The sequence below is a fragment of the Lithobates pipiens genome, unplaced genomic scaffold, assembly GCF_037356315.1.
Source record: "Lithobates pipiens isolate NorthernLeopardFrog02 unplaced genomic scaffold, aLitPip1_a1.2 Scaffold_27, whole genome shotgun sequence".
NCBI lineage: Eukaryota > Metazoa > Chordata > Amphibia > Anura > Ranidae > Lithobates > Lithobates pipiens.
Genome location: NW_027507788.1, coordinates 107,926,517 through 107,998,605, shown reverse-complemented (window position 1 = coordinate 107,998,605; position 72,089 = coordinate 107,926,517).

Below are 72,089 nucleotides of genomic sequence, written 5' to 3'. Positions count from 1 at the left end.
TGCTAAGCTGCCATGTAGACAGGGGTGGGAGGCAGATCTTGGCCCCATTGACGGGGAAAAATGGGAATTGTGTCTAGCGGCAACCCCTTTGGTCTCACTGTCAGCGTCCCACAAATTGTCACAATTATACCTGTTACATAGGGCCTATAGGACACCCAAGAGACTCCATTCATGGGGCATCAGAGATTCCCCCCTGTGCCCAAAGTGTGAGACAGACCATGGTGATCTTCTTCATATGCTGTGGAAGTGCCCCAAGCTTTTTAGATTCTGGAAGGAGGTTACAGTTATGATTTCTACAGTATATAGTGTGACCATCCCAATGGATCCGGCCGTCTGCCTGCTGGGTGCGCTGGAAGATGATACGCTGACTTCACACACACGCACCGCAGTCCTCAGATTGCTCTATGAGGCACGTAAACTGATTGCCCAACGGTGGATTACCCCAAGGGTGCCTACCAGGGGGCAATGGGTGGACAGTGTGAGCAAATTATTAATTAAAGAAAAATTAACATACCAGCATAGGAAAGTCCCACAAAAATGTTATTTAATGTGGCAAGCATGGCTGGAGGTTCCGGGGTTGGTCCCCTACCAACTTATCAAAGACAGACTGATTCTGGGATAGACACTCGGAGCACGATTGCCCAAAGGTTGCTGATAGGGACAGAGAGTGAGCCGTACGAAAACAAGGCATTTCTGCTATTGGAAGAGGGAACGTTGGAATACCACTTTATTATGATGTTCTTATCTAGAATGTGTACACAGGAAACTAAAAGTACTGCAAAGGGTTACTTTGAATGTAATGTTGTTTTTGACATATTAGTTGCTATGGTTTTTTTCTATCTAAGATACATGATATTGGAATTGTTGCACAGTGGATAGCCTGGTGTATAAGGAATGAAGGGGAGAGTCAGTGGACAGAATAATGGTACGTTGTAATAAGAACCTGGGAATAACGAGGGTATGTACCGAAAGGGATTAAATGCACAAATGCAAGGGAATGGGTTGTGAAATCATTCTTTTTGGGACTTGATTCTTCTCTCACTGCATCTTACGTTGTTGTAATCAATATTTTGCTTTTGTTTCCTTATGTCTCTTTCTGCACTGTCTGGTGTATATTTTGTACTGTGCAACAAGCGAAATAAAAGTTATTTTCTGATAAAAAAAAAAAAAGATGACCTAGGCTATAAGAAGATTGCCAAGACCCTGAAACTGAGCTGCAGTATGTGGCCAAGAACCTAAACAGCGGTTTAACAAAACAGGTTCCACTCAGAACAGGCCTCTCCATGGTCGACCAAAAAAGTTGAGTGCATGTGCTCAGCATCATATCCAGAGGTTGTCTTTGGGAAATAGACTTATGAGTGCTGCCAGCATTGCTGCAGAGGTTGAAGGGGTGGGGGGTCCGCCTGTCAGTACTCAGACCATACACCGCACGCTGCATCAAATTGGTCTGCATGGCTGTCATCCCAGAAGGAAGACTCTTCTAAAGATGATTCACAAGAAAGTCTACAAACAGTTTGCTGAAGACAAGCAGACTAAGGACATGGATTACTGGAACCATGTCCTGTGGTCTGATGAGGCCAAGATAAACTTAATTGGTTCAGAAGTACAAAGACAAGTGTGTCCTGCCTACAGTCAAGCATGGTGGTGGGAGTGTCATGGTCTAGGGCAGGCATGTCCAAAGTCCGGCCCGCGGGCCAATCGCGGCCCGCGGTCTGGTTTTGAACGGCCCGCCTGGTTGTTTAAACACATATATCTTTTGTGGCCCCCGGCGATCTCCCAGCGCCGGGGCCACAAAAGATATATAGTCCGGCTGCCTCAGAGGGAGGAGACGGGACGAGTGCTGTGCACACAGGAGGAGAATTTCCTGTTTACATGGCAGCTGTAATAGGAAGTCCCGTCTCTGCCATTGGATGACTGTACTGTCCATCAAAGGAGGCGGGACTTTCTCTTAAAGAAGCCATTGTGTAAACAGGAGATTCTCCTGTAAGATGTCTTTGGCGCTCGTCCTGCCCTCCATGGCTGCACTGATGGTAATGGTAGCTGCATTCCTGGCAATGGTGAGTGAATTCCTAGCAATGGTGGCTGCATTCCTGGCAATGGTGGGTGAAATTCCTGGCAATGGTGGGTGAAATTCCTGGCAATGTTACTACGCCTTGGGCACTGCCCAATGTTCCCCCCTAGTTGCGACAATCCAGGTCAGTTTTCTTGGTGGGCGGATAGGGGCTTTACAGATGTTTACTCACTGCTTACCCCTATGAAAATAATCTCCTTTGAAACGCTTTGTTCCTCCCATGACATTCCCTTGCGGGAACATTATAGTTACCTACAAATTAAGCACTTTCTCCAGCAACTCCTTCGGGCCCAGCCTACTCCGTACACTTTGACCTCCTTTGAAAAGATATGTAGGGCTACTCCTCACTCCCCGGGGACTATATCCCTACTATACTCTTCTATCATTTCTATTAGCAAACCCCCCGTAAACAAATATTATCTCCAATGGGAGAAGGACCTAGCGAAACGACTGGACCCGGAGGACTGGCAGACTATGACATTATCTCTCATGAAAAGTTCAAGGAATGTTCTTATTCTTGAAAATGCATATAAAGTCTTTTATAGGTGGTATTATACGCCCGACAGGCTAGCGAGATTTATCCCCTCTTATTCTCCTCATTGTTTTAGGGGCTGCCCGATAACAGGGTCTATGGCACATATTTGGTGGACATGTCCAAAAGTTTGCAGACTCTGGGTCAGGGTCTATGCACTGCTACGAAATATGTTTCATACCAACCTGAAAAGAGATCCATATGAAGCCCTACTTTGTAAACCTATCCAAGAGCTTCTTTGCTCAGAGCGCCAACTAGCTCAACATCTTTTTAATGCAACAAAATTGACCATTGCGCGCTCTTGGAAAACTCCTGTACTCAGCTTTGAGGCAGTTAAAAATCGTATGAATGACATCATGGTTAACGAGAAACTAACGTCCTTAACCTCCGACACACAAAATAAATTTCTTAGAATCTGGAGTCCCTGGATATCTTGTAACCCGGCCTCCAGATTTGATAGTTGCTTGATGTCAATCTAAGGGCTCTGTGTGCACCCCCCCCTCCCCTAGTGGAACGGACTCTCTCCCCTCTTTTTCTTCTGGTCTTTCCTATCTATCTTCTCTACCCTCTTTCTGACTTTTGCTTCTAACCTACTTTTTCCTTTCTCTTGTCCATATGTGTACTCCTTCCTCCGACCTAGGTTGTGAAGGACCCACATTAGTCTTGCTGGTTATGATGGTTGGAAATAGTCAAACCCGACAGATTGCACTATATTTTCATTTTTTCTCCTCTCTTATATAACATCCTTTTGATCTACTTATAAGTGATTGTTCATTTTGGGTGTGTTTGTTTTTCACCGTTTTTCAGCACTCATGTTGATGTACACCATGCTATACATGTAATATTCCGCTGTCGGGATTTTTTATTTTTTTTCTCTTTTATTGATATCTAATGTAACCAGCAATCATTTGGATATTCTTGTTATGTTTTACTTGTTAATAAAACTTTTGTAAAAGAAATTCCTGGCAATGGTGGCTGCATTCCTGGCAATGGTGGCAGCATTCCCGGCAATGGTGGCAGCATTCCCGGCAATGGTGGCAGCATTCCCGGCAATGGTGAGTGAATTTCTGGCATTGGTGGGTGCATTCCTGGCAATGGTGGGTGCATTCCTGGCAATGGTGCCTGCATTCCTGGCAATGGTGGCTGCATTCCCAGCAATGGTGAGTGAATTCCTAGCAATGGCGGGTGAATCCCTGGCAATGGTGGCTGCATTCCCGGCAATGGTGGGTGAAATACCTGGCAATGGTGGCTGCATTCCCGGCAATGGTGGCAGCATTCCCAGCAATGGTGGCAGCATTCCCGGCAATGGTGGCTGCATTCCCAGCAATGGTGGCTGCATTCCCGGCAATGGTGGCAGCATTCCCGGCAATGGTGGGTGAAATTCCTGGCAATGGTGGGTGAAATACCTGGCAATGGTGGCTGCATTCCTGGCAATGGTGGCTGCATTCCTGGCAATGGTGGCAGCATTCCCGGCAATGGTGAGTGCATTCCTGGCAATGGTGGCTGCATTCCCAGCAATGGTGAGTGAATTCCTGGCAATGGCGGGTGAATCCCTGGCAATGGTGGCTGCATTCCCGGCAATGGTGGCAGCATTCCCGGCAATGGTGGCTGCATTCCCGGCAATGGTGAGTGAATTCCCTGGCAATGGTGAGTGAATTCCCTGGCAATGGTGGTTGCATTCCCGGCAATGGTGGCTGCATTTCCGGCAATGGTGGCTGCATTCCCGGCAATGGTGAGTGAATTCCCTGGCAATGGTGGGTGAATTCCCTGGCAATGGTGGGTGAAATTCCTGGCAATGGTGGGTGAAATTCCTGGCAATGGTGGCTGCATTCCCGGCAATGGTGGCTGCATTCCTGGCAATGGTGGCTGCATTCCCGGCAATGGTGGCAGCATTCCCGGCAATGGTGAGTGAATTCCTGGCATTGGCGGGTGAATCCCTGGCAATGGTGGGTGCATTCCTGGCAATGGTGGGTGAAATTCCTGGCAATGGTGGGTGAAATTCTTGGCAATGGTGGCTGCATTCCCGGCAATGGTGAGTGAATTCCCGGCAATGGTGGGCGAATTCCCTGGCAATGGTGGGTGAATTCCCTGGCAATGGTGGGTGCATCCCTGGCAATGGTGGGCGCTGCATTCCTAGCAATGGTGAGCGCTGCATTCCTAGCAATTGTGGGTCTGCAGATAGACACTGACCCTTGTTTTGCTTCACAGTTCTTTATTTTAAATTTTAAGTTTTTTTTTCCTGAAGCTTCCCTCTTAAAGTGAAGGTGCGTGTTATACGTCAATAAATATGGTGTATCCAAATAATACACTTGAGTTCATCTATTCACCACACACAGCCACAAAGGCAAGAGAATTCTTGTTGGGCCGTGTATTAGTGCTCGGATGGACACGCTTAGACCGAATTTTAATGGTTCAAAGAATGTCAGGCAAAATGGTCGGCCCTCGCGCATGTTCAGTTCATCAAATCTGGCCCTCTTTGAAAAAAGTTTGGACATCCCTGGTCTAGGGCTTCATGAGTGCTGCCGGCTGTGTAAGTAGATAGAGTGTGTTTCCCATATAGCATGTATCCAAGTCCATTGTATATGTCAGCTAAGATAAGAATCCTTAGCCATTTAGCCCAAACCTGGTCTGCTGCCACCATATAAATTCTTAGGCAGATAAAACATACAGAAAAGTGTCAGAAACCATAAAATCAGGCTGAGACAGAATTATGGTTAAATCTCACTTGTTTAATAATAAAAGTAAAAATAACAAAACGTAGTCAAAACAACCAAAGTTCAGTAACCGTAACGGATAGTCAGCTAAGCCAGAAGTCAGGGATTAATGTAGTGGAACAGCAAGCAGGATCTGGCGCCAGAAGGGATGTCAGAAAAGCAAGTCTTGAATAGGATCGCAGGAGATAGTGCCTGTGATGTTGGCCAAGGTGAAGGCAGAGCTCCTCTGGACTGGATGACTTAAGTAGGCAGGACTGACGAGCAGGATATCATCAACAGCTGAGTAACTGTGGAGAGATAGAAGCTGGCAATTAGCCAACAGCTGAGCAGCCAGCTCATAGAAGGAAGGGCTGAGCCCAGCCCAGACAGTACCCCCTCCACAATGACCCCTCCCCCTCGGAGGATCACCAGGCTTGAGGGGAAAAAGTCTATGGAAATCAGGAAGACAGAGGCATATATGTCTGAGGATTAGACCGGACCATTCCCTTTCCAATGTACCAGGTACTGTGTGTGCCCACAGAACCTACAGGAGTCAACAATGGACATAACTTCATACTCCTCATGGTTCTCAACCTGTACAGGGTGAGGACGTGGCACCGAGGTGATAAAGCGGTTTCAGACCACAAGTTTTATTAAGAAGATATTATTATTATTATTATTATTATTCAGGTTTTATATAGCGCCAACAGTTTGCTCAGAGCTTTACAACATGAATATATATGAAGATATGAAATACATTTGAAATACGCATACTAGAATGAAGGTCTAATGTGCACGCCACTGGGTTAATCCTGTGGCTTGCACCAAGGTGTGAACTTCAGTGAGGGAACACAAAATCGAAAGTTGCGAGATGACAGGCAGACTCTGTCCCCAACCTGGTAGTACGGAATTTAATGGCATAGTCGGCAACAGTTCTCGTACTCTGTTCGATAGGCATAAGGCACTTGGCAGCAGAAGCGGAACATGCGTGAATGTCAAATACTCTTTTAAACAAAGCCACTAACTCAGGGTAGCTCAAGAGAACAGGTTTTTAAATCTCCCATAGAGGGTTTGCCCAGGCCAAGGCTCTCTCAGAAAGCAAAGATATCACAAAACCTACGTTGCTTCTGTCTGTGGGAAGTGGCATCTCAAAGTATATTTCAACCTGGTTGAGAAACCCTCTGCATTGGACTGGATCGCCCCAAATCTCTGTGGAATCGGAGCGGAACCATACATACATCTTATAGAGGTAATACTCGAGGTGGGTGCCTGCACAGAGACTGGAGCAGCAGCAGGGGCTGAGCCCAGCCCTGACAATAAGGTGTATTTAAACTCTGCATTTAACTGTATGCCTGAATTGCAGCTTTAAACTTTTAATGTTGAAATGTTCAAACAGTGGAATAAAATAAATCTTTAACAAATCTTACAAAAATTTGTAGCAAGTAGGTTTCATAAATACTTGTAAAGTAATTAAGAACAGGCACATGCTCTCTCTCCAGTGGAATATGTTGACTAAAATTAAAGGCAAATAAGATGTTAATGTGCAAACAAAATGCTTTTTTTTTTTCCTTGCATATGATTGGGTATTCTTTGCAAAATCTATTTTCACTTCGTAAAGTGAAAAAGCCCTTGATAAGTGAACATCCTATTTGTCTTTTCTAAATAAATCCCATAAACCACCAAAAATAATAACTTATCTCTGAATCATACAAGACTGTTGGCACCAAGGTGCATGTGCCATCTTTTTCTTTTCCAACCCCCTCATCTGTATGATGGAAATCTAACCAGATGAAACACAGGGTGTAGTGGGTGTGGCAGGTAACACATCTAAAGAGGGAGGACATTTGTACATTTCTTTTATTAAATACCCTTATATTTTGTCTATTTGTAGCCCTTGCCCCCAAAAGAGATGCTGATGTTTGGGTCCCTTAATTCCGTATGTCAACTACCTTCATGGAAATGCCATACCCTCTGGCACACTGAGGCTGAAGGGGGAATATTTATTTGTGCAACTCACTAAAAAAAAATCAATTTGGACTACACCACAAATATCCAAATAACCCAATGTCTCTAATCCACACCAAACTTGGTCCATGATAAATTATATCCTGGTTCATTACTCTCTCTTATTACAAGTAGCTTCCTGTTACATGCTGTCAATATAGTGGCCAGCCCATGATGCAGTCCAAATTGCTTTACTCTCCATCCATGATATGTGTATGGAGATATGGAATATAGATAATCCCTTAACAGCTTCTTTCTGAGCAACCTGGGTCCTGTTTAAAAAGATACAAATGTAATAGGTTGAAAACATTGCCAAATAAAAAATTCTTAGGAATCCAAAGTCTTCATTGTTCAACTGATTACAACAAGCATTGTCTTCTGGGGCCATGCAATCCCCTTCCTCAGGGCTGGATGAAATGTCAAAGTGTTAAATGGACCCAATAATACTTCTTAAGCTGGCCAATTATACATTTTTCTTATTCAATTTCCTTTAGATTTACCTTCAACTATGTAGTGCAACTACCTGCCTGATTGCATACAAATTTAAAGTGTTGACATCATATCATATGGTTTTGTTAAAGCTAAAGGAAAATTGTACAAGAAAATAATATAGTGTATGGCCAGCCTAAGCAGACTTATCTGCAGGCAGAGGATGTTTTAAACAACAGTCAATGCTGGTGTTTATAGAAGAAGTGGTCACTTATTTTTTGCCCTGCTCGTTTTAATTAGTTGAACTATAGGGACTTTGGTTACCTAAGGATTTCATTTGGCACTCTCTTTGACCTACTACATTGTGATTTCCTCTTAAATATCCTCTCCTGGGGAGTCCCAGTCTTTGTGGTCAGCTGCCAAATACAAGTAATGGCTTTGTCCGCTTTTTGATCATCTGTGAAAATCCATTTCCAGGACCCTTCTACTACTACCTCTTAAAAATACAGCATGCCTTGCAGGGCGATTTTGAAAATGCAGGTAGCAAATGCTGGCTTGGTTTTGAATGCTCTTAAGGTAGTGCTGATTTAAATAGTTTCCCAAAGGATATAAAAATAGTAGCCCAGATAGCAGAACTGGAGTCACAATTTCCCCTTCTTACTGTATGAAACAGCACAAACAAAATCTGCCCCCTGAACTCTAAACAAAAGCTCGACCATATCAGGCAGTAACTCAACCTTTTTGACTTAGCCTTATGGACAAAGTCAAAAACAGATTTGATGGCCCATCTTCATCCCCTTCCCTGGGCCCTGGTGGCTTTATTATGATTTACGGTAAGAAGTTTAGTGCAATCTTTACGCAGCACCTTACCAACTTCTTTAATCAACTTCTGAAGGGAGATGCCTTGGGCCCTGACAACCTTACTGCTACTATTTTTATGTTGCCAAAACCAAATACAGACCAACTTTTGGCCCATTTCACTAATGAAATTACATGTCAAGCTTCTGCAAAAAATTCTTGAAGCAAACTAAATTATGGAATTTTGAGCCTAAGAGGGCAAGTAGGCTTTATGCCCAACCATCAAACTACTGACAGCATTAGACAAGTCATTCTTCATTTCTCAACTGAAACAACTGGCCAAAACATGAAAACAGGCACAGGCAGCCATCTTGCTTTACCTGGATACAAAGTAAAATACAACATGATTAGCAGTACAATTTCATAGATCATTCATCCATTAATAATAAACATGAGCAATTGCTCTTTAGTGAGTCAAACTTGTCTGGGCGACAATGCAAAGTGTACTCGGCGCACGTTTCATGGCTCAGGCCACTCATCAGGATTAAAGTGCTCTGAAATTAAATCAGTAACATATTTATAAATATAGGATACCCTTTAAAAAGAGAACCATCTCTCAGAAAAAAGGGGGGTCTATAACTTACAAAATGGTCCATTAGCAACGCCCAACCTATATCCAAGGGAAGATGGGGGACAGGGATGATGATCTCCCCTGGGGCTGAGGTGGGGAATTCCATCCAAACCGGGGACAGCAGCCAGGTGAAGACCAGGCGGCCATATCACAACTATGTCAATCTTTTGTGTGCTTGACAACCCACAATGCTCTGCAAGGATAAGTAAATGAGACCATGTGAAATGAATGAACTGTTGATAAGGTAAACCTATACCAGTGACTAAATTAAAGTGATATATGGTTTGTGATTGCTGCAGTGAACTAAAGTGTGCTAACTAAAAGGACTGCTACCAAAAAATGTGTGTCCATGCACCCCTGGCCCCTCCCCAGATCCCGCCTTGAAACAAAGTGCAGGTTTGTCTACAAGTGCAATCCAATAAAAAAATAAAAAAATCTAATTTCTTCAGTAGTTTAGGCCAGTATGTGTTCTGCAATATATTTTTCGTAAAAAAAGCCCAAAAAGCGTATATTGATTGGTTTGCGCAAAAGTTATTGTGTCTACAAACTATGGGATGTATTTATGTATTTTTTTATTTACTTTTACTAGTAATGGTGGAGATCAGTGACTTGACAGCAGGACATGCCAATGCCATAATGTACTGCAGAAAGTGCCACCCATGCCATCAATGCCATAATGTGCTGCAGACAGTGCCACCTATGCCGCCAATAGCATAATGTGCTGCAGACAGTGCACCCATTGACAGCATGTCCTTGGCGGCGGCACATGCGTTATGGTATTGGCAGCATGGGTGGCACTGTCTTCAGCACATTATGGCATTGGCGTCATGGCTTGGGTGGCACTGTCTGCAGCACATTATGGCATTGGCGGCATGGGTGGCACTGTCTGCAGCACATTATGACATTGGCAGCATGGCTTGGGTGGCACTGTCTGCAGCACATTATGGCATTGGCGGCATGGGTGGCACTGTCTGCAGCACATTATGACATTGGCAGCATGGCATGGGCATCACTGTCTGGAGCATATTATGGCTTTGACAGTATGGGTGGCACTGTCTGCAGGCAGCACATGCGTTACGCCTGCAGAGACAGTGCCACCCATGCTGCCAATGACATAATGTGACATAATGTGCTGCAGACAGTGCCACCCATGCCATGCCACCAATGCCATAATGTGTTGCAGACAGTAACACCCATGCCACCAATGCCAAAATGTATAGATGCTGCTGCAGACAGATACAGTGATATAGTAGATCTTGAATCATTAACCCCTAAACCCCCCCCCAACCAAGCACACACCTGTGTTACCCGAGCCCCACGAGTCACTTTCTCTCTGATCCTGTTGCTGCTGCCTGAAGTGTCAGTCAGTGTCACAAACAATTGCAGTCAGATGTCAGCTGCTTCCTTCTTCTGCCGTCGCCGCTGTTCGCCTCACTGCTTCTTCTCTCAGGCCAAGTGGAGAACAGAGCAGAGCGCCATGAGCGGAGAGAAGAATCAATCCATGGCGACATGGAAGGCAATATGCAGGCTGTTGACCAGGACTTAAGCCAGCAGGAGCAGCAAGCGTTGAAGAGACATATGCCCGAAGTAGAAATAGGTGTTGGAGGTTGATGATCGGTCATAGCTGGAGGAATTTTTTTTTCTGCATTCATTCATTCTCTGTTCAGGTTGCCCGGGCCCCCCTGCTGGCTGGGCCCAGTACAACAAGGACAGTTGTACTGGCCTATCAGTGGCCCTGTGTGCATGTACCCACCAAAATTAAATCAAAGTTCAAACACACCATCTGATAACTATGTGCACTCCACAATGATAGTAAAATGTAATAAATTATACTAAAATAGACCTGGAAAGTGTTGTGTGTGTGTGATATAAATTAGCCTCTGTTACCTTATGTGTATGATTTTGTGGATGTGAGCATGCCTGGGATCCCTCTCATGTAAATTTACAGAGGTGTTATTGATTTAATTTCAGAGCATTTTACTCCTGATGATCGGCGTCATGTACACTTTGAATTGATGCCCAGACAAGTTTGGTTCACTAAATTGCTCATATTTATTAATAATGGATGAAAGATCTATGAAATCTTACAGCTAATCATGTTGTAGTTTACTTTGTCCAATAATTGTATTTGTATACAAGTGAGCAGTTATTTACAGTATACCATGTCTTTTACTAAAGATGTATACTTTTTAACTTAGTTTGGAATTAATAAACAATTTAATGATCAATATAAATTAGATATTTATTCAGTGACATGCCTCATATAAAGTATTAGGGACATAAGACAGGGGTATCCTATATCCATCGTAATATTCGCTTTTGTGATTTACCACTGACACTTGCCATTACAGTCAACGCAGATGTCCAGGGTATAGATGTGGCCGGCTATCAACATAAGGGGGTTTATCTACTTTGGCGCGAATTTGCATATGCATGAATAAGTGGTCGCAAAATGGCCAAAACCAGAAAAATGAATTCACTATAGCACTCGGTAAAAAATAGTCACAAAATCAAATTCGTCATAGGTCACAGAAAACAGAGACCGTCTAAATCAATAGTCATGATCAAAACACGGCAATTGCACATGGAAATAATGTTTAGAGCATGATATGATAGCCTAAATGGTACTTAATATGTGGTATATTATTTAAAGATAATCTGATTTTAAACTGCTGAAAAAAATGATGTATAAACTGAAATATCATTGAAAGTCTGAGAAGAGATAAATTCCCACTCTTTCTACAACTATGTACCAGCACAAGTCCGCATGCTCAGACATGCAAAATAGTCACAATTTAATGACCATTCATTTTTTTATATAGCCAAATGCAAGTTTCAACCATTGCTTATAATTGTGCAATTGCTACTTCCACAAAAAATACATTTTCATTTTGAGATGAACTGTTTATTTCTCTAAAATAAATTGTACTTGCTGAATTTTTATGTTGCTTCTTCTTCATATTTTTTTTTTTTTTTTTTTTTAAGAATGCTAGTAATGTGTAATGTTTTCATGTTTTGGTAAAATATATTTTTCTCTGTATTTCTCACTTGTTGCTCTCCATCTCACAAATATTGAATCCGAAACTCCCACAGGTTTCTTCACAAACCACAAACAATACCATTGCTGATGCAAATCACAATTTTGTGTGTTGTTTAGTATTTTCAAATGATCATAATTTGACCCCAAAAAATGTGTACCAACATCAGAAATCAAAATGTCATTCCCAAAATTCAGAGAGTAACATCACTATTCTACACTCACACACCAGGAACCACCAAATATCACAGAATAAATCAAGAAGCATAACTCCTGACTAATGTCATTCCACCACCTATAGGTATATGTCCAAAGAAATGCAGTATTTGTGTATTTATGTGTAGGAGGTTTCCACCACCAAAATGTTTTCCATGGGCAAGGACATTAATCAGCCTTAAGTATCCCCCACCAGCACCAATTGTAGCCTCTTACCAAGCAAAAAGCCCTACGATTATAGATGGTTCTATAACAGCATGCTGACAGTAATCAGCCATACCCAGCCTTCAAAACAGATGCTATATGCCAGAAATAGGCTGTTAAATGGTTCTCCAGCCTTCCAAAGTACATCTGAATTGATTTACGTATTGCACCCCTGGGACTTAGTACTGTTTGACACCACAGAAATGCAGCCTCCATCCATATGGCAGCACAGTGGCTAACAAGTTAGCACTTCTGCTTGGCAGTGCTGGGGTTGTTGGTTCAAATTCCAAACATGCCACTTCATGTAGAGAACTGTCTGTTCTCCCTATGTTATTAAACATAACTCCTGACTCAAGTCCTTACACAAATTATGCATAAATGTAGTATTTATGTGGAGGAGGGTTCCACCACTGTTGCAAATTGTGTCCTTTGTTTTCCATGGGCAAGGATAATAAGCAGCCCTAGGATTTCCCCACCAGCACTAATTGCAGCCTCTTACAAAGCAAAAAGCAACACAATTATAGAGGGTTCTATAGCAGCATATGGACAGTAATCAGCCCTGCCCATCCTTTAAAACAGATGGCAAATCACAGAAACAGGTTGTTCAATGGTTCTCTGGCTTTCCATAGGACATCTGCATTGATTAACTTATTGCACCCCCTGGGACTTAGGACTGTTTGACACCACAGAGGCGCAGACTTCATCCATGTGGCAATACAGTGGCTAACTGGTTAGCACTTCTGCTTAGCAGCATGGCGTAGATGGTTTGAATCTCAAATATGCTGCTACCTGGCTAGAGGTTTGTATGTCCTTCCTCTGTTGTGGTTTTAAAGGTTTTTTTTTTTTCACCAGTGCTTACATTTTTGATGGGTTTCACATAATATAAACCCAAGAAATTACATTATAAATCAAGCAAGTGTGGGTATGCACCAAATCTATAACTGTGTGTTTTGGAGCAGATATGGATGTATAGGTCTGGTGTGAACCTGCACACATATTTTAATGTTGTATGCTGATGATGAATGACAAATGTGCTTTGTCAACGATTTGTGAGAAGCAGCCCTTACAAAGCTGTCATTTTCTGTTTTGTACCCTCCAAATGCCCAACAACACACAAGTTTAATTTTTAGATTGTTGGTATCACTGCTCATGGTAGAAGCCATGGACATTTGTTATTTTTAGGTTTACCCTGCAGAGATATATATCCTGATGCATTCTTTCATTTGTAATGAATGTGTGTTCCTGAGGCTAGGTGTGAGCACTTGAGGCATGCATGAAGAGACAGAATCAATTACACTGGTGGCTGTGTCCTTTACAGGGTAGGTGTAGCTGTGCTAGCAATCCTAGTTAGATTATATAAAGGCCTGCAGTTGTGGCAGTTTTTTGGCCTGAAAAGAGGCCAGAATCTTTGCAGTGCTTATATTGGTTTACAAATAGATACACATACACATAGACAAATAGGCAGAGCCTGCTGCCCCCAAAGCTCCCCCCATGTTGAGGGCATGTGGCCTGGTATGGTTCAGGAGGGGGGGGCGCTCGTTCGTCCTCCCCTATATTTACCTGCCAAGCTGCATGCTCGTATAAGGGTCTGGTATTATGGCGTGGTATAAGTTTCAAATTTTGGTGTGGAATTCATTCCTCTTAAAATCCATATTAGACCCAAAGAGCCTGGTATTGACTGGGTGGGACCCTATGCTATTTTTTTTTTTTCATTTTTTTTATCTATTTTGCGAGGAGCCGGCAATACATTGCAGCTGCGAAAAAGTTTGCATGAAATCTTTTCCTTTAGAAATGTAATTATTGCTGCAGCATGTTCTATACATCACACAGATGCGTCACTTTACAGGCAGACTAAGGGGACCCCCAGGCACGATATTTAAAGGTATATTTCATTTTTTATTGTTTCACTTTAAGCATCATTAAAATCACTGCTCCTTTAAAAATGATAATTTAAAAAACTTTTTTTGCATTGATACATGTCCGCTAGGGCAGTACCCGGGTCCCCATACACTTTTTTTTGGCAATAACTTGCATATAAGCCCTTAAAATTTCATGTTCGTGTCCCATAGACTTTACCGGTGTTCACATCTTCGCTAGAACCTTTTTTCCCCCCTGCAATAGGCGGATGACTATTAGCCAATGCTACATCAGCATAGGGCATGGTTTTTACCATAATATTAATGCCTCAAATGCAAAAGATTATTGTATAGAATTAAAATAATCAAACACGAGTAAATGTATTTTCTATGTATGATTGTGCTCAGCTCAGTAGCCTAATGATCTGCACTCCTGCCTTGAAAGACTCAGATGGGTTCAAATCCCACACATGCTATCACCTACTGAAAGCTTGCATTGTACTCAGCAGCATATGCTGAAAATAGGCAAATGTCTGATAGCCAATGCCATATCAGTTTGGTTGATTCCATAATATTAACTCTTCAAATGCATGCATTGGTATGTAAGTATTTAATAATATTATTGTGTGGAATTCCAGAAATCACACACTAGTTAACGTGCAGGGTGTTAATTTACATTTTCTTGTTTTTTGTTTTTAATTTGCTTGTGCACTGGAAAAATCAACACAGCTATCTTAGGTGAGTGGTAGGTTGGCTGGGATTTTGTAGTCATCTGTGCACACCACCAAGCCATTGTGCCAAGTATGCTGATACCTGCATAATAATGTAGTATGATTAACCACTTAAGGACCGGAAGATTTGCCCCCTTAATGACCAGGCCATTTTTTTGCGACACTGCACTGCGTCACTTTAACTGACAGTTGTGCGCTCACGCAATGCTTTACCCAAACAAAATTGATGTGCCTTTTTTTCCCACAATTAGAGCTTTCTTTTGGTGGTATTTGATCACCTCTGCTGTTTTTATTTTTTGTGCTATAAACAAAAAAAGAGCGAAAAATTCGAAAAAAAAAAACAATATTTTTTACTTTTTGCTAGAATAAATATCCCCAAAAGAATGAAAAAAAAAAAACTAATTTCTTCATCAGTTTAGGCCAATATATATTCTTCTACATACTTTTGGTAAAAAAGTCGCAATAAGAATATATTGATTGATTTGCACAAAAGTTATAGCGTTTACAAAATAGGGGATACATTTATGGCATCATTATTCGTTTTTATTTTTTTACTAGTAATGGCGTTGTTCTGTGATTTTTAGCAGGACTGTGGTGACATTGTGGTGGACAGATCGGACACTTTTGACACTTTTTTTGGGACCATTGGCATTTATACAGCGATCAGAGCTAAAAATAGCCACTGATTACTGCATAAATATCACTAGTAGGGATGGGATTAACACTAGGGGGCGATCAAGGGGTTAAGTGTGTTCCCTGTTGCTAACTGTATGTTGGCTGGGCTGACTAGAGGAGAGAGATCATTGCTCCTAATCACTAGGAAAAGAAGATCTCTCTCTCCTCCCCTGACAGAACGGGGACCTGTTTGTTGACACTCACAGATCCCCATTCTTCCTGTCTCTGGAACGATCGCAGGTTGTCAGTGGATATTAAGTCTGCCGGACCCGCTGGTTAGCTCCCCCACTCATGAATGGGCACGTGCACGCCCACAAATCGGCGTGTACACGCCTGACGTACTATAAGGGTGATCCGCGCAAGGGAGGCAACTTGCCGCAGTACAACTGTTGCGAGTGGTCCGTAACTAGTTAACAACTTACCGACCAGCCACCGCAGTTATACTGCGGCAAGTTGGCACAGCTGCTTGAGCCATCATAGCTGTACATCAGCTCTTTAAGACACTGTAGCAGGCACCAGCAGCGTGTCCCCAGAGCCGATGCTTGTGCCTGGTGAGCATGATGTCCGCTGGGGACCCACGATTGCTCGTGACAGAGCGAGAACCGGGATCTGTGTGTAAATGCACAAATTCAGGTTCTGTCAGGGGAGAGGAGAGAGACTGTGTGTTCCTACTAAGTAGGAATAGCGATTCCTCTCCTCCTCTAGTCAGCCACATTCCCCCCACAATTAGAAACACACATAGGGAACACAGTTAACCCCTTGATTGCCCCCCTCCCTGCCAGTGGCATTTATACAGTAAACAGTGGCTATTTTTAGCTCTGATCACTATATAAATGTCAATGGTCCCAAAAAAGTGTCAAAAGTGTCCGATGTGTCTGTCGCAATGTTGCAGTCCCGATACAAATAGCAAATCACCGCCATTACTAGTAAAAAAATATATATATATTATTAAATAATATATATTATTAATAATATATATCTTATGGAGCGATATTCGCTCCATAAGATGCAGAGACATTTTCCCCCATATTTTTTATGGGAAAAAGTGCGTCTTATGGAGCGAAAAATACGGTAACTTAAATGTTCAATACATGTAACTTTACAGAGTAGCAGACATTGCTCTGTAATACTCATTCATAACTGCATTCATTAGCAAATGAAGAAAACAAAATAGGAACACTAATTGGAATATCAATATAATTGGGTGTCACTAAATGCAGAGCAACCATTATTTCCCATTTTTCTTAGTAAATCAACACCAAGGTGTGCCTTTATGCCAATGATGTCTTGTTGTCCCTCACCAACCCCACAAACTCATCCACAAACTTTGTCCAAATCCATAAAGGAAATCTATAGTCACAGTATGCACTTTCGTTTTATAACATCAGCATTGTAATGCCAATAAAAATAGTTATTTTTTAAAATCCAATATAAGCTTAGTTGAAAAATCTCTTTTCATGTTGTGTGGCCTGTCTGCTGGCCATCTCTGTGAATAACTGTCTTTATTCCCTGCATGCTTGGCAGCTTCCACTCTGTACATTACTTTCCATTTCTAAGGACTATATATCTCAATATCCTGTGGTACATTGCTGCCTATAAGCACTGGATCCTGTACTGACTACACCTTCTGAGACTCCGCCACTCAGTACTTCTACAATTCAAAAGGCAGGCTCTGTGAAAAGTGTGACATAGCAGTGCCTACTCACAGGGCATAGTGAATACATGTCACAAAATTCAAGGCAATAAACGCGCTGAGGCTTTTCGAAAAGGAAGTTTAGGAACTTTTAGATCATTCAGCATAACAGAAGTAGGTCAGAATATATTGAAACATCATGTAGACATTAAATTGTTACTAAACCCACAACCAGGGCCGCCATCAGGGGGGTACAGCCGGTACACATGTAAGGGGCCCGCCCATCCGAGGGGCCCGTACCACAGGTCACAAGTCGGACTATCTTTAACATGAGGCAGCTACCAGGACCGGCTGCAAGGATGCAGGGGAGGGTGGAGAGGTGGGCGGATCCCACGTGTTTGCACGTTGGGGCACGCTGTCAGATGCTGTGCGGAGTGGGGTGACATCAGGTGCCAAGTCGGATGGCCCCATGGAGCCAGAGGAGGACATCAGGGCGGAGGAGCCCCCCCCCCCGCTCTTTTGTGTGCAGGTTGGATAGACCCATGGAGGAGGAGGTCTGGTGGAGGAGCCCCCTCTCTTTTGTGCATGCAGGCTCCACTCCGGTCAGGTACCAGTGTGCGCTGGGCTGTGCAGGGTGGGTGGGGCCAGTTGTGCCAGCGGAGGGCCCCATGGATGAGTAGGTCAGGGTGAAGAAGCCTCCCTTTCTTGCAGCTGCCACCGGAGATCCCGTTGGAGATGGGATACAGGCTCAGCTACCCCTCCTGGAACTGCTGGAAATGTGAGAGCTGGGAGGACTGGTGCTTTCCTAGGTGTGTGCGACATTCCCTCCCACCTGTTCTGCTACCCCCCACCTGTCCCTCTTCCCTCCACCTATGACACTGCCACCCAAGTGTCCCACTATCCCCCTACCTGTGACACTCCCTCCCACCTGTCCCGCTGCCTCCCAACTGTTCCACTGTCCCCCCATCTGTCCAGCTTCCCCTCTACCTATGACACTGCCTCCCATGTGTCCCGCTGCCCACCTACCTGTGACTCTCCCTCCCACCTGTCCCGCTGCCTCCCACCTGTCCCGCTGCCCCTCACCTGTCCCGCTGCCCCTCACCTGTCCCGCTGCCCCTCACCTGTCCCGCTGCCCCTCACCTGTCCCACTGCCCCCCTTTCATCCAGCTGCCCCCTCCTGTCACGCTGGTCTTCTCCTGTGACACTCCTCCCTCCTGTCCCACTTCCCCCTCCTAACCCACTGCCCCTTACCTGTACCCCTGCTCTCTTTCTGTCCCACTTCTCCCCTTTTGTGGTAGGAATAGATGGGACTGGAGGAGGAGGAGATGGGATGGAGAAGGAGGGCGTGGGATGCCCAGTGAGCGGATTCGATGGAACAGCAAGTGGGCGGGCCCTGGGGAATGTTGACGGTCAGGCCTGGGGGGGGGGGGCAGGCCTAAAACTGTGTAAGTGGCCCCACCATTTCTGGTGGCTGTCCTGCCCACAACAGTAAAATAAGTCTGTATATGTAGTAAAGCATGCTTGTTATACTCACTGTGGAACCTAAGCGGTTAATGCTGCATTGTGTAAAAAGCTGCTTGATCTTATATTCACAGATCCTCCCCTCCCTGCACTGTCCTCCTGGACAAGTCTGAATAAGACAGAGCCTTTGGCGTCAAGCTGCATATGCTCAGTTTGGTGTGTATTGCTAGTAGGGATGAGCTTGGTGTTCGCCCTTTCGGCGAAGCCAGAACTTTGTGGGCCGCTCGCGCCATATTCGTGCGGCGCTCACGGCCCACAATGCACTGCGGCATCGCAGTGCATTGCTGGCTGATGATTGCCCAAACATGCGCTGTGACCCGCATGCTTGGCCAATCACAGCGCCGACAGTGAGGAGAGACATAATTGGCCACAGGCAGGATGCCTGTGGCCAATAATAGCTCAGGGGGTTTAGAACACTCCCCACACTATATAAGGCCACCTGCGCGGCGGCCTTGTGTTGTGTGTTGCGGCATTCATGGAGAGACAGATAGGCAGGGACAGTGTCTTCATTTCTTGTGAGCCTAGCGCAATTACAGTTGGTGTATTGTGCCCCCTGCACAGTGTACACCTGAATCTACCCCAATTGATGGTGTTGTTCTGATTCTATACCACAAGCAGCTGCAGTAATTACAGTCGGCGTCTTGTGCCCCCTGCACAGTGTACACCTGAAGCTACCCCAATTGCTGGTGTTGTTCTGGTCCTATACCACAGGCAGCTGCAGCAGTTACAGTTGGTGTATTGTGCCCCCTGCTCAGTGTTTACCTGAAGCTAGCCCAATTGCTTGCGTTCTTCTGGTCCAATACCACAGGCAGCTGCAGCAGTTACAGTCGGTGTATTGTGCCACCTGCACAGTGTACACCTGAAGCTACCCCCAATTGCTCCTGTTGTTTTGGTCCTATACCATAGGCAGCTGCAGCAGTTACAGTCGGTGTATTGTGCCCCCTGCACAGTGTACACCTGAAGCTACCCCAATTACTGGTGTTGTTCTGGTCCTATACCACAGGCAGCTGCAGCAGTTACAGTCAGTGTATTGTGCCCCCTGCACAGTGTTTACCTGAAGCTACTGTAATGTGATCAAAACCGTGCTACCAAAAACAATGTTAGCTGCCAGCACCGCAGACTTACTGCAAGAAATAAAACAACGCTAATATAAATAAAGTGCAGCGCTAAGATTATAAACGTAATGATTCCAATATAATCCTAAATCAATAAAGTAATAAATATCAAATTAATTTATGATATTCAATAGTGATCCCTATAGCATATCATAGATTAGATTAAACCAATCCAATGATGTATGTTATCAATAACCACACTGTGCAGAATACATGTGATCAACAATACATTAAATAAATAAATATATATAAAAATCCACCCAAGTGAATATATAATAGTCCATAAACATCAAAATATCGAAGTATAGTGATGAAGTGAAGTATCTTGAAAATTAAAGTTACTCCTGTGAATTGACTGGGGAAATCCACCACCACATGGTGAGAGGCTTACCAGATGTTTTGGACCCAACTAGGTATATACCTAATGAGTCACACGTTTTTGTTGGTGTAAACACACCCAGGGAAACAGCTGGCAAACTTCCAAATTCCCATGTACACCAGAACGGACAGATAATGACCCAAAATGGATGATGTAGATATCCACCATGTAGGATGACTGAGGACGGTAGTTCAGAGCAGAGTAGCACATTGATCAGCTGGAGGCTGAGATTAACCTTGAGGACAAAGCCTGGCAGCAGGCTTTTGTGCAAAAATATGTTTTTTTATATATTTTTTGGGGATATTTATTATAGCAAAAAGTTAAAAAATACTGCATTTTTTTCAAAATTGGCACTCTATTTTTGTTTATAGTGCAAAAAATAAAAACCGCAGAGGTGATCATAATACCAAAAGAAAGCTCTATTTGTGGGAAAAAAGGACGTCAATTTTGTTTGGGAGCCACGTCGCACAACTGTCAGTTAAAGCGATGCAGTGCCGAATCGCAAAAAGGGGCTTGGTCCTTTGGCTGCAAATTGGTCCGGGGCTTAAGTGGTTAAAGTGTATTTTGCAGCCAGTTTGGGATAACACCTACTTTATATTTGCTGTATACCCCCATTCACATAGCATACACTAAAAATAAAAAATAAAATGGCAGATTATCCTTTTTAGATGCTCAATTCGGAAGTCTCCAGCAAGGAATCATCCTGCTTAGTCCTCTGTGTTTATGAGGGAGCTGGGCAGCTGTGTTTGCCATAATTAACTCTGTCTGTACTTTGCAAGCAGATCTAATAATCATAATTGTCATAACAAAGGGTTAAAGGATTAGAGGCTAACCTTCTTGCAATGTATGGTAGTGAGGACAGACCTAAGCCGGCCATACAAGGATCGGAATTTGATCTATGTATGGGCAATGTGGTTGTACCAAAGTCAATCTACTGAGCAACTTCTTTACAACAGCCCTGCTGAATTTTTGCTGCTCAATCAGCACCACCAGCTATAGCTGGTGGTGCTGATCAATGTATTCTGACGGAGGGAAACTCTCCCTGCTGTCAGAATACAATAGTTCAGCAGGAGGGTTTCCCTATCCACCTAAAATATGTAGATGGGGGAATCAGGTCATTTTTTTTGTTCAAGCAAAAACTACTCATCTATGGGCTGCTTGAGAATAGGCTCACTGTCAGGGAAATTGTATGCACGGTCCTGAACGAAGACGTGCACAAAGATGTGTGCCTGCCCATAATAATTCTCGAGTGACAACTAGACATGCTCTAACTCAAACATGTCCACACACATGCGTATTAGTGTGAGCGTGTGCGTATACTTGACGCTCATTTGCCTACTTAAAACGGCTCCAAAGACCAGAGGATGGTGTGACCTAATCCTGTTTGTTACTGTGTATACCCAGCCTGTTTGATTCTGCTACTTCCTGATATCTTGTTGTTGACCCGACTTGTGACCTGACTCTGCCTTTTGCCTACTGTTCCGGTAAATCTCTGCTCACCTGATATTGACCCTGGCCTAGCCCTGACTCTGCTCTGGGCCCAATTCTGTACCTCTACTGCTTGGCTGCTATTGACTTCTGCCGGTCTGACCACCCAAGATCCTGCATCTGCCTGCTCACCAGCTTGGTTGCTACCTGTTGTCCTGCACCTGCCGCCGTGTACCCACACCTGCCAGTCCACTAGTCTACCTGCTGTCATGCACCTGCTGCCGTGTATCCGCATCTGCCTGTCCACCAAACTGCCTGCTGCTTGGCACCTGCTGCAAGTACCTTCCATCCAGGATCTCCAACCAGGCACTGGTGTCACCCCATGCCCTGTTATATCCTGTTACCATATTCAGGAGAAACAGAAAAGGAGGTGTAAGGGAAAGCCCTCCTGTCAGCTTGGCCTCAACCCGGGTATGTGACACTCACTCTCCTCCAGGGAGACATCTAAAAGATAAGAAATACATTTTTTTTTTTTTTTTTTTATTTAAAGAATGCAGATTATACAAACAAACATATAAAAACGACATGACAATCAGCTGGGACTTACAATAATGGAGCATGAGAACTCACACCAGTCCAAATATACTGTTAAAATTAAACTACTGAAATCTATCCAGACATACTGATATGGAGTGATTCGATTAGCCAATATCAACTATATGTATCCAAGAGCTCCAATCTAACCAACAATGCTATCTACTGACCGGGAGGGAATATCTAGGTACCCTAAACATGGTGCACATATATCTGTGCTGCCTTCGTGCTCTGGGCGGTCACGTGTAGTAGGGCCCCCCCAAGGGGAGGACTATCGTGCCCCTCGCTTTACGGTGACCAGGTTACTTAGTGTAATTGACTGGAGCAAGTCACTGTCGTCTTAGTTAGGCTATGGAACTCGCACCCATGAGGCTGAGGGCGGCACCAAGCTGGGGTATCGCATTCAGGAGGATTTTCGTTTTTAGGAGGAGGAAAGATGAACGACACCCATGGTGTCGCGAGAGAAAAGAGGGGGTAGCTTATAGGAAAGAATAAGGATGGGGAGGGAGGAGGGGAGTAGGATAAGGTGAGGCCCCGGCGAGGCCGCCGACCCAAGGCCCCATTGCCCCTAAGGGACTGCCTGTTTATGTGTAAGATTTGTAGTCGTCTGAATATCGAAACAGATCCCAGTGTGACCACCGCGCACTATGTTCCTCCTCTCTTTCCCCTATAGCAGCCGAAGAAATACATTTTTAAACATTTAGCCTGCTGTGTGAAAGGGAATACATAACAAAACATTTAGTAGGGTTTTCTCAATTTTCACTTCAAAAGTGGAAATACGCATTAAAGCTGACCAAATTGAATCGCTTTCACACACAATTTTCCCTATCATTTGGCTGTCTTCCCTATCTGACAGTCTATATCGTGTCCTCTTATTAGACTTTGTGCATGAAAAAATAGAATAGTTATTCCTGCGCACCAATGGAATATGAATAAATAATGGTCAATGGTGCTGCAACTACCGTAGGGGCCAAACCCTACAAAAAAAAATATATGCAAAAACAATCAAGTGATGGTGTTGTGATCCAATATGAACGGTGATAATATAAATACCCACTGACAACGTGGATACGGATATGGGACAAAAAAAATATATAGGTAAAAATAATAAAAACCATGATCAATAATGTGCAAAAAGGAGTGAAAATGGGCTAAGTACAATAGATAAAGAGTACTTAACCACTACAATACAGGGCACTTTCACCCCCTTCCTTCCCAGCCCAATTTTCAGCTTTCAGCGCTCTAGCGCTTTCAGTGACAATTGCGCTGTCATGCTACACTGTACCCAAATGAAATTGTTATCATTTTGTTCGCACAAATAGAGCTTTATTTTGGTGTTATTTATTCACGACTCCGTTTTTTTTTTTTTGCGATATAAGCGCAAAAATAGCGGAAATTTGGAAAAAAAACAATATTTTCTTTTTTCTATTTGAAAAGAAATCCAATAAAATCAAATTTTGTCATAAATTTAAGCCAAAATGTATTCTGCTACATGTTTTTGGTAAAAAAAATTCCGTTAAGTGTATAATAATTGGTTTGTGTGATCATGGACATATGTACGCAAATGATCATGTACATATGTGTGCAGGTGATCACGTACATATGTGTGCAGATAATCATTGGGACATGTGATTTTAGTGGGACATATGTGGGGGACATGTTTTTATTATTAGGGACATGTGTTTTTATTATTTGGGGACATGTATGTTTTGGGGACATGTGTGTTTTGGGGACATATGTGGGGACTGTGTTTGTACTGTGTGGTGTGTTGTGTGTTTACACTACACTGATGATCAGTGAGTAAAAAGCTGTAAAAAGCAACCCATACTCACTGATCATCAGCCGGCTGCAGCGTTCTGCTCTCCTCTCCTCAGCGGTGACTTCCGTGTGAGGAGAGGAGAGCCGATTGCCTAGCAACCGGCTGTTTGTTTACATCACATGACGGCCGTGATTGGACACGGCCGTCATGTGATCAGGAGGGCCAATCACAGAGCCCTCCTGCCGATCTGAGATGTGCCGTGTCCGGGTGACACGAGCACATCGGGATCGCGCCGCTGCGCGGGCGCGCGCGCGCGATCCCGCTACTCCTGAATGACATTCCTGAACGTCCTATCAGGAGTAGACGGCTCCCACCCGGCCGTATATATGCATCGGCCGGGTGGGAAGTGGTTAACAGCTAACATAAATACAATGAAAAAAATAAAAAATAAAAATTATGGCATAAATATAGCAATGAAGCTTCAGAATGTCCAAATGTGCAAACAAAGTAAGGTGAAAACGATCAAAATAAAATGGCTGAAAGTCCTTTACAACTCATAAACCAATAATAATCACACCATAAATAAGGTGAAGCTTCAGAATGTCCAAATGTGCAAAGGTGGCATAGATTCCACTTAGTATTCAAGTGCAAGGTCCAGGATGTGGGGTAGCATCAGTAGGGTGACACAGTGACTTTAGGTGAATCTTCGGTGAGAAATGTCACCCGCAGGTGTACTAACTTATTACCTTACAGCTGCAAGGTAAGCAGCATATAGTAAAGCCAGTGGGTCACTCTGGGGCAGAGGGGAAGGAACCTCTTTCCTCTCTTCTCAGTTGTAGATCACAGCTTGTTTCCAGGGACAGGTACTCAGCAGAGTGGTTTGCTCCCAGTGTGTCAAGCAGGTAAAGTAGAGAAACACTCGATGTAAATTTGTTCAACATAAAGCAAAAAATAGGGTACTCACATTTAAAACTAGAAACAGTGCATTGTATACAAACGAGCAGCAAGCTCGGATGGTAAAAACGTCACTTCCAGTGTCCTATGTCTAATGCGTATCGCCACTGTCATGTGACTTCTTCGGAGATCATCTCCGAAGAAGTCACTATACCACTTGTTGCACCTTTGCATATTTGGACATTCTGAAGCTTTGCCTTACTTAAGGTGTGATTATTATTGTTTTATGAGTTGTAAAGGACTTTCAGCCACTTTATTTAGAAGTGACAGAGACCCCCCCTGCCCCAAAGCACCCATCCCCATGTTGAGGGCATGTGGCCTGGTATGGTTCAGGGGCTCGCTCGTCCCCTCCTTTTCCTGACCTGCCGGGCTGCATGCTCAGATAAGGGTCTGGTATGGATCTTGGGGGGACCCAAAGCCATTTTTTTTTTTATTTTGGCATGGGAGGTCCCCTCCGAATCCATACTAGACCCAAGGGCCTGGTATGGACCGGGAGGGGGGGACCCCATGCTGTTTTTTTTTTCAGAATTTTTTTTTATCCGGCATTTTTTTTTTTACATTGAGCAGGAAGTCAGCTGACAGCTGATGACTCATAGGTTGTTAAGGATGCAGCTGTCAGCTTCCCGGCCCTCTCCTTAGCAACCAGCTATATATAGTGTAAAAAAAGAAAGAAAAAATGCAAATAGCTGCAAAATCGCAGTAAAATCGCAGTAAAAATGCAGTACTTGCATTTTGGATGAGGGTACATTGAAATCTATTACGAGCTGCATTTTACGGGAAAAAAGTCTCCGATCCTTTCCAAAAACGCAGAGGCACAAAAATTCATTGATATGAACATGTTCCATAGGAACCCATGTTAAAAAATTTCCCTGCATTTCTGCAAAATGCAAAATGCATCAAAAAACACATTAGTGTGAATTGAGCCTTAGTCTAAAGGGGGATTAGTGATTTTTGCATGATATCAATTACTATTAGGCATCACAGACCTATTCACGCTGATGGTGATAAATACAGTTCTATGAACTGCTCCCGGTCCCTGTAAATGCATTACTAACCCGGTGCTCAATTCTTCAGTGAATAAGTGGGACTCTGTAAAATACACACAGAGGCTAATATCACCTCATTCACCTAAGGCAACTCAAGCTAACAACCCTTCTTCCTTTTGCCCTAGGGAATCAAAAGCCATGCAGATTTCTGTGGTGTTCCAACTAGGGTTGCCACCTCATTCCTTTAAAACCGAACACATATTAACCACTTAACGACCGCCGCATGCCATTGTACGTCATCACAATGGCATGTACAGGCACAAGAACGTACATGTACATGCTTGCCTTCCAGTGGGTGGGGGGTCCGATCGGACCCCCTCCCGCTTAATGCGGTGGTCCGTTTCACTTCAGGAGCAATCCGGGATGAGGGGATGGCCGTTGGTTTCTGGCCATCCCCTCTCGATCGCTCCTGGCGAATGAGAAGCTTCCTCCCACTGTGTATTGTATACACAGGCAGGGAGGAAGTGATGTCATTCTCCTCGGGGCGGTCTTTTTGACCGGACTACGAGGAGAAGACTAAAAGTAAGTGCACCAAACACTACACTGACACTAACTAACACACAGGCACACAATCCCCCCCCCGATCACCCCCCGATCCCCCCGCCCCCCCTCCCAGTCACAGTGTCACTGATTGCAGTGATCATTTATTTACTAATCACTGCATTCAGTGTCAGTTGTAAAAGTAAAAAGTGTCAGGGCAGTTAGTGTTAGGTCCAGGGTAGCCCCCTACCTACCCCCAATAAAGATTTAACCCCCTGATTGCCCTTAGCGTTAACCCTTTCACCCCCTTTTGCCAGTGTCACTAAGCGATCGTTTTTCTGGTTGCTGCATTAGTGTCACTGGTGCCGCTAAGTAGCTAGTTATTTTTTTAGGTTCACCGCCAGGTTTTTATAGCGCTAGGTACCCCGATATACTACCCAATAATGGTTTTAACCCCCTGATTGCCCCTAATTAACCCTTTCACCCCCTTTTGCCAGTGTCACTAAGCGATCATTTTTCTGATCGCTGCATTAGTGTCACTGGTGTCGCTAGGTAGCTAGTTATTTTTTATGGTTCACCGCCAGGTTTTTATAGCGCTAGGTACCCCGATATACTACCCAATAATGGTTTTAACCCCTGATTGCCCCTAGTTAACCCTTTCACCCCCTTTTGCCAGTGTCACTAAGCGATCATTTTTCTGATCGCTGCATTAGTGTCACTAGTGTCGCTAGGTAGCTAGTTATTTTTTTAGGTTCACCGCCAGGTTTTTATAGCGCTAGGTACCCCCATATACTACCCAATAATGGTTTTAACCCCTGATTGCCCCTAGTTAACCCTTTCACCAGTGATCACAGTATAAGTGTCACTGGTGACGCTGGTTAGCCAGTTAGTTATTTAGGTTCCCCGTCAGGTTTTTATATAGCGCCAGGGACCCCCCATATACTACCTAATAAAAATTTGAACCCCCTGATTGCCCCTAGTTAACCCTTTCACCAGTGATCACTGTATAAGTGTTACGGGTGACTCTGATTAGTTAGTTTGCTTTTTATAGCATCAGGGCACCCACCATTCATTACCCAATAAAGGTTTAACCCCCTGATTACCCGGCGGGTGATATCAATTAGGTTTTAGGGTCAGGGTCTGAGTCGCCCCAGACAGCGCTAGGCTAGTGCCAGTACTGCTAACACCCACGCGCAAAGCATACACCTCCCGTAGTGGTATAGTATCTGAACAGATCAATATCTGATCTGATCAGATCTATACTAGCGTCCCCAGCAGTTTAGGGTTCCAAAAAAACGCATTGTTAGCGGGATCAGCCCAGATACCTGCTAGCACCTGCGTTTTGCCCCTCTGCCCAGCCCACCCAAGTGCAGTATCGATCGATCACTGTCACTTACAAAACACTAAACACATAACTGCAGCATTCGCAGAGTCAGGCCTGATCCCTGCCATCGCTAAGTTTTTTTTTGTAGCGTTTTATATTTAAATCCGGAAGGCAGTGCTTGGGTTTCGGGGTCCCGTACGTGGCTAAACTCCCAAAAAGTCCCCCACATGTGGTATCCCTGTACTCGGGAGAAGCAGCAGAATTTATTTTGGGGTGTAATTTGACTTATGCCCATAGCATGTGTGAGCAATATATCATTTAGTGACAACTTTGTGCAAAAAAAAAAATTGTAATATTCCTGCAACTTGTGGCAAAATATAAAATATTTCATGGACTCAACATGCCTCTCAGTAAATAGCTTGGGGTGTCTACTTTCCAAAATGGGGTCATTTGGGGGGGGTTTGTGTTATTTTGGCATTTTATGGCCTTCGAAACTGTGATAGGTAGTGAGGAGTAAAATCAAAAATGTGCACACTTAGAAACCCTGAAGGCAGTGATTGGTTTTCGGGATGCCGTACGCAGCTAGACTCCCAAAAAGTCTCACATATGTGGTATCCCCGTACTCAGGAGAAGTAGCAGAATATATTTTGGGGTGCAATTCCACATATAACTATGGCATGTGTGAGCAATATATCATTTACTGACAACTTTTTGTAAACTTTTTTTTTTTTTGTGTGTCATTATTCAATCACTTGGGACAAAAAAAAATATTCAATGGGCTCAACATGCCCCTCAGCAATTTCCTTGGGGTGTCTACTTTCCAAAATGGGGTCATTTGGGGGGGGTTTGTGTTATTTTGTCATTTTATGGCCTTCGAAACTGTGATAGGTAGTGAGGAGTGAAATCAAAAATTTGCACCCTTAGAAATCCTGAAGGCAGTGATTGGATTTCGGGGTGCCGTACGCAGCTAGACTACCAAAAAGTCCCACATATGTGGAATCCCCGTACTCAGGAGAAGCAGCAGAATATATCTTGGGGTGCAATTCCACATATAACTATGGCATGTGTGAGCAATATATCATTTAGTGACAACTTTTTGTAAACTTTTTTTTTTTTGTGTCATTATTCAATCACTTGGGACAAAAAAAAAAATATTCAGTGGGCTCAACATGCCCCTCAGCAATTTCCTTGGGGTGTCTAATTTCCAAAATGGGGTCATTTGGGGGGGGTTTGTACTGCCCTACCATTTTAGCACCTCAAGAAATGAGATAGGCAGTCATAAATTAAAAGCTGTGTAAATTCCAGAAAATGTACTCTAGCTTGTAGACGCTATAACTTTTGCGCAAACCAATAAATATACGCTTATTGACATTTTTTTTACTAAAGACATGTGGCTGAATAAATTTTGCCCTAAATGTATGACTAAAATTGAGTTTGTTAGATTTTTCTTATAACAAAAAGTAGAAAATATCTTTTTTTCTCAAAATTTTCGGTCTTTTTCCATTTATATCGCAAAAAATAAAAATCGCAGAGGCAATCAAATACCATCAAAAGAAAGCTCTATTTGTGGGAAGAATAGGACGCAAATTTCGTTTGGGTACAACATTGCATGACCGTGCAATTACCAGTTAAAGCAGTGCAGTGCAAAATTGTAAAAAGACCCCTGGTCCTTAGGCTGACAATTGGTCCGGGGCTAAAGTGGTTAATTACACAGGTTCTGAGGCTGATTAAGGTGGTAATTAAGCTTACTTTGTGCCGTTTCTGCATTAAATTAGCCTCAGAACCTGTGTAATTCATATGTGTTCGGGTTTAACAGGATGAGGTGGCAACCCTAGTTCCAACACAGGTTTTCATTGGGTGTATGACTTGCAAACTATGCATGATATGGTAACTTTCCATCACTAAAACCCTCTCACCAAGCCCTTTGTTGTTGAGGATGTTTCAATATCTTCAAAACGGTAACTGTGCAATCCATTCTAAAATACACTGATTGACTTTTAACCCCCCCCCCCCCCTCCATATGTTTGTACAATCCTCTTTCTAAAGATATATTATCCTCATTCTTTAACTTTCATAAAGTGCGACCTGGTGTACCCTCTGCCTTATTTTCCCAATGGAATAACGATCTGGCTGATTCCCAAGAGCCACAACAGTGAGCCCAAATTTGGGAACAATTGAACAAGAATCGCTGTTGTTTTTGCTGTTATGGAGCAGCTGGCACCTTAGTACATATCTGGAGGGAATATCCTAGAACCAAATAAATCAGCAGGTTTATACTGTCTTGGGCTTTTGTATTCCAAAGAAACCCTATGAAGCTCTACTGAATCTTAAACTATCCAAATGCACTCTTGACCAATTTAAGCTTTTTACTTTTATCTTCACAGCTAGGGATGAGCCAAACATCCCCTGGCTCGCTTCGCACCAGAACCTTCGAACGGACCGAAAATCTGTACGATCTTTAGAACCCTATTAAAGTCTATGGGACTCGAATGTTTGAAATCAAAAGTGCTAATTTTAAAGGTTAATATGCAAGTTATGCAACAGACAACACCAGCAATAAGGAGTATCTTCAGGTGTATACTGTGCTTGAGGCACACAACACCCACTTTAACTGCTGCAGATGCCTGTATTAGAGAACACCAGCAATGAAGGGTAGATACAGGTGTATACTGTGCTGGAGGCACACAACACCCACTAACTCCTGCAGATGCCTGTATTAGAGAACACCAGCAAAAAAGGGTAGATACAGGTGTATACTGTGCTGGAGGCACACAACACCCATTAACTCCTGCAGATACCTGTATTAGAGAACACCAGAAAAAAAGGGTAGATACAGGTGTATACTGTGCTGGAGGCACACAACACCCACTAACTCCTGCAGATGCCTGTATTAGGGAACACCAGCAATAAAGGGTAGATACAGGTGTATACTGTGCTGGAGGCACACAATACCCACTTTAACTCTTGCAGATGCCTGAGAAAAGAACACACTGTCCCTGCCTATTTTGCCCTTTCCCTGCACGCCGAACACAGTACACAGGGCCGCCACGCTGGCGGCCTTATATAGTGTGGGGCGTGTACTAAACCCCCTGAACTAAAATTGCCCACAGGCATCCTGCCTGTGGCCAATTATGTCTCTCCTCCCTGCCAGCGCTGTGATTGGCCAAGCATGCGGGGTCACAGTGCATGCTTGGCCAATCATGAGCCAGCAATGCACTGCAATAGCGTAGTGCATTGTGGGGCGTTCGTGCCACACGGATTTGGTGCGAACGGTCCACAAAGTTCTGAATTCAACCAACAGACGAACGGCCGATGTTCGAGTTGAACACCGAGCTCATCCCTATTCACAGCCATAAACACACCTTAGCTAGAGCCTGGTGGTTTGGGACCCCCACCATTACATAGGTTAAACAAGAAATGTCATGGTACTTGTTCATTACAAAACTGGCAGCCATGCTACAGGATAAAGTAAAAAAAATTTAAAAGGTCTTGAATCCTCATTATTTTTGGTGCGATTTTAATAATTCTGTATTGAAGATATAAGCCTCCATGGACCAAGGCTTGACGCGTCACCTCAAGTGTGGATGTCAGTGTCAGCCTGGCTTCAACTCTTTTTCCAGATACCCATCTGTTCCTCACTCCTTCTCCCCTACCCTCCCCAGTCCGCATACTTTCTTTTCTCAGCTCTTCTCTTACCATGTGTTTTTTTCTGGCTTTGCGGTACACATCTTTCTAATGTCTAAATAGGATTGAGGGGCACTCACCTTATCATGGCTTCCCCCACTACAGCACTAAGGTCTTTATATTTGTGTTTTATCCAGACTATCACCAAATCCTTTGACAACTAGGCCGAATTACACCCCCTCTCGAAGGCTATGTCTACCACTTGTGTTGTGAAAGGGTTCTTGTACATTCTTATCACAGGCAACACCTTAATACACTTGCGCCTGGATTTTTTATCCTATGTCAGGATGTGTACTCCTTTATGCTTTCATCATGAGTTCATCAATGTTTTTGTACTCTGGTTATGTAAAACTTTTTCAGTAAAAAATGTGTGGAAACTGAAAATGTCAGGTCCATTTTACAACAATTATCGTGTGTTTGCAGTCCATTCTAAATAAAATTGCTACCTTAATGCAACATGGAGTAAAGTGTGAAATACTATTAAGTTATGTGCAGAATTGTACCACAATGGTTGCCTAGGTCTAATTAGGGCCTTATAGCTGCAGACATCCTCATTTACTCAATGGGTAAATATGGGAAACATGGCTGCCAATTCTGTTGTCACTTCTCAGTCTGTGATTAAACAATAAAAGAGCAGAAGCATTCTGATATGGCCACCTCTTTGTTCTTACCTCCTGCAACTATGTTTACAGTGTTAGGCAGGTGAGATCTATGCAATGTAACAGAACACTGGCTGGTGGTGGAGAGTGCTAACCCCCAGTTTTCCATTCCAAGTACTGCTATGTAGGAGATAACAGGGGATTTTGTTACTAGTTGTGTTTTTTTTTAATTAATACATACTGTATCTATAAAAATAATAATTTTATTTATTAGAATAATATAATATTTAACTCTTTCAGTGATTAATTTATTTGTGCTTAGCATGCACACTCTAATAAAGATATACATGTGAGCTTTGGTGAACCTAAATTTTCCCAGTAAGACATAAGAGTTAATTTAATAAAGGACTAAAGCACGTTCACTCTGAAAGGGAGGTTTGCACTTAACTGAATAAATGAATTGATGCTGTGTTCACTTCAAACATCCAGTCATTAGCAAGTAATAATGTTTTTTTTCCATGCACATGAAGATTGGGTATTCAAAATTAATGCAACTTCACTATGTTTACTAAACTGTGTGAAAATACAGTGAGCAAAATGAACATTCACTTAGCTAAGTGAACAATTTTTACTCCTTTAGTAAATCAACCCCAACATATGTAATTTAGTTCTCCTTAGCTGTAGCATCCCTTTTGATTCATAACTAGTCTTAGCACAAGTTTAAAAAGTCTTACTAGACTCTGTGCTACCTTCCGATGGCATTGCGTAAATCCTGTTTTTATGTCTTTGTGGGTTCCAAATAACTTTCCCTGCTAAAGTAAAACCTTTCCTTTCCAAATGTTACAGCGCCACTGCCAAATATGACCTATCAATCTTTTAAGTAAATTACTGGTGTATAATCACACTGCTGCAGCCTGTCTAGCTTGGGAGCACTATGGGAGCACCCAGAAGAAGGGGAGATGGAGAACGCCAGCAGGGGACTCCAGAAGAGGACTCCAGAAAAGGAGGAAAGGGACTACTTTGTGCAATACCATTGCACAGAGAAGGTAGGTATAACATCTTTCTCATATTAATGAAAAAAGAGGCTTTATAATTACTCTAAAGTGGTTTCAATGGCATGACATTTTTATCTTAATGCATTTTTTGCATTAAGGTAAAAAAATGTCCAGCAGTGTCCAGCAGTGTCGCCCCATCACCACCACCCTTATACTTACCTGAGTTCTTACTCAATCCAGTGATGTGCACATCTGTAGCGGTTCTCTCCTCTCCCCCACTCGCACAGGCTTTGCTGCTGACTCCTGTTGCTGTCTCCTGCTGCTGTCAGTCAAATCGAGGGAACAAAGAGTGGGGGCGGGGCCAAAGCGCACCATGTGTGCCAATAGACACTCAGAGCCTGGCTCAGGATCAAGCCCGAGTGAGTGCCCCCATAGCAAGGGGGCATTCAGAGAAGAGAAGGAGCCAAGAGTGCCGGTGGGGGGACCCCAGAAGAGGAGGTTCACCTGTATCTGCCCTTTATTGCTGGTGTTCTATAATAAAGGCATCTGCAGGAGTTAGTGGGTGTTGTGTGCCTCCAGCACAGCACAATATACACCTGTATCTGCCCTTTATTGCTGGTGTTCTATAATATTCTACAATATACACTACCCAATTGCTGGTTTTCCCATCTCCCTGCAGGCCATTACCATGTCTGGAAGGCCAACAAGGAGAGGCAGACAGGCATGAGCCAATAAAAGAGGGCAAGCAGGCTCTGTGTCTAGAGACAACAGTGCTGGTCGTGGACGTGGTGCATCGTCATCAGCACATGGCCATGGGACACGCTTGTCCTTATTTTCGGCAGCTGGACGCGTTGAGCCGCATCAAGCCGAAGACTTGGTAGAGTGGATGACCAAGCCCTTTTCATCCTCCTCATCCTCTCTCACCCAGGCTCAGGGTACTAGCAAAGCAGCTGCCAACGCATCCTCTTCCCTCGTCTCAAAGTCATCATTAGTGACTCCTTCCCTAGACCCACCACGTCCTCCTGAGGAGTCCCCCGAACTCTTTGAGCACAGTGTTGGGTACATGCTCCAGGAGGATGCCCAGTGTTTTGTAGGCTCTGATGATGATACTCAGCTAGAGGAAGGCAGTAGCGTGAGCGCAGAGAGAGGGGATGCTCAAGAAGGACAGCAATCTAGCAGTCATGTTCCACAAGCTGCAACATACTGCCAGGTTTTCTCCAGTGATGAAGAGGTAGGGGATGATGAGGGCACTGACTCCATGTGGGTGCCTGGTAGGAGAGAGGAGGAGGAGGAGGAGGCACATCTCCAATGAGGCAGGATGCCCTCCGGGGGCCAACTTAGGGGCAGCACACCGACTGAATCACACCGCAGAGCTCCGCCTGTGCAGGGTGCTGCCTCTGTGCGTTATTCTAAAAGTTCTTTGGTGTGGGCCTTTTTTGAGACGAGTGCATCAGATTGCACCGCTGCTATTTGCAACATATGTCTCAAGCGTATCTCGTGTCACCAACCTCCTCTCCGCCCTCTGACAGGGACAACTGACCCATGTGCCCTGTGTGGCTCACGTCCTTAACCTGGTGGTGCAGCGGTTCTTGGGCAGGTACCCGGGCTTACAGGATGTCCTGAAGCAGACCAGGAAAGTCTGTGTGCATTTCCGCAGATCATTTAATGCCTGTGCTCGGCTGGCTGAGCTCAAAAAGGAGTTGAACCTGGCCGAAAACCACCTTATATGTGACATGCCCACCAGGTGGAACTCAACGTTGGCCATGCTGCAGCGGCTGCACACACAGCAGAGGGCCATCAATGAGTACCTGTGCGACTACGGCACCAGGACAGGGTCAGGGGAGCTAGGTTTTTTCTCACCATGCCAGTGGGGCATGATCAGGGATGCATGCACTGTCCTGTCACTATTTGAGGAGGCCACAAGGATGGTGAGCAGTGACAGTGCATGCATCAGTGACACTGTACCTCTTGTCCACCTGTTGGAGCATACACTGCGTGGAATAATGGACAGGGCACTTGAGGCAGAACAGAGGCAGGAAGAGGAGGACTTCCTTGCCTCTCAAGGCCCCCTTTATCCAGACAGTGTTCCTGCTTTCCCACCTATCACAAGGAAGCGGAGAAGGAGGAGCAGGAGGATGATTGTGTCAGCATGGAGGTGGAGCCTGGCACTCAGCATCAGCAGCAGCAGTCTTGTAGGGATGATTTACAGTCCCAAGAAACCCGTGGACTTGTACGTGGTTGGGAGGAGGTGGCTGCGGATCATGTTGTCCTTAGTGACCCAGAGGACTCCAAACCGAATGCCTCAGCTAACCTACGGTGCGTGGCCTCCCTGATCCTGCAAAGCCTGCGGAAGGACCCTCGTATTCTTTGGATCAAGGAGAGGGGCCATTACTGCCTGGCCACTCTCCTTGATCCACGGTACAAGGGTAAGGTTGCGGACCTTATCTTGCCGTCGCAGAGGTCTGTGCAACGCGTTCCCAGAGACTGGGAGGTTACAAACTCCTGGTCCTGGACAACGTGTTGCTGAGGCATCGGTCAGAAGGAGCGGTGGAGAAGGTGGCCGTCTGACCGATGCATTTTTTAGTCCGCAGCCCCAAGGTATGATTTACATAGTCCAATTTTTCAGCCCCTGTTTAACAGGGGCGTGTAATTACAATTTTTGATGCAATGCTTTGCAGCAGTGCTCATTCCTGCGCTACAAATAGAGTATATGGGAGAGGTTGCAGTGTTGTGGCAACAGCAAACAGTGCCTAAGGCCCAATTTTTCAGCCCCTGTTTAACAGGGGCATGTAATTACAGTTCTTGATATAATATTTCACAGCCTTTCCTTTTTTTAATATGGGTACAGGGTTCCCCTTAATATCCGTACAAGACCCAAAGGGGTTTGTAATGGGCAGGGGGGGCTACCTATGCCATTTTTTTCAATGATTTTCATCCATATTGCCGGAACCAGATATTACATTAAAACCGCAAACAGTTTTAAATGACTTTTTTTCCATTAAATGTCATTTTGTGCAGAGACTGTTCTAAACACGGAAACACGTGGCACTTCACAGGCATACTATAGACCCCAGGCACGATATTTAAAGGAATATTTCACTTTTTTTCACTTTAATTGTCATTAAAATCAGTGCTCCCGAAAAAACTGCCGGAGAGATTGCCCCACATGCATTGTATAGAGCATACATTGTATAGAGCAGTGTTTCTCAACCTTTTTTCAGTCAAGGTACCCTATAAAATTATGGATAATCTCAAGGCACCCTCCAAAATTATGGACAATCTTGAGGCGCCACCATTCTAAAATGTAAAAATTCTGATAGTTTTACATAATGCATCAACATCATTTCATGTAGGACACCCAACATTAGAGGTGATTTATTCTTCCAAAACAAATACATTTTTGCAAACTGGTACTGGCTAGTATTCCAATGTTTCTCTTCTCCTTCAGTTTTTCTCCATTACTTAGCTATTGAGATCCCAAATTTGATGGAAAGAGGCAGGAGAGGGTCAACCAAGGATGATATGCTGGCAACTGACATCCTCCTTTTCAACTGATGATATCATTGGTCATTAGGAGGTTGACAGCTAGGCTAGAAAGTTGTAATGGTGTACAATAACTTGTGGCTTTGTGTAACCTAAAGGCAGGTTTCATCCACCCACCGACTTGTATACAATTTGAAAAAACCTCAAGGAAACCCAGGGTGTATGGGTACCCTGGTTGAAAAAGGCTGGTATAGAATGAGGTGACGGTCTTTTCTGTGGATGCTTACTTAAAAATCTGATTCCAGCATTCTTACAGAAGAGTTCTGGAGAAAGCGTTTCTGTGGCATTACGTGGCAAAGATGTATATACATTTAAAAAATTTGTTCTGGGGAGTAGAGTGGAATCCAGCCTGGGGTTGGGGCTAAGCATGAATTTTTAACCACTTATGGACCGCCATGCACCGCTATACGTCCTAACTTTGAAGAGGAATATTGTTGTTATGGCAGCAGCTAGCTGCCATAACCCCGGTGTCCTCTTCTTCGGCCAGTGGTCCGCTTTCAGATAAAAGTGGTCTCTGCAGCGTATTCTCCGCGAGATCACTTTTATCGGCGCCCCCCTCTCGCCGCACTCCAATGCTCTCCGTCGCTTACCGGAGCAGTCGGCAGTGGCTGAGGCAATCGGATGTTGCACTATGCTGGGTATGGAGACGAGTGAGGGGAAGATGGCCCCCACCCGTCTCCATACCATTGCAGGGCGGAAGTGACGTCAGAAGATCACTTCCACCCATAGCTCTTAAAGGGCCATTTTTTTATTGCATTATAGTGTAAATATGAGATCTGAGGTCTTTTTGACCCCAGATCTCATATTTAATTGATCCTGTCATGCTTTTTTCTATTACAAGGGATGTTTACATTCCTTGTAATAGGAATAAAAGTGACAGATTTTTTTTTTTAAAGGGACAGTGTAAAAATAAAAAATAAAAGGTAAAATAAATAAGAATTTTTTTTTTTTAAAACACGCCCCGTCCCGCCTAGCTCACGTGCAGCAGCGAACGCATACGTGAGTAGCGCCCACATATGAAAACGGTGTTCAAACCACATGTGAGGTATCGCCACAATCGGTAGCACAAAAGAAATAATTCTAGTCCTAGACTTCCACTGTAACTCAAGACATGCAACCTGTAGAATTTTTTAAACGTTGCTTATGGAGATTTTTAAGAGTAAAAGTTTGTCACCATTCCACGAACGGACACAATTTTGAAGCGTGACATGTTGAGTATCAATTTACTTGGCGTAACATTATCTTTCACAATATAAAAAAAATTGGGCTGACTTTATTATTGTCTTATTTTTTAATTAAAAAAAGTGTATTTTTTTCCCAAAAAAAGTGCGCTTGTAAGACGGCTGTGCAAATACGGTGTGACAGAAAGTATTGCAATGACCACCATTTTATTCTCTAGGGGGTTATAAAAAAAAATTTGTAATATTTGGGGGTTCTAAGTAATTTTCTATAAAAAAAACAGTTTTTAACTTGTAAACAACAAATCTCATAAAGAGGCTCGGCCCTTAAGTGGTTAAAGAATCACTAAAACACAAAACAACCACATATTGGGGGTTATTTACTAAAGTAAAATCCACTTTGCACTGAAAGTGCACTTGGAAGTAAAGTCACTCTAGATCCGAGGGGGACATGCAAGGAAAATAAAAAAACAGCATTTTAGCTTGCACATGATTGGATGATAAAATCAGCAGAGCTTCCACTCATTTCAGATCTACTCTTAATGCCCCATACACACAGTCGGACATTCCGACCACAAATCCGTCAGATTTTTCCCAACGGATTTTGGCCAAAACTTGTCTTGATTATACACGGTCGCACAAAGTTGTCGGAAAATCCGAACGTTCGGAACAAGGTTACCTACAAAACGTACGGCGGGACTACGTAGAGGTCAGTAGCCAATATCTTTCATCTCCAAGTTCTGTTTTTGTTGTCGGAAAATTTTAGATCCAGCTCTCAAACTTTTTCTGTCGGAAATTCCAACAGAAAAAGTCCAATAGAGCCCACACACGATCGGATTTTCCGACAACATAATCCGACCGGACTATTTCCATCTGAATTTCCGACCGTGTGTATGGGGCATTAGATTTAGAGCGACTGCACTTCCAGGTGCACTTTCAGTGGAAAATGGATTTTCCTTTCGTAAATAACCTCCATTGGGAGCATTATGAGATGGAGCTGCGAGCAGCCGCCACACACATATTGATAAAACAATGTCCAAAAAAATAGCATAATGCACATGGAATCTGCTGTGTTCTGGAAAATATTGTTTGCAACATTTGTGAAAATATTCCTCCCAAAGCTGTGCTTAAAACATTTAAATCTTTATCCATCTTTGTAATTACTTCTTTTATTTAGCTAGTTTATAAAAATGATATCATTTAGCATGACCTTTAAGGCCCATGATCTTTTATAGATAGTATAGGCTTTGAAAGAGTAAATATGCACTGAACTCGGCAGGAACATACAATACGCAACAAGATTTAAAATGTTTTACTACTGTGGAGTAAGATAACACTGTAACAAAAGAATAGAGCAACAATCCAAATGAGAAGGAAATCTGTATGATAAGCAAAGAACCCGAGGCGAGAAATCGGAACCATTGCATGGAGCAATAGCAATTTTATCCTTTCATTTGCACTCATCGCAGATTTCAAAGGATAAAAGCTGATAAACCCATGCAAACTGATGCTGAAGGAAACAGCTAAGACTCTATGGCTGGCATGATGCTGGATGGAATGACTCATATCAGCATCTTAACTAAGCTACCCAAAATATTCCTAAAATAAATCCTGAACATAAGGGGTAAGTCCAACAAAAATAAATGGTGTGAAAAGTCCTGTCCTTAACATGTGCAGGGAATGATAGCTGTCAGAACATTGTGAAGACTGTCCCATCCTCTAAGATGAGTACAATTGGACATATGACATTTGAGCTCCAAAAACTGGCACTGTTTCATGTGATGATAGAAGTCATATTTAACTGCATGTGAACATGTAGACCTTGTTCATTTATGTTGGGTCAAGAATTTTTTTATTTTTTTTAAATCCGTTGATGCTCACCTAATTTATGTCAATATAAGATAAATTGTAACATTAGACATTGTTCCAGAAGCAGTAAGAACACTGGACAACAGCCAATGTGTCACAGGACACGACCACGCTTAATCAAATCCCCCATCCAGCTCTCTCATATCGCATTCTGCCAAGATTACTTTTTTTTTTTCACCTGGGTTCTAGAAAAATGATCCCGCTGCTCCACCCACGCAGTCAACAACAGCTGTTTTTTTCCACACACTCTATTCTCTCTTCATCTACTTCTAAAAATAATATTATCCTAGGCTCTTTCAAAGAAGGTCAGCTGTCTTGTGAACAGAACAGGATAAATATTTCTTCATTGCTAATTAGTGCTGAATCTTTTTTACATGCCAATACATTAACATCTGCTGCAAGCGATTAAAGGTGTTTATGTGCAATGTGATTTTTAGTTTAATGTTTGTGCCAATGTTTGTATTCTGCTCCACTAGAAAACGTCTCCAACTTGAAGCACGTACCATGCAAATTTGGTATCTGGAGTTGTTGTTGTAAACAGTTTGTTGTTCTTCCTTAGAAAAAATGATGGTGGAATGCAACATAGATACTTACAAAAAAATGATGGTGAAATGCAACATAGATATTTACAAAAAAATGATGGTGGAATGCAACATAGATATTTACAAAAATATTATGGTGGAATGCAATATAGATACTTACAACAAAAATGATGGTGGAATGCAACATAGATATTTACAAAAAAATGATGGTGGAATGCAACATAGATATTTACAAAAAAAATTATGGTGGAATGCAACATAGATACTTACAAAAAAATTATGGTGGAATGCAACATAGACACTTACAAAAAGTAAGTATCTATGTTGATGGCCTAATTTTTTTTTTACAAATTTACTATTTGAGTTCAAAAGAATTACTAGGATAACTGTCCATCATTAAAAAGACTGTAAAACTTATGATCAGATTTTTCAAAAATGTCTTAAAAAGCATTTGATAAAATATTGGGTAAAGTGGCTAGAGCATTTAGCCTAATGAGTCAGCTTAGAACCATATAACATTTTTATAGTCCATCATAATTTATTATAAATTTTTTTCAGGACCAGTTGTGCTTAAATTTTGCAACTGATTTGGATACATACCGTATATACAGTATATATTTAATTTACAGGTTTAATTTACAAAGAGAGAGAAACTATTTATTAGGGATGCACCCATACCATTTTATTTTACAATGAGCATGAGTACGGATACTTTTTTTAAAATGTCTTTTGTTTTCATTTCAGTTGTCAGCAATGGTACAAAGCATTAAAAATGTATTTACAAATGAAATAAATAAATTTTTTCAGGACCAATTGGGCTTAAATTTTGCAACTGATTTTGATACATACAGTATATACAGTATATATTTAGGCTCGGTTCACACAGGGGCGGCACGACTTGTAGCGCGACTCACAGACGCGACCTGCACACGATCAGCGGCGACTTGCAAAACGACTTCTGTATAGAAGTCAATGCAAGTCGCCTGAAGTCGCCCCAAAAATAGTACAGGAACCTTTTTTCTAAGTCGGAGCGACTTGAGTCGCTCCTATTAGAACGGTTCCATGGTACAGAACGGAGCGCACCTTGTCAGGCGGCTAAGTCGCCTGGACAAGTCGCTCCTGTGTGAACCGGCACTTAATGTACAGGTTTAATTTACAAAGAGAGAGAAACTATTTATTAGGGATGCACCGATACCATTTTTTTTTTTTTACAACGAGCACGAGTACCGATACTTTTTTAAAATTTTGTTTTGTTTTCACTTCAGCTGTCTGCAATGGTACAAAAGCATTCAAAAGTTATTTACAAATGAAATAAATATATATTTTTTAAATTTTGGGCCTTTTCAACGTCAAATGTGTACATATATGTTAATATATATGTGTAAAAATATTCACTAACAAAGAAAACAAAAAAAAAGTTTTAATTGTTTATCATTTTTAAAATAGACGTGAAAAAAAAAAGTTAATTAAGGGTTTATAAGGGGTTAAACAGAGGAACATTTCTTCATCCATTTGATCTGCAGATGAAGAAACAGAAAGAATAAAAATTAAACAATGTTTCTTTTTATTTTAGTGTTTCAGCGGATGAGCAATATTGTTAATAAATATTGCCGGCTGCTTTTTTTTTTTTTTGGCAGCTCCAATTACCAGACTTCTTTAACATTTCAGCTGTCAACAGGGGAGACCCACTGACAGCTCAAAGAACCAAGCCTGAAAGTATCGGTGCAGTTGCATGAGTACCGATACGTGTGCAAATACTCAGTATCGGCACTGATACCAATACTAGTATCGGTGCAACCCTACTAATTATAAAAGAAAATTGTAATGAATGAACACCACTTTTACATAATTAAAGCAACCCAAAATACTAACTGTATTAAATATATTTATTAAAGTCTTCTAAGCATGAGGATACAACATAATAATAAAATATTGAGTGGCCTCCCATTATACAATAAATATAAAACACATTGTGTACCATCGTCCGAATTGAATAGAATAGAGGTTTGAGGGTCTGGACCCCAACCAAGACCCATCAAGAGCAAAAAGGCAAGCGGACTATCTCGGTACGACTTAAACAGTTACAAGAAGAATTGGTGAACAAATTAAAAAATTCAACATTTTATTGATACAAAGAACAACATAGAAAAAATTCCATAAAATTGACAAATGGCATGGTATTTCAACTAGTTTCGCAGTTTAACTGCTTCATCAGGAAATACATCCACACACCAGCAAAATACGGGGCATATTAGGCACCCGATCAAAACCTCCCACGGCGATTGGGGGAGAGAAAATATATGGGCAAAACCAACAGGTCAGGATCTAGTTTGGCAGTGAGTATTGAAATAAATGTGAGTATCAACGATGTCACATTAGGATAGATGCGCTCAAATATAGTGATTCAATAGTCACTGCAGAGCAGCAAACATTGTGCAAATGCATAATGCCATGAATAATGTAAAAAGCTGGCCATATATTTTCTCTCCCCCCAATCGCCGCGGGAGGCTTTGATCGGGTGCCTAATATGCCCTGTCTTTTGCTGGTGTGTGGATGTATTTCCTGATGAAGCGGTTAAACCACAAAACTAGTTGAAATACCATGCCAATTGTACATTTTATGGACTTTTTTATATGTTGTTCTTTGTATCAATAAAATGTTGAATTTTTAAATTTGTTCACCAATTCTTCTTGTAACTGTTTAAGGTGTAAGGAGATATTCTGCTTGCCTTTTTGCTCTTGATGGGTCTTGGTTGGGGTCCAGACCCTCAAACCTCTATTCTATTCAATTCGGACAATGGTATACAATGTGTTTTATATTTATTGTACAATGTGAGGCCACTCAATATTTTATTATTATGTTGTATCCTCATGCTTAGAAGACTTTAATAAATATATTTAATACAGTTAGTATTTTGGGTCTTGGTTGGGGTCCTGTAGTATCAAGCACTGTTATACGAGGGCAGTGGTGTTGTTTGTTCAGTCCTGCAATCACAGAAATACTAAATGGCATTGTACAAAACAGAAAACCTCCCTTTCATAGAGTGTCCTGTTCAAAGACATGTTCAAAGCTTGGGATATTTTTATAACCTAACCCTGCTTTAAACTTCTCCACAACTTTATCCCTGACCTGTCTGGTGTGTTCCTTTGCCTTCATAATGCTATTTGTCCACTAAGGTTCTCTAACAAACCTCTGAGGGCTTACACACAGGTGGACTCTATTTACTAATAAGGTGACTTCTGAAGGCAAGTGGTCCCACTAGATTTTAGTTAGGGGTATCAAAGTAAAAGGGGGTGAATACAAATGCACGCCACACTTTTCACATATTTATTTGTAAAACATTTTGAAAACCATTTATTATTTTCCTTCCACTTCACATGATGTTGGTGGTGCACAGGGAGAGACGATGGATTTTCCCCTTCAGATCCCAATCCCCTACACCAAATGAAAGCTCTATTTGTTGGGAAAAAATTATAAAAAAAATTGTCATTCAAAATGTTACAGCCCTGAAAGCTGAAAATTGGCCTGGGCGGGAAGGGGGTGAAAATGCCCTGTATTGAAGTGGTTAATAAGCATTGCGTAAAACCAATTTAAATGTCTCAATATATTACTGCTAATACTGAAATTTGTTTCCCACACCTGACAATAATCATCCATCAAAAACTGCAGCGCAATATATATAAATGACATCCCCATACATATGTCTACCCTATTAGATACCTCCTCAAATAATAAACAAATGTACCATATAATGCAAAGCAAAAACACAGATCTCTGCCTTCCTACAGTGCCAGCTCCCCCCACGCAGTTACAATCACTACCCAGGAACACATATAGCCCTTTGATCGCCCCTGATGTTAACACCTTCCTTGCCAGTGTCATTAGTACAGTGACAGTGTATATTTTTTAGCACGGATCACTGTATTAGTGTCACTGGTCCCCAATAAGTGTCAAAAGTGTCAGTTAGGTGTCCGGTTTGCCCACCGCAACAGTCCTGCTATAAGTCACTGATCGCCGCCATTACTATTAAAAAATAAATAAATAAAAATTCCAAAAATATATCCCATTGTTTGTAGACAATATAACTTTTGCACAAACCAATCAATATATGCTTATTGGGATTTTTTTTACCAAAAATAAGTAGCAGAATACAGTATACATATTGGCCTTAAATTGATGAAGAAATGTGATTTTTGAATTTTTTTTATTTGGTATGTTTTATAGCAAAAAGTAAAACAATTGTTTTTTTTTTTCCAAAATTGTCGACCTTTTTGTAGAAAGAAGTGATCAAATACCACCAAAAGAAAGCTCTATTTGTGGGGAAAAAGGACATGAATTTTATTTGGGTGCAGCTTTGCAAAACCGCGTAGTTGTCAGTTAAAGTAACGCAATGCTGTATCACAAAAAAATGGCCTAGCCATGAAGGGGGGTAAATGTTTCAGAGCTGAATTGGCAATGTGTAACATAGGCTGAGGGTGATTTACTAAAGGAGGACCTGCTAGTAACAGAATGCTGATAATGCTTATCTGCTGCCACACAATTAGTTGCATGGTCCTTTTGTTGGCCTTGCATCTATCCAATACATAGCCCAACAATAAATTGAAGGAGCACACATAGCAGGTCCTCCTTCTAAGTAACTGTGCAACAAGACTATTCACTTAAAAAAAGTGAATACTGTGAAGCAAGATACCAAACATAAAAAATAAAAAAATACCTGCTAGGTACACTTTAAGGCACAGGTGTCAAACAAAAGGCCTGCAGGCCGAATACGGCCCTCCAAGCCATTTCATGGGTCCCTTACACCTCTGCTATAGTGCAGGAGAGCTCCAGCCCTCCTATGGTCCTCCTCCAGAACCCTACTTTCTGCTTTCAAGCAATGCATCCAGCTTCTTCCCAGCAGCAGCATAAGGAAAGGGAGTGCACTGTGATGTTAGGGAGGGTAGGGGACTCAGCTTCTGATGGTGGAGTGGCTGTTGACTTCTAATGTAGGATACAACCGGCCCTTTTGAGGACATTCATGAGGCTGATGCAGCCCACGAGTCTGAAACCCCTGCTTTAAGGACATTGGGAGCACAAGGTTTGCTCTAGCAATTCTAATCTAAGACTCTGTTAACATCTAAAAGTACCCACTTTAATGCATTTTTTTAAGTGCATTACATGCATTTTTATGCCTTATGCTTTTTTTTGTTTTAGCCAATGATAAAATTATTTTTCCTGTAGTGACATCATGAACATTTGGAGGAAATGTGCTTCCTGGTCTTCTAGGTCCCTTTTTCCCTTTAAGACAGTTATTCAGGCAATAAAATTGGCTTAAAGGCTAAGTTCACCTTTTTTTTTTTTTTTCAAAATTCCAGCTCCCCTTTGCACCAATAGAGCATTCATATACTTATTTTGCAAAAATATCAAAGATTTCCATAAAATCTACATACACGTACCTTACTGTCTTCCATCCATGATTCCAAATGTATCTATTGCTTCTGTCTTATGTCCTTACAGACTGTAGGTCATGACACAGGAAGGAGTTGACCAGCTGACCTCATTTGCACACACTCTGCATCATCCAGCCTCCCACTCCAGGTGCACGATTTTTAAATGAAATGCAATCAATCAGTGATCACCCTTCTCACTGAATACACAATCAGATTGCATAGTGTATGGCCATGTTTATACAAGTAGATAGAAGAGAGTAGACAGAAACACTCAGCTGTCAAGCCCCGTTCACATCTCTGCATAGCCGGAACTCGCATTCCCACATGCATTTTTGTTTTTCTTAGCGAGGTGGGGAGGTGTTTTGGATCATTTTGACTCATCAAGCATAGAGCAGCCCATCCACCTGAATGTGCTACCCTACATTCAGAAATTGCCCCAAAGAAGCTGCAGAACTTTTTTTAGAGTGGAGCTTGGTGCTTTTGTATTGTGATTTTTGATGCAGCGCATTCCTGAAATGCAAGAAAATGCACAGATGTGAATGGAGCCTCATTGTTCTTGTGTTACTGCCCCATTTACAGCTAGCATAGTGGGAGCGCACATTTTGTGGCTCGTTTTTCCTGTGACACGCATAGGGAAGGCTGCTGATTTAAATGAATTCAGTGAATGGGGCCTGAAAGTGAAATTGGTGCAATAACGCAAGAACAATGCGGCTCCCTTCACATCTGTGCGTTTTCTTGCATTTTAGAAATGCGCTGCACCAAAAATCACAGTAAAAAAATGCAACAAGCTCCACTCCAAAGTTCTGAAGCTTCTTTGGGGCAATTGCTGCATGTAGGGCCCTATGTGTGATGAGTGAAGATGCTCCAAAACGCCTCCCTTCCTCGATAAAAATAAAATGCATGTGGGAATGCGAGTTCCTGTTATGCAGAGATGTGAAAGGGGGCTTGACAGCTGAGTGTTTCTGTTCACTCCCTTCTATGTACGTGTGAGAAGGGTGATTGCTGATTTATTGCATTTTATTTAAAAAATGTGCAGCTGAGAGTGGGAGGGTGGATGATGCAGGCTAATGAGGTGTGCTAATGAGGTCAGCTGGTCAACTCCTTCCTTTGTCATGACCTACAGTCTGTAAGGATGTAAGACAGAAGCAATAGATACGTCTGGAATCATGGATGGAGGACAGTAAGGTACGTGTCTGTAGATTTTATGGAAAGCTTTGATATTTTTTCTAAAAAAGTACATGAATGCTCTATTGGTGCATAGGGGAGCAGGAATTTAGGAAAAAAAAGTGAACTTAGCCTTTAACCCAAAATGAGTAGCTGGGAAAATTAAGCTTACAGTGAATGCAGCATTAATCATTAACATGTTGTAACATTATTATTACTACTACATAGTTACACTAGTTTTTAGATGTGCAGATCAATAGATTTTCTTTCAATAAGAACAACTTCAACTGTTCCAATTACATTTCTCATTAATGAGTAGTTAACCATAATTAACCCTAATTAACTCCACCCCCTTATTTGTTTTTTAGCTTATTTTCTTGATGGTTTAATGTATTTTACCATTCATAATACATTTTTTGGAGTCCAAATATGATCCACCAATTATTTATTGGTTAAAAATCAGACAACCTGTACAGCAACAAAGGACTAATGTGTTTCAGCCTACAAGGCCTTAATCATAGCAGGTTTGACATACTTTGATGTTTCTCTTAACCACTTAAACCCCGGACCATTTTGCTGGCCAAAGACCAAAGCACCTCTTGCGATTCGACACTGCGTCGCTTTAACTGACAATTGCGTGGTCGTGCGACATGGCTCCCAAACAAAATTGACGTCCTTTTTTTCCCACAAGTTGAAATTTCTTTTGGTGGTATTTGATCACCTCTGCGGTTTTTATTTTTTGCGCTATAAACGAAAATAGAGTGACAATTTTGAAAAAAAACTAATTATTTTTTTACTTTTTGCTATAATAAATATCCCAAAAAAATATATAAAAAAATGAATTTTTCCTCAGTTTAGGCCGATACGTATTCTTCTACATATTTTTAATTTAAAAAAAATGCAATAAGTGTTTGATTGGTTTGCGCAAAAGTTATAGTGTCTACAAAATAGGGGTTTGTTTTATGGCATTTTTATTAATAATTTTTTTTTACTAGTAATGGCAGCGATTTTTATCGTGACTGCAAGACATCGGACAATGTTGACACATTTTTGGGACCATTGGCATTAATTCAGCGATCAATGCTAAAATACTGCATTGATTACTGTAAAAATGTCACTGCCAGTGAAGGCGTTAACCACTAGGGAGGGGTTAAATGTGTCCTGGGGAGTGATTCTAACTGTTAGGGGGCTTGCCTACAAATTAAACTTCACTGATGATAGCTCCCAATCACAGGGAGCTATGATCAGTGACAGTGTCACTAGGCAGAACGGGGAGATGCTTGTTTACATTAGCATCTCCCCATTCTTCAGCTCCATGAGACAATCACGGGTATCCCCATGGCGATCAAATCCACGGGACCCGCAATCCTACTCATGGAGCTCCCGGCAGGGTCGTGACCACACGGCGGCAAATTCAAAGGAACGTACCTGTATGCCCATTTGCCCAGCCGTACCATTCTGCTGACGTATGTATACATGCAGCGGTCGGCAAGTGGTTAAATATCGTTAGAGTCTTACTTGATATGGGCATCTAAAAGTCTCCTCATTGCAAAATATTTGCTCTGCCTCTTTCTCTCTTGTGTAGCTCAAGTAGGGCTGGGAAACCAGCTAGTGTTAAACTAAATAAAAATAACATCAATTAAAACTATTAAATTTTGTAAACAAAAGTGTCCGTTTATGAAGCAGTGGAAAATATCCACTGCTCCATTCTCTATGGATGCCAGTCCTTTTGTGAATTGAAGCGATCTACAAATGCTTCAAGCAGTGGAGAACGCCCCCTGATAATGCAATCTCGTGCGACTTAACGAGATTACAGTACCAGAAAGCACCAAAACACAGAGGTGTCCGTTTACTAAGCAGTGATAAATTATCACTGCTCAGTACATGGACCTCATGTTAATAAAATAAATAGTCCCCCTACATAATATACACACACACACATTATATATATACATATATACACACACACATAAATATGACAGGCAGACATACTTACTGTCTTGGGGGATCTGATTGAGGAAGAAGAAAGTCAAAAAACGTCCTCCTTCCCCCGGGATTCTCTCTTCTCTCCCCGATTCTTCACCTCTGAGCTGGTGAATCAGGGAGTGTGAATTCTGACACAGATCGCCAGTGAAGTGCTGAAATCGTAGCTTCATAAACTGGCCATTTCTGTGTTAGTTAATGAGGATTCTCAGTGTGTGGAGATATCGGTGGAGAACATGTTCTTCCCTGATCATCTCTGTTTCATAAACCATTTATGAGCTGAGATCAGCGGTTATCCTCGGGATCACTACTGTTCACAATTTCATAAACGGACACCAAAGTTTCTACCACAAAAATACTTATACCTAGGTCTGAAATAAATACATTCTAGACTGTTTCAAGGCAACGACTAAAACATTTACACATTTTCCTTTCCCATAAATTACATTATCTCAAAAGCATCAATGATAGTTTCTCCAAAAAATGTGTGATTGTTAAATGTAACTGAGTGAAGAGTATGTGAGTAGGTGCACCCGGGACGGTGGCAGTAAAGACCCAGAGTATCTCAAAACTTGTATTGCAGAGAATGCCATCTACAAACAACCCCAGCAGGGGAGCGCCGTTAGAGTAACGCTCACAGTTCAGTTCAAGGCAGAGAGGTAGTGGGTAAAGGTGCACAGAAAGCATCTGTCTTCAGAGGGTAGAATGGGGGTTGGCTGGTCTGGTCCCAAAGAGGAGGCTACAGTACAGTATTGAAAGCCCCTAGCCTGTCCCTGCTCATCTGGAAACTTCTATATAGCAATTCTAAATAGTGTTAATATTTATTTATTCTCCTATTTAAAATAAATTACTTTTAACGCTAGTCTAACTAAAGTGTGATGACCCTCAACTACTAACAGTACATGGTAGAAATATGGTCACATTTCACACTGTTCCATTCATATGGAAATCATTTATTCGCCCAAATTTGTTTCCAGTGTTCCCAATGAGTAAGTACTGTCAGCGCGCATTGATACCTGATTGCTTCTCTGTAGTTCCGGCTCAGAGAACTCAGGGGGCGGAGCCAGGAGGAATGTAGAGAGCTCTAAATTCAGACCATGGAGGTGGGGAGCACAGAGTGGCAGTCAAGAATGAAAACTATGTAGGTGGGAAGCACAGAGTGGGAGCCGAGAGTGAAAAGTATGGAGGTGGGGAGCATAGATTGGGAGCTAAGAATGAAAACTATCGAGGTGGGGAGCATAGATTGGGAGCTAAGAATGAAAACTATGGAGGTGGGGAGCATTGATTGGGAGCCAAGGATGAAAACTATGGACATGGGGAGCACAGAGTGGGAGCTAAGAATGAAAACTATGGAGGTGGGGAGCATAGATTGGGAGCTAAGAATGAAAGTTCTAGAGGTGAGGAGCCCAGAGTGGGAGCTAAGAATTAAAACTATGGAGGTGGGAAGCACAGAGTAGGAGCCAAGAATGAAAACTATGGAGGTGGAGAGCACAGAGTGGGAAACAAGAATGAAAACTATGGAGGTGGAGAGCACAGAGTGGGAGTCAAGAATGAAAACTATGGAGGTGGGGAGCACCGAGTGGGAGTCAAGAATGAAAACTATGTATGTGGGAAGCACAGAGTGGGAGCCGAGAGTGAAAACTATGGAGGTGGGGAGCACACAGTGGGAGCCTAGAATGAAAACTATGGAGGTGGGGAGCATAGATTGGAAGCTAAGAATGAAAACTATGGAGGTGGGGAGCACAGAGTGGGAGCTAAGAATGAAAACTCTAGAGGTGAGGAGCACAGAGTGGGAGCTAAGAATGAAAACTATGGAGGTGGGAAGCACAGAGTAGGAGCCAAGAATGAAAACTATGGAGATGGAGAGCATAGAGTGGGAGCCAATAATGAAAACTATGGAGGTGGAGAGCACAGAGTGGGAGCCAAGAATGAAAACTATGGAGGTGGGGAGCACAGAGTGGGAGCCAAGAATGAAAACTATGGAGGTGAGGAGCACAGAGTGGGAGCCAAGAATGAAAACTATGGAGGTGGGGAGCACAGAGTGGGAGCCAAGAATGAAAACTATGGAGGTGGGGAGCACAGAGTGGGAGCCAAGAATGAAAACTATGGAGGTGGGGAGCATAGATTGGGAGCTAAGAATGAAAACTCTAGAGGTGAGGAGCACAGAGTGGGAGCCAAGAATGAAAACTATGGAGGTGGGGAGCACAGAGTGGGAGCCAAGAATGAAAACTTTGGAGGTGAAGAGCACAGAGTGGGAGCCAAGAATAAAAAATATGGAGGTGGGGAGCACAGAGTGGGAGCCAAGAATGAAAACTATGGAGGGGGAGAGCACAGAGTGGGAGCCAAGAATGAAAACTATGGAAGTGGAGAGCACAGAGTGGGAGCCAAGAATGAAAACTATGGAGGTGGAGAGCACAGAGTGGGAGCTAAGAATGAAAACTCTAGAGGTGAGGAGCACAGAGTGGGAGCTAAGAATGAAAACTATGGAGGTGGGAAGCACAGAGTAGGAGCCAAGAATGAAAACTATGGAGATGGAGAGCACAGAGTGGGAGCCAAGAATGAAAACTATGGAGGTGGAGAGCACAGAGTGGGAGCCAAGAATGAAAACTATGGAGGTGGGGAGCACAGAGTGGGAGCCAAGAATGAAAACTATGGAGGTGGGGAGCACAGAGTGGGAGCCAAGAATGAAAACTATGGAGGTGGGGAGCACAGAGTGGGAGCCAAGAATGAAAACTATGGAGGTGGGGAGCACAGAGTGGGAGCCAAGAATGAAAACTATGGAGGTGGGGAGCATAGATTTGGAGCTAAGAATGAAAACTATGGAGGTGGGAAGCACAGAGTAGGAGCCAAGAATGAAAACTATGGAGGTGAGGAGCACAGAGTGGGAGCTAAGAATTAAAACTATGGAGGTGGGAAGCACAGAGTAGGAGCCAAGAATGAAAACTATGGAGGTGGAGAGCACAGAGTGGGAAACAAGAATGAAAACTATGGAGGTGGAGAGCACAGAGTGGGAGTCCAGAATGAAAACTATGGAGGTGGGGAGCACCGAGTGGGAGTCAAGAATGAAAACTATGTATGTGGGAAGCACAGAGTGGGAGCCGAGAGTGAAAACTATGGAGGTGGGGAGCACACAGTGGGAGCCTAGAATGAAAACTATGGAGGTGGGGAGCATAGATTGGGAGCTAAGAATGAAAACTATGGAGGTGGGGAGCACAGAGTAGGAGCTAAGAATGAAAACTCTAGAGGTGAGGAGCACAGAGTGGGAGCTAAGAATGAAAACTATGGAGGTGGGAAGCACAGAGTAGGAGCCAAGAATGAAAACTATGGAGATGGAGAGCACAGAGTGGGAGCCAAGAATGAAAACTATGGAGGTGGAGAGCACAGAGTGGGAGCCAAGAATGAAAACTATGGAGGTGGGGAGCACAGAGTGGGAGCCAAGAATGAAAACTATGGAGGTGGGGAGCACAGAGTGGGAGCCAAGAATGAAAACTATGGAGGTGGGGAGCACAGAGTGGGAGCCAAGAATGTAAACTATGGAGGTGGAGAGCACAGAGTGGGAGCCAAGAATGAAAACTATGGAGGTGGGGAGCACAGAGTGGGAGCCAAGAATGAAAACTATGGAGGTGGGGAGCACAGAGTGGGAGCCAAGAATGTAAACTATGGAGGTGGAGAGCACAGAGTGGGAGTCAAGAATGAAAACTATGGAGGTGGAGAGCACAGAGTGGGAGCCAAGAATGAAAACTATGGAGGTGGGGAGCACAGAGTGGGAGCCAAGAATGAAAACTATGGAGGTGGGGAGCACAGAGTGGGAGCCAAGAATGAAAACTATGGAGGTGGGGAGCACAGAGTGGGAGCCAAGAATGAAAACTATGGAGGTGGGGAGCACAGAGTGGGAGCCAAGAATGAAAACTATGGAGGTGGGGAGCATAGATTGGGAGCTAAGAATGAAAACTCTAGAGGTGAGGAGCACAGAGGGGGAGCCAAGAATGAAAACTATGGAGGTGGGGAGCACAGAGTGGGAGCCAAGAATGAAAACTTTGGAGGTTAAGAGCACAGAGTGGGAGCCAAGAATAAAAAATATGGAGGTGGGGAGCACAGAGTGGGAGCCAAGAATGAAAACTATGGAGGTGGAGAGCACAGAGTGGGAGCCAAGAATGAAAACTATGGAAGTGGAGAGCACAGAGTGGGAGCCAAGAATGAAAACTATGGAGGTGGAGAGCACAGAGTGGGAGCTAAGAATGAAAACTCTAGAGGTGAGGAGCACAGAGTGGGAGCTAAGAATGAAAACTATGGAGGTGGGAAGCACAGAGTAGGAGCCAAGAATGAAAACTATGGAGATGGAGAGCACAGAGTGGGAGCCAAGAATGAAAACTATGGAGGTGGAGAGCACAGAGTGGGAGCCAAGAATGAAAACTATGGAGGTGGGGAGCACAGAGTGGGAGCCAAGAATGAAAACTATGGAGGTGGGGAGCACAGAGTGGGAGCCAAGAATGAAAACTATGGAGGTGGGGAGCACAGAGTGGGAGCCAAGAATGAAAACTATGGAGGTGGGGAGCACAGAGTGGGAGCCAAGAATGAAAACTATGGAGGTGGGGAGCATAGATTGGGAGCTAAGAATGAAAACTCTAGAGGTGAGGAGCACAGAGTGGGAACTAAGAATTAAAACTATGGAGGTGGGAAGCACAGAGTAGGAGCCAAGAATGAAAACTATGGAGGTGGAGAGCACAGAGTGGGAAACAAGAATGAAAACTATGGAGGTGGAGAGCACAGAGTGGGAGTCCAGAATGAAAACTATGGAGATGGGGAGCACCGAGTGGGAGTCAAGAATGAAAACTATGTATGTGGGAAGCACAGAGTGGGAGCCAAGAGTGAAAACTATGGAGGTGGGGAGCACACAGTGGGAGCCTAGAATGAAAACTATGGAGGTGGGGAGCATAGATTGGGAGCTAAGAATGAAAACTATGGAGGTGGGGAGCACAGAGTAGGAGCTAAGAATGAAAACTCTAGAGGTGAGGAGCACAGAGTGGGAGCTAAGAATGAAAACTATGGAGGTGGGAAGCACAGAGTAGGAGCCAAGAATGAAAACTATGGAGATGGAGAGCACAGAGTGGGAGCCAAGAATGAAAACTATGGAGGTGGAGAGCACAGAGTGGGAGCCAAGAATGAAAACTATGGAGGTGGGGAGCACAGAGTGGGAGCCAAGAATGAAAACTATGGAGGTGGGGAGCACAGAGTGGGAGCCAAGAATGAAAACTATGGAGGTGGGGAGCACAGAGTGGGAGCCAAGAATGTAAACTATGGAGGTGGAGAGCACAGAGTGGGAGCCAAGAATGAAAACTATGGAGGTGGGGAGCACAGAGTGGGAGCCAAGAATGAAAACTATGGAGGTGGGGAGCACAGAGTGGGAGCCAAGAATGTAAACTATGGAGGTGGAGAGCACAGAGTGGGAGTCAAGAATGAAAACTATGGAGGTGGAGAGCACAGAGTGGGAGCCAAGAATGAAAACTATGGAGGTGGGGAGCACAGAGTGGGAGCCAAGAATGAAAACTATGGAGGTGGGGAGCACAGAGTGGGAGCCAAGAATGAAAACTATGGAGGTGGGGAGCACAGAGTGGGAGCCAAGAATGAAAACTATGGAGGTGGGGAGCACAGAGTGGGAGCCAAGAATGAAAACTATGGAGGTGGGGAGCATAGATTGGGAGCTAAGAATGAAAACTCTAGAGGTGAGGAGCACAGAGGGGGAGCCAAGAATGAAAACTATGGAGGTGGGGAGCACAGAGTGGGAGCCAAGAATGAAAACTTTGGAGGTTAAGAGCACAGAGTGGGAGCCAAGAATAAAAAATATGGAGGTGGGGAGCACAGAGTGGGAGCCAAGAATGAAAACTATGGAGGTGGAGAGCACAGAGTGGGAGCCAAGAATGAAAACTATGGAAGTGGAGAGCACAGAGTGGGAGCCAAGAATGAAAACTATGGAGGTGGAGAGCACAGAGTGGGAGCTAAGAATGAAAACTCTAGAGGTGAGGAGCACAGAGTGGGAGCTAAGAATGAAAACTATGGAGGTGGGAAGCACAGAGTAGGAGCCAAGAATGAAAACTATGGAGATGGAGAGCACAGAGTGGGAGCCAAGAATGAAAACTATGGAGGTGGAGAGCACAGAGTGGGAGCCAAGAATGAAAACTATGGAGGTGGGGAGCACAGAGTGGGAGCCAAGAATGAAAACTATGGAGGTGGGGAGCACAGAGTGGGAGCCAAGAATGAAAACTATGGAGGTGGGGAGCACAGAGTGGGAGCCAAGAATGAAAACTATGGAGGTGGGGAGCACAGAGTGGGAGCCAAGAATGAAAACTATGGAGGTGGGGAGCATAGATTGGGAGCTAAGAATGAAAACTCTAGAGGTGAGGAGCACAGAGTGGGAACTAAGAATTAAAACTATGGAGGTGGGAAGCACAGAGTAGGAGCCAAGAATGAAAACTATGGAGGTGGAGAGCACAGAGTGGGAAACAAGAATGAAAACTATGGAGGTGGAGAGCACAGAGTGGGAGTCCAGAATGAAAACTATGGAGGTGGGGAGCACCGAGTGGGAGTCAAGAATGAAAACTATGTATGTGGGAAGCACAGAGTGGGAGCCAAGAGTGAAAACTATGGAGGTGGGGAGCACACAGTGGGAGCCTAGAATGAAAACTATGGAGGTGGGGAGCATAGATTGGGAGCTAAGAATGAAAACTATGGAGGTGGGGAGCACAGAGTAGGAGCTAAGAATGAAAACTCTAGAGGTGAGGAGCACAGAGTGGGAGCTAAGAATGAAAACTATGGAGGTGGGAAGCACAGAGTAGGAGCCAAGAATGAAAACTATGGAGATGGAGAGCACAGAGTGGGAGCCAAGAATGAAAACTATGGAGGTGGAGAGCACAGAGTGGGAGCCAAGAATGAAAACTATGGAGGTGGGGAGCACAGAGTGGGAGCCAAGAATGAAAACTATGGAGGTGGGGAGCACAGAGTGGGAGCCAAGAATGAAAACTATGGAGGTGGGGAGCACAGAGTGGGAGCCAAGAATGTAAACTATGGAGGTGGAGAGCACAGAGTGGGAGCCAAGAATGAAAACTATGGAGGTGGGGAGCACAGAGTGGGAGCCAAGAATGAAAACTATGGAGGTGGGGAGCACAGAGTGGGAGCCAAGAATGTAAACTATGGAGGTGGAGAGCACAGAGTGGGAGTCAAGAATGAAAACTATGGAGGTGGGGAGCACAGAGTGGGAGCCAAGAATTAAAACTATGGAGGTGAAGAGCACAGAGCGGGAGCCAGGAATTAAAAATATGGAGGTGGAGAGCACAGAGTGGGAGCCAAGAATGAAAACTATGGAAGTGGAGAGCACAGAGTGGGAGCCAAGAATGAAAACTATGGAGGTGGAGAGCACAGAGTGGGAGCTAAGAATGAAAACTCTAGAGGTGAGGAGCACAGAGTGGGAGCTAAGAATGAAAACTATGGAGGTGGGAAGCACAGAGTAGGAGCCAAGAATGAAAACTATGGAGATGGAGAGCACAGAGTGGGAGCCAAGAATGAAAACTATGGAGGTGGAGAGCACAGAGTGGGAGCCAAGAATGAAAACTATGGAGGTGGGGAGCACAGAGTGGGAGCCAAGAATGAAAACTATGGAGGTGGGGAGCACAGAGTGGGAGCCAAGAATGAAAACTATGGAGGTGGGGAGCACAGAGTGGGAGCCAAGAATGAAAACTATGGAGGTGGGGAGCATGTATTGGGAGCTAAGAATGAAAACTCTAGAGGTGAGGAGCACAGAGTGGGAGCTAAGAATTAAAACTATGGAGGTGGGAAGCACAGAGTAGGAGCCAAGAATGAAAACTATGGAGGTGGAGAGCACAGAGTGGGAAACAAGAATGAAAACTATGGAGGTGGAGAGCACAGAGTGGGAGTCCAGAATGAAAACTATGGAGGTGGGGAGCACCGAGTGGGAGTCAAGAATGAAAACTATGTATGTGGGAAGCACAGAGTGGGAGCCGAGAGTGAAAACTATGGAGGTGGGGAGCACACAGTGGGAGCCTAGAATGAAAACTATGGAGGTGGGGAGCATAGATTGGGAGCTAAGAATGAAAACTATGGAGGTGGGGAGCACAGAGTAGGAGCTAAGAATGAAAACTCTAGAGGTGAGGAGCACAGAGTGGGAGCTAAGAATGAAAACTATGGAGGTGGGAAGCACAGAGTAGGAGCCAAGAATGAAAACTATGGAGATGGAGAGCACAGAGTGGGAGCCAAGAATGAAAACTATGGAGGTGGAGAGCACAGAGTGGGAAACAAGAATGAAAACTATGGAGGTGGGGAGCACAGAGTGGGAGCCAAGAATGAAAACTATGGAGGTGGGGAGCACAGAGTGGGAGCCAAGAATGAAAACTATGGAGGTGGGGAGCACAGAGTGGGAGCCAAGAATGAAAACTATGGAGGTGGGGAGCACAGAGTGGGAGCCAAGAATGAAAACTATGGAGGTGGAGAGCACAGAGTGGGAGTCAAGAATGAAAACTATGGAGGTGGGGAGCACAGAGTGGGAGCCAAGAATTAAAACTATGGAGGTGAAGAGCACAGAGTGGGAGCCAAGAATAAAAAATATGGAGGTGGGGAGCACAGAGTGGGAGCCAAGAATGAAAACTATGGAGGTGGAGAGCACAGAGTGGGAGCCAAGAATGAAAACTATGGAAGTGGAGAGCACAGAGTGGGAGCCAAGAATGAAAACTCTGGAGGTGGAGAGCACAGAGCGGGAGCCAAGAATGAAAACTATGGAGGTGGAGAGCACAGAGCGGGAGCCAGGAATTAAAAATATGGAGGTGAGGAGCACAGAGTGGGAGTCAAGAATGAAAACTATGTGGGTGGGAAGCACAGAGTAGGAGCCGAGAGTGAAAACTATGGAGGTGGGGAGCACAGAGTGGGAGCCTAGAATGAAAACTATGGAGGTGGGGAGCATAGATTGGGAGCTAAGAATGAAAACTATGGAGGTGGGGAGCACAGAGTGGGAGCTAAGAATGAAAACTCTAGAGGTGAGGAGCACAGAGTCGGAGCTAAGAATGAAAACTATGGAGGTGGGAAGCACAGAGTAGGAGCCAAGAATGAAAACTATGGAGATGGAGAGCACAGAGTGGGAGTCAAGAATGAAAACTATGGAGGCGGAGAGCACAGAGTGGGAGCCAAGAATGAAAACTATGGAGGTGGGGAGCACAGAGTGGGAGCCAAGAATGAAAACTATGGAGGTGGGGAGCACAGAGTGGGAGCCAAGAATAAAAAATATGGAGGTGGGGAGCACAGAGTGGGAGCCAAGAATGAAAACTATGGCGGTGGAGAGCACAGAGTGGGAGTCAAGAATGAAAACTATGGAAGTGGAGAGCACAGAGTGGGAGCCAAGAATGAAAACTATGGAGGTGGAGAGCACAGAGCGGGAGCCAAGAATGAAAACTATGGAGGTGGAGAACACAGAGCGGGAGCCAGGAATTAAAAATATGGAGGTGAGGAAGCACAAAGTGGGAGCTAAGAATGAAAACTATGGAGGTGGAAAGCACAGAGTAGGAGCTAAGAATGAAAACTATGGAGATGGAGAGCACAGAGTGGGAACCAAGAATGGAAACTATGGAGGTGGAGAGCACAGAGTGGGAGCCAAGAATGAAAACTATGGAGGTGGGGAACACAGAGTGGGAGCCAAGAATGAAAACTATGGAGGTGGGGAGCACAGAGTGGGAGCCAAGAATGAAAACTATGGAGGTGGGGAGCACAGAGTGGGAGCCAAGAATGAAAACTATGGAGGTGGGGAGCACAGAGTGGGAGCCAAGAATAAAAAATATGGAGGTGGGGAGCACAGAGTGGGAGCCAAGAATGAAAACTATGGAGGTGGGGAGCACAGAGTGGGAGCCAAGAATGAAAACTATGGAGGTGGGGAGCACAGAGTGGGAGCCAAGAATAAAAAATATGGAGGTGGGGAGCACAGAGTGGGAGCCAAGAATGAAAACTATGGCGGTGGAGAGCACAGAGTGGGAGTCAAGAATGAAAACTATGGAAGTGGAGAGCACAGAGTGGGAGCCAAGAATGAAAACTATGGAGGTGGAGAGCACAGAGCAGGAGCCAGGAATTAAAAATATGGAGGTGAGGAGCACTAAGTGGGAGCTAAGAATGAAAACTATGGAGGTGGGAAGCACAGAGTAGGAGCTAAGAATGAAAACTATGGAGATGGAGAGCACAGAGTGGGAACCAAGAATGAAAACTATGGAGGTGGGGAGCACAGAGTGGGAGTCAAGAATGAAAACTATGGAGATGGGGAGCACACAGTGGGAGCCTAGAATGAAAACTATGGAGGTGGAGAGCACAGAGCGGGAGCCAAGAATGAAAACTATGGAGGTGGAGAGCACAGAGCGGGAGCCAAGAATGAAAACTATGGAGGTGGAGAGCACAGAGCGGGAGCCAGGAATTAAAAATATGGAGGTGAGGAGCACAGAGTGGGAGCTAAGAATGAAAACTATGGAGGTGGGAAGCACAGAGTAGGAGCCAAGAATGAAAACTATGGAGATGGAGAGCACAGAGTGGGAGCCAAGAAGGAAAACTATGGAGGTGGGGAGCACAGAGTGGGAGCCAAGAATGAAAACTATGGAGGTGGGGAGCACAGAGTGGAAGCCAAGAATGAAAACTATGGAGGTGGGGAGCACAGAGTGGAAGCCAAGAATGAAAACTATGGAGGTGGGGAACACAGAGCGGGAGCCAAGAATAAAAAATATGGAGGTGGGGAGCACAGAGTGGGAGCCAAGAATGAAAACTATGGAGGTGGAGAGCACAGAGTGGGAGCCAAGAATGAAAACTATGGAGGTGGAGAGCACAGAGCGGGAGCCAAGAATGAAAACTATGGAGGTGGAGAGCACAGAGCGGGAGCCAAGAATGAAAACTATGGAGGTGGAGAGCACAGAGCGGGAGCCAGGAATTAAAAATATGGAGGTGAGGAGCACAGAGTGGGAGCTAAGAATGAAAACTATGGAGGTGGGAAGCACAGAGTAGGAGCCAAGAATGAAAACTATGGAGATGGAGAGCACAGAGTGGGAGCCAAGAAGGAAAACTATGGAGGTGGGGAGCACAGAGTGGGAGCCAAGAATGAAAACTATGGAGGTGGGGAGCACAGAGTGGAAGCCAAGAATGAAAACTATGGAGGTGGGGAGCACAGAGTGGGAGCCAAGAATGAAAACTATGGAGGTGGGGAGCACAGAGTGGAAGCCAAGAATGAAAACTATGGAGGTGGAGAGCACAGAGCGGGAGCCAGGAATTAAAAATATGGAGGTGAGGAGCACAGAGTGGGAGCTAAGAATGAAAACTATGGAGGTGGGAAGCACAGAGTAGGAGCCAAGAATGAAAACTATGGAGATGGAGAGCACAGAGTGGGAGCCAAGAATGAAAACTTCGGAGGTGGGGAGCACAGAGTGGGAGCCAAGAATGAAAACTATGGAGGTGGGGAGCACAGAGTGGAAGCCAAGAATGAAAACTATGGAGGTGGGGAGCACAGAGTGGGAGCCAAGAATGAAAACTATGGAGGTGGGGAGCACAGAGTGGGAGCCAAGAATGAAAACTATGGAGGTGGAGAGCACAGAGTGGGAGTCAAGAATGAAAACTATGGAGGTGGGGAGCACAGAGTGGGAGCCAAGAATTAAAACTATGGAGGTGGAGAGCACAGAGCGGGAGCCAAGAAAAAAAAATATGGAGGTGGGGAGCACAGAGTGGGAGCCAAGAATGAAAACTATGGAGGTGGAGAGCACAGAGTGGGAGCCAAGAATGAAAACTATGGAAGTGGAGAGCACAGAGTGGGAGCCAAGAATGAAAACTATGGAGGTGGAGAGCACAGAGCGGGAGCCAAGAATGAAAACTATGGAGGTGGAGAGCACAGAGCGGGAGCCAAGAATGAAAACTATGGAGGTGGAGAGCACAGAGCGGGAGCCAAGAATGAAAACTATGGAGGTGGAGAGCACAGAGCGGGAGCCAGGAATTAAAAATATGGAGGTGAGGAGCACAGAGTGGGAGCTAAGAATGAAAACTATGGAGGTGGGAAGCACAGAGTAGGAGCCAAGAATGAAAACTATGGAGATGGAGAGCACAGAGTGGGAACCAAGAATGAAAACTATGGAGGTGGGGAGCACAGAGTGGGAGTCAAGAATGAAAACTATGGAGATGGGGAGCACACAGTGGGAGCCTAGAATGAAAACTATGGAGGTGGAGAGCACAGAGCGGGAGCCAAGAATGAAAACTATGGAGGTGGAGAGCACAGAGCGGGAGCCAAGAATGAAAACTATGGAGGTGGAGAGCACAGAGCGGGAGCCAGGAATTAAAAATATGGAGGTGAGGAGCACAGAGTGGGAGCTAAGAATGAAAACTATGGAGGTGGGAAGCACAGAGTAGGAGCCAAGAATGAAAACTATGGAGATGGAGAGCACAGAGTGGGAGCCAAGAAGGAAAACTATGGAGGTGTGGAGCACAGAGTGGGAGCCAAGAATGAAAACTATGGAGGTGGGGAGCACAGAGTGGAAGCCAAGAATGAAAACTATGGAGGTGGGGAGCACAGAGTGGAAGCCAAGAATGAAAACTATGGAGGTGGGGAACACAGAGCGGGAGCCAAGAATAAAAAATATGGAGGTGGGGAGCACAGAGTGGGAGCCAAGAATGAAAACTATGGAGGTGGAGAGCACAGAGTGGGAGCCAAGAATGAAAACTATGGAGGTGGAGAGCACAGAGCGGGAGCCAAGAATGAAAACTATGGAGGTGGAGAGCACAGAGCGGGAGCCAAGAATGAAAACTATGGAGGTGGAGAGCACAGAGCGGGAGCCAGGAATTAAAAATATGGAGGTGAGGAGCACAGAGTGGGAGCTAAGAATGAAAACTATGGAGGTGGGAAGCACAGAGTAGGAGCCAAGAATGAAAACTATGGAGATGGAGAGCACAGAGTGGGAGCCAAGAAGGAAAACTATGGAGGTGGGGAGCACAGAGTGGGAGCCAAGAATGAAAACTATGGAGGTGGGGAGCACAGAGTGGAAGCCAAGAATGAAAACTATGGAGGTGGGGAGCACAGAGTGGGAGCCAAGAATGAAAACTATGGAGGTGGGGAGCACAGAGTGGAAGCCAAGAATGAAAACTATGGAGGTGGAGAGCACAGAGCGGGAGCCAGGAATTAAAAATATGGAGGTGAGGAGCACAGAGTGGGAGCTAAGAATGAAAACTATGGAGGTGGGAAGCACAGAGTAGGAGCCAAGAATGAAAACTATGGAGATGGAGAGCACAGAGTGGGAGGCAAGAATGAAAACTTCGGAGGTGGGGAGCACAGAGTGGGAGCCAAGAATGAAAACTATGGAGGTGGGGAGCACAGAGTGGAAGCCAAGAATGAAAACTATGGAGGTGGGGAGCACAGAGTGGGAGCCAAGAATGAAAACTATGGAGGTGGGGAGCACAGAGTGGGAGCCAAGAATGAAAACTATGGAGGTGGAGAGCACAGAGTGGGAGTCAAGAATGAAAACTATGGAGGTGGGGAGCACAGAGTGGGAGCCAAGAATTAAAACTATGGAGGTGGAGAGCACAGAGCGGGAGCCAAGAATAAAAAATATGGAGGTGGGGAGCACAGAGTGGGAGCCAAGAATGAAAACTATGGAGGTGGAGAGCACAGAGTGGGAGCCAAGAATGAAAACTATGGAAGTGGAGAGCACAGAGTGGGAGCCAAGAATGAAAACTATGGAGGTGGAGAGCACAGAGCGGGAGCCAAGAATGAAAACTATGGAGGTGGAGAGCACAGAGCGGGAGCCAAGAATGAAAACTATGGAGGTGGAGAGCACAGAGCGGGAGCCAAGAATGAAAACTATGGAGGTGGAGAGCACAGAGCGGGAGCCAGGAATTAAAAATATGGAGGTGAGGAGCACAGAGTGGGAGCTAAGAATGAAAACTATGGAGGTGGGAAGCACAGAGTAGGAGCCAAGAATGAAAACTATGGAGATGGAGAGCACAGAGTGGGAGCCAAGAAGGAAAACTATGGAGGTGGGGAGCACAGAGTGGGAGCCAAGAATGAAAACTATGGAGGTGGGGAGCACAGAGTGGAAGCCAAGAATGAAAACTATGGAAGTGGAGAGCACAGAGTGGGAGCCAAGAATGAAAACTATGGAGGTGGAGAGCACAGAGCGGGAGCCAAGAATGAAAACTATGGAGGTGGAGAGCACAGAGCGGGAGCCAGGAATTAAAAATATGGAGGTGGGGAGCACAGAGTGGGAGCCAAGAATGAAAACTATGGAGGTGGGGAGCACAGAGTGGAAGCCAAGAATGAAAACTATGGAGGTGGAGAGCACAGAGCGGGAGCCAGGAATTAAAAATATGGAGGTGAGGAGCACAGAGTGGGAGCTAAGAATGAAAACTATGGAGGTGGGAAGCACAGAGTAGGAGCCAAGAATGAAAACTATGGAGATGGAGAGCACAGAGTGGGAGCCAAGAATGAAAACTTCGGAGGTGGGGAGCACAGAGTGGGAGCCAAGAATGAAAACTATGGAGGTGGGGAGCACAGAGTGGAAGCCAAGAATGAAAACTATGGAGGTGGGGAGCACAGAGTGGGAGCCAAGAATGAAAACTATGGAGGTGGGGAGCACAGAGTGGGAGCCAAGAATGAAAACTATGGAGGTGGAGAGCACAGAGTGGGAGTCAAGAATGAAAACTATGGAGGTGGGGAGCACAGAGTGGGAGCCAAGAATTAAAACTATGGAGGTGGAGAGCACAGAGCGGGAGCCAAGAATAAAAAATATGGAGGTGGGGAGCACAGAGTGGGAGCCAAGAATGAAAACTATGGAGGTGGAGAGCACAGAGTGGGAGCCAAGAATGAAAACTATGGAAGTGGAGAGCACAGAGTGGGAGCCAAGAATGAAAACTATGGAGGTGGAGAGCACAGAGTGGGAGCCAAGAATGAAAACTATGGAGGTGGAGAGCACAGAGCGGGAGCCAGGAATTAAAAATATGGAGGTGGAGAGCACAGAGTGGAAGCCAAGAATGAAAACTATGGAGATGGAGAGCACAGAGTGGGAGCCAAGAATGAAAACTATGGAGCTGGAGAGCACAGAGTGGGAGCCAAGAATGACAACTATGGAGGTAGGGATCAGAAGGTGAGATCAGAAGGTGAGATCCTGTCTGAATTGCAGCAGTGATTCACACTGTGGAGCGGGAGCAGAGAAACGGAGCACATGGCTGGATCGGAAGAAGAGATCCTGTGTGCAGAAGGGGTGATAACAGACTGCGGAGGGTGCTGGGAGGGAACAGAGAACAGAAAGTGACATAATGCGTATAACAGCACTGAATGCAGACTGCAGAGAACAGGAGCACACAGCTGGGTCAGGTTGAATGCAGCAGGAGGTGAGATTATAATAGCTTTATGTTATGCTGAAACTGTACATAATGGCATTATGACCTCACCTCCTGCCATGTAGCCTGATCCAGCTGTGTGCCCCCACTCTCTGCTCCACCTTCTGCAGTCTGCAGTCAGTCAGCTACCATACACAGGATCTCGCCTCCTGCAACAATCAGCCATGTGCTCCCAATCTAAGCACTCCTCCTTGCACCACCCTCTGCTTCACAGGAGCTGGAACTATAGGCACCAGGTATCAATGCATATTAACAGTACCTGCTGTCATTGCGCATTGAAAACAACATTCGTATCATGTGCGTATTTTTTCTGCACAAAAATATGCAACATGTATGCATTTTTCCTCAGAGAAAAATACTCAAATGGCACCAACATTGTGGTGTGAACAGGGCACATAGAAATCAATTGTTTTCTTTATGTCCTTGCATAGGCCTAAGTTATGAAAATGCATGTCTCTGCACATGGTGTGAACAAGACCAACATATTCTATGCAGGTCAAATCTGCACCATCTTTCATCAATTCTTATGCATATATGTTGTGAACAAGGTCCAACTGTTACTTAGTCTGCTGTCTTATTTTTGAATCACAATATTTGGGAGTTTTGTTGAAATCCAGTTCAAGGCCTTATTCACGGCATATGTGCAAATGAACTGATGGAAAATATGTGCAAATTTGACTTGCATAGAATATTTTGGGTTTGTTTTAAAGTAGGTCTCCTATTCTATTATACCTCTTTGGGTCAGAATAGGAGAGAATAACTGGGATAAATCAAACGCCAAAGCACTTAACTTCTCCAATAACTTAAAACATTGTATGGAAATGAAGAAAAACTGTAAAATTAAAATTATATTATATGATTTCCATAAAAATTAAGCAGTGTGAAATTTGATTATATTTCCTCCATGTATTGTGTGTAATTTAGTCTTACCACAGTTTAGTTACACTGGAAGTAAAAATAAAAATACATGATTTGTAACATATCAGAAGATAAAATAAATATTAAAGCTTTTTAAAGATATTTTTATAGGCTGAAGTAATCTCCTTAAGTATTTATAGTGTGGTTATAGCCAGAGTGTTTATTTATTAGCAATTGCAATGACTCTGTGTTGCAAGTTATGATCTTCTCCCAGTTACATTTATAGTTGCATATCTACTGGAGAAATTAGCATAAAGGCTTTTTCCAGATATTGTGATCTATAGGAAGGGATGGTTTAACTGTGTTAGCCCCCGTTCCCACCTATCCGAATTAGATGTGCATTTCCCCTCATCTAATTCGCATAGCAGGAGAATGTGACTGGCTCCCTATAGAGCCGGTTCCCATATCTCCGGGGTGGCTGCGGAGCACACTGCACAAAAACGCTGTGCGTCTGAGGCCGCGTACACACGGGCGGACTGTTCGCCCAACCTTGTCCGCTGAACAGTGTTTGGGCGGACAGTCCGCTCGTGTGTGGGCTTTCAGCGGACAGTTTCAGCGGACAGTTTGACGGACAAAGTCTTTCGGAAATTCCGAAAAACTGTCCGCTGAAACTGTGTTTGAGCGAACAGTCCGCCCGTGTGTAGGCTACTTTCGAAATGAGCAAACTGTTCCCGCTCGGAGGAAAGTCTGCTCATTTCGAGCGCGTGTGAAGGTAGGCGGGGCCCGCGACGGAGACGTCGCGGGCTCCGCCGCCTGGAATGGGCTTAAAGGGGAACCCCAACGCCGAAAAAAATCGGCGTGGGGGTTCCCCAAAGTCCACAACAGACCCTTGTCCGAGCACGCTACCCGGCCGGCCAGGAAAGGGGGGCGAGCGAGCGCGCCCCCCCTCCTGAGCCGTACCAGGCCGCGTGCCCTCAACATGGGGGGTGCCTTGGGGAAGGGGGGGCCGCGCGGCCCCCCCACCCCAAAGCACCTTGTCCCCATGTTGATGAGGACAAGGGCCTCTTCCCGACAACCCTGGCCGTTGGTTGTCGGGGTCTGCGGGCGGGGGGCTTATCGGAATCCGGGAGCCCCCTTTAAGAAGGGGGCCCCCGGATACCGGCCCCCCACCCTATGTGAATGAGTATGGGGTACAATGTACCCCTACCCATTCACCTGTGAAATAAAGTACAAAAAAAAACACAACACAGAGAAAAAATATTTTATTGCACAGCTCCGGGGGTCTTCCGTCTTCGGGGGTCTTCTCGCCGGACTCCTCCGCTATCTTCGTGTAGCTCTTTTACTAGCGGAGGAGCCCGGCTTTCTTCCTCCCCGCCGCCGGCCTCTTCTCCCGACTTCGGGGGTCTTGTCCCCCTCTTCGGTTCTTCTGCCGGGCCACCGCGCCTTCTTGTAGCTCTTTTGCAGGCGGTGGCCCGGTCTTCTGTCGCCGCTGCCTTCCGTTCTTCTGTCGCCGCCTTCGGTTCTTCTGCCGGGCCACCGCGCCTTCTTGTAGCTCTTTTACAGGCGGTGGCCCGGTCTTCTGTCGCCGCTGTCGCTGTCGCCGTCGCCGCCTTCCGTTCTTCTTCTTCTTCTTGTTCTTCTTCTTCTTCCCCAGGAGATGTTGACACGTCGCTCTCTCCGGCCGGAATGCCAGAGCCGCGCTGTGCGGTCACTTATATAGTGACAATGGGGCGGTGTCACATGGTATATGTCACATGGGTTGGTCACATGGTGACCCCGCCCCCTTACGATGTCATAGTCCCCATGTGACATCAACCCATGTGACCAACCCATGTGACATATACCATGTGACACCGCCCCATTGTCACTATATAAGTGACCGCACAGCGCGGCTCTGGCATTCCGGCCGGAGAGAGCGGCGTGTCAACATCTCCTGGGGAAGAAGAAGAAGAACAAGAAGAAGAAGAAGAACGGAAGGCGGCGACGGCGACAGCGACAGCGGCGACAGAAGACCGGGCCACCGCCTGTAAAAGAGCTACAAGAAGGCGCGGTGGCCCGGCAGAAGAACCGAAGGCGGCGACAGAAGAACGGAAGGCAGCGGCGACAGAAGACCGGGCCACCGCCTGCAAAAGAGCTACAAGAAGGCGCGGTGGCCCGTCAGAAGAACCGAAGAGGGGGACAAGACCCCCGAAGTCGGGAGAAGAGGCCGGCGGCGGGGAGGAAGAAAGCCGGGCTCCTCCGCTAGTAAAAGAGCTACACGAAGATAGCGGAGGAGTCCGGCGAGAAGACCCCCGAAGACGGAAGACCCCCGGAGCTGTGCAATAAAATATTTTTTCTCTGTGTTGTGTTTTTTTTTGTACTTTATTTCACAGGTGAATGGGTAGGGGTACATTGTACCCCATACTCATTCACATAGGGTGGGGGGCCGGTATCCGGGGGCCCCCTTCTTAAAGGGGGCTCCCGGATTCCGATAAGCCCCCCGCCCGCAGACCCCGACAACCAACGGCCAGGGTTGTCGGGAAGAGGCCCTTGTCCTCATCAACATGGGGACAAGGTGCTTTGGGGTGGGGGGGCCGCGTGGCCCCCCCTTCCCCAAGGCACCCCCCCATGTTGAGGGCACGCGGCCTGGTACGGCTCAGGAGGGGGGGCGCGCTCACTCGCCCCCCTTTCCTGGCCAGCCGGGTAGCGTGCTCGGACAAGGGTCTGTTGTGGACTTTGGGGGGACCCTACGCCGATTTTTTTCGGCGTTGGGGTTCCCCTTTAAGTCCATTCCAGGCGGCGGAGCCCGCGACGTCTCCTTCGCCGGCCCCGCCTACCTGTACACGCGCTCGAAATGGGCGGATTTGCCTCCGCCTTACGTGGGCGAGTCCGTTCATTTCAAAAGTTGAGCGAACTGTTTGGCAAACAGTTCGCTGAAACAGTCCGCTCAAAAAGTGCCGTGTGTGGCCATGTCCGTCCATGCTAATTTTGAGCGGACTGTTTGCCGAAACTGTTTGACAAACAAAGTTGGGCGAACAGTCCGCCCGTGTGTACGCGGCCTGGGTCCGTTTCAGGGCCAAATTCAGGCATAGAATCGGTCCTGATTCATCCCTGAAACGGGGAACAGCTCCTGTGCGATCCGCAGCATGCTATAGTTTGAACCCGGGCTAAATGTTTTGATCTTTGCCTTGGAATGGAATTGGATTTTAGTATGTTGTGGTAGAAATGTAATCGTATTAGTTGATGTTAATTTACATTTAGTTTAAAACTAATTAGCTGTGAATTGATATCCTAGCCTTGTCTGAATCACACAGAAGAAATAATTTAATTGTTTACAGCTGAAGAGAGATAGGGATTTTTGATGCCCATATCTTGTGAGACTGAGTAGCATTTAAACAAAATAATAAACTATGTTAAGCCAACAGCGTTGAATGCTTTGTAAGCCAAAATGTGTTGAAAGTTCGTTGCTATATTGGATTGCCTGATTTTATTCATAAAACATTTGCACATCATATTTGGACTCTAGTTTTAGCACATCTCCAAACATCTGTTTACATAAATACATTAGTACTTCTTACCCATTCCACAAATCACAAGGATTTCCCAGCACACTTACCAACCAGCTTACATGTAAAAAACAAAGTGACAGGTTTTAGCTGCACAAATTTGAAAACATATGTGGATGCTGCAATGCCTTGCCAAGTCTCCTCTGTAAAATGCAGTCATTACTCTACTCTCGAACATCATGAAAATTCGGTGCCGAATAATACACAACATTGAAATCTATGGGACTCGAACTGGAAAAATTACAAGTGCCCATTTTGAGGACATAGATGAAAGTTACTTGGCATACAAAGCGTATCCTCATTCTGACAGGAGACAACATGGAGATCTGCTGTTCCTTGTAATCCGGAACAGCGATATCTGCGTTGTTCCAGTGAGCTCATCTCCCACACAGTTAGAACACATCCAGGGAACACAGTTAATCCCTTGATCGCCCCCTAGAGTTAACCCCTTCCTTGTCAGTGTAATTTATACATTGATCAGTGCCTTTTTTTGTTAGCACTGATCGTTGTAATAACGTCACTGGTCCCCAAAAAGTGTCACTTGGGTCAGATTTGTCCACCGCAATCACAGTCCCGCTAAAAATCGTAGATTTGTGGGGAAAAAAGGGCATCAATTTTGTTTGGGTGCAAGGTTGCACGACTGCGCAATTGGCAGTTAAAGCAATGCAGTGCCGTATCACAAAAAATGGCCTGGTTATTAAGGGGGTAAATCCTTCCGGGGCTGAAGTGGTTTTAAATAAGCAGTGATTTACTGATACTTAAAGTGAAATAATAAAAATGAAAAATTCCTTTAAATATAGTGCATGGGTGGTCCCCTTATTCTGCCTGTGAAGTGGTACATCTGTACTGTGTATAGAACCTGCTGCAGCAAAAATTTGATTTATAAAGCCAATAAAATGAAATTTTCCCTGCAAGTTTTCTTTATTTTATGAACAACGACTTGGAACAAGATTAGAGATTTTTTGGATAAATTCTGGTGTCTGTTTCACAGACTTTGGATAGCAGTAACAGTGGAAAAATGTGAATGTCAGTGGTCCCTTCACACCGTAACTCTATAGAGGTACTCTTGATGAAAAGCAAGCATTGCCCTGAAATTGAAATTGAAATGAAATGCACCTAAATTGATCCTTGTGTGTTAACTATGCCCATGAAACCTTGTCAGGGCTGGCTTAGCCCTTCCTCCTCTGGGCTGGTTGCTCAGCTGTCGGCTAATTGCCAGCTCTCTTCTCTTTCCACAGTTACCAGCTGTTCCCGATGATGCTCCTCTGACCTGCCTATGTAAAGCCTTCCTGCTCACTTTTCCATTTGCCTTCGCGTTGGTCACATCACAGGGAACCATCTCCTGCTGTTTGTTTCAAGACTGGCTTGCTGGCATCCCACCTGGCTTCTTATCCTGCTTGCGGTTGCTCTCCTTGGATCTCTGACTTCCGGCCTGGCTGATTACCCGATCTGGTTAATGAACTTTGGACTGGCTGACTATCTGATCTGGCTACAGGAATCTGGCTATGCTTGACGCTTTTTTCTATTTACCTTTTTATTTTTATTAATAAACAAGTGTGATTTGATTGTACTTCTGTCTCAGTCAGTTTCAGGGTTTCGGACAAACCTATACCAAAATATTTCTTCACAATAAAATCAACACCCACAAGGCTAGGCAGCCTAGTCTTGCACAGATTCCACATCCCAAAAACACTTAATGCGCAACATCAGCATCAGGGGCTTGATAGCTGCTGCTAATCCAAGTATGATTCATTTTGATAAAAATCAGCCGGTCAAAGGAGTCTATAGACAGATGCGTTCTTTTATCTGTCACAAAAACCTCCAGCAGCACTGAATGTCAGCTCAATTGTATACTGGGCAAGTTCTTGCCAGTGGTCTATTCTCACGACACAGTAACCCAGTGGATCATCAATTGGAATGCTCTCAATGTCTTTTTTTGCAACTAGATAATCTCCCACCATATGATGTAGACGCTGCTGATGGGATGGGGAAGCTGAAAGCCCTGGGCACCAAGGACCAAACATAATTTGAAATGCATTACGGCCCCCTTCTCTCTTGACCAACAGAAGCCTTAAAACTAGAATTTCAATGAGACTGTAAGCTAGCAGTCTGGAAAGGCATTGCATAAACTCTTCTTCAAGGTGTCCTCAAGATATTTCATCCTCTGCTCCCTCTCTGAGGATGGGATGAGTTCTGAGACTTTTCCCTTGTAACGGTGGTCAAGGAGGGTTGCCAACCAATAGTGATCCTTCTCCTTGATGCCACAAATTCTCGGGTCCTTTCGCAGGCTTTTAGGAATGAGGGAGCACATGCACCTCAAGTTTGTGGAGGCATGAGAAGTAGAGTCCTTGGGGTCACTGAGGATTACAGTATTTGGAATTGCCTCCAGCCACGTACTACACCCAAGGGTTCTGGGGAAGGAAAACCATCTCTTAGGGTTTGACTTATATCTTCCTCTGCTTCAATGCATCCAAAACTCCAAAACTGACATCATCATCTTCCTCCTCTTGTGTGTTCTGTGGCATTGAAAAAATGGTGTCTGCATAAAGCGGGCCCTGTCCATAATGCCATGCAGAGTCTGCTCCAGCAGGAACACAATAGGAATGGTGTCCCTGATGCATGCATTGTCATGGCTCACCATCCATGTCGTCTCCTCAAATGGTGACAGTACAGTGCATGCATCCTTTATCAGCAGCCATTGTCATGAGGAAGAAAAGCCTGTCGTTGTGCCATACTGACAGAGGTACTCATTGATGGCCCTCTGCTGCATGTGCAGCTGTTGCAGCATTGCCAAAGTTGAGTTCCACCTGGTAGGCATGTCACAAATCAAGCGGTTTATGGGCAGGTGGAATTACCACTGAATTTCAGCCAACCAAGCACTGGCTGTGTATGACTGCCTGAAACAGCTACAGACTCTTCTGGCTGCTCTAGCAGACCTTTAAACCCTGGGTACCTATTTAAAAAATGCTGCACCACCAAATTGAGGACATGTGGCAGGCATTGCACATGTGTCAACTTTCCCTGTCTAAGGGCGGACAGGAGGTTAGTTCCATTATTGCACACTGCCATTCCTGGCTCCAGCTGGGGTGGCGTGAACCACCTCGTGGCCTGCCCCTTCAGAGTTGAAAGAATCTCTGCTCTGGTGTGGCTCCTGTCCTCTGGAGAGACCATCTGAAGCACTGCATGGC